Here is a 72,089-nt window from a genome sequence, read left to right on the forward strand (position 1 = left end):
ATTGCATTAAAAAAATGGTAGTGCTGCCCCAGGTCCTTTATGTCCTTCGCAACTCGCCTGTATGGATTGCAGATAAGTATTTTAGATTGATAGAGCGGATGCTCAATGACTTATTATGGGGGAGGAAGCGCGTGAGATTGAAGCTACTTTATTTCTCCATGCCCTACAATCGGGGAGGTCTTAACCTCCCCTATTTTAGGGGCTATTTCATGGCCTCCCAACTTTGCCTCTTTAATGACTGGGAAAATAGCCATTTCTGCAGTAAAGTGGTGAAAGATTCAGGCTTCTCGGACTTCTTTACTGTACTAGAGTCTGACTATCTATCAGACACACAGATTGGTTACACACCTTTCTGCAGAATGGATATAAAGACTTGGCTGGCTATAAAGAGTTGGTGTAGAGTTAAGGCATCACTTATCTGCACCCCATTGTGGCATAACTCAAAGCTTTTGAATTTAAACGATTTGAGTTGCCGCCAGTATTGGAAGACTAAAAATGTACAGTACCTACATCAAGTGGTCAGCGGCGGACAAATTTTGTCCCTCATGGAGCTAAGGCAAACGGCAAATTTAGGTGAAGTGGCTTGGTATGCATACTTTCAATTGAGGTCAGCACTTTCTAGCACTTCTAACAGTTACTTTTTGACCATAGATTTTCCTGAATTTCTACATGATCTAATTTCTAAGAAAGTTGTCACGAGGGTTAAAGTATCACATTGCTATAGACACTTAATGAAAAGTTTTTTCTCGGATGTTTTCTCTCCAGGACAGAGATCCTGGTCTCTCTTACTTTCAGAGGTGGGTCCCCCAGATTGGGATAATATAGGGGAAAGTTTAAAGTTTGTTTCACACAATTTTAATCACACTGTTGTACAATTTAATATTTTGCACAAAATATATGTGACACCTATATGGCTATGCAGGAGAGGAATTAGAGCCTCCTCTGCCTGCCCACGCTGTGGTGCTCCCGAGGCAGACCATTTACATCTGTTCTGGGACTGCCCAATGGTGGGCAGGTACTGGAGACTGATCCAAACTAATATGGCTCGTAAACTTAACATTGATGTTCCTCTGTCCCCCAGGATATGGATCCTGGGAGACTTATCGGAGGTTAATTACCAGCCTATAAAATGCCGACTGATGTTTTTAGCTAGGCTTCTCATCTCTAGATCATGGTTCTCCCCTTCCGCCCCAGATTGCAGTAACTGGTTGAGTTTGGTTGAGAAAGTGAAAAACTATGAGAGGATTTTGTACAAACAGAGAGGATCCTACTTGAAGTGGGCTAAACTGTGGAAGGATTGGGACATGGCTAATTAATCCGGATTCTTCTCTTTCGCTCCTTTTTTTTTCTTCTTTTTTTCCTGCAAGGTGGGGAGGGGGAGTTGGTGGGTTGGGTTGGGGAAGATCTTATTAGTCTGGTCTTTTCTATATGAATTGTAATTTTGAATTATGTGAAACCACATCTGAGCATTGGAGTATCTCTAGGAATGCTGGAGGATGGCAGGACCCACCGGTACTAAATAATGGTAAATTTTCTGATCTCTCCATAATATCGTGCGGCTTATGGGCGGGGGTCTGGGGCTTGGGACCTCGGGGGGGGGCTAGGCAGTGGGTGTGACCCGAGATGTTCTTCCTGTCAGACACGAGGTTGGACTACGGGCAGTGACATGACACATGTGTGGTATGGGTGTTATTATGTGCCTTCCTAATGGGACGAAGTCAGTTTCGGCTATGCCTTTGTCCACATTTTTTTTAATTGCCCGTGATTGCCGAGTGACACTCAATCCGAGTCCTCTGGCATATGAGACACTAACTTGAGTTCATGTGAGGCACGGCTATGCAGGGCATCAATATTTAATTTTCAACTATATGGGGATGAGGCAGTAAAATATGCGAGTGGTTTTTCCACCATTGTAATAGAAGACTGCTCTATGAAACTAGATCGTTGTAAGCCCGGTACGTATGACCTATGTGTGTATCAGGTGACTGGTCACATGATTGCTATTCCTGCCGACTGTGTTCACCCATGCTTGGAAGTGGGCGCACGTGGTGCGCGCCTGTTGCCTGGCGGCCATCTGGGTTGTGAGCCTCCGATCCCTGCCTCCTACAGATAATATTACGTCAAAGGGGAGGTTCGCGGATCCGCTTGATTAAGCTTCGAGTGCCGGGTGGATACTGCTTTTCCCCCAGTATGTGAGATCCCCATTTGATTCCTAATATTTATACAACTATGGACACCTATATGAAATTACTGTTAACCATGCTCACAAATCAGAATCGACGGACTTATGGATTTTATAATATCACAAATGTAACATTGACATGAATTTTTGTAATGTAATAAATAAAATATAAAAAAAAAAAAAAAAAAAAGGGGCCCGGCATGAATTGATTTCAGTATAGTAACGTGAACTTTCCATGTTTATATGAAATAAGTGAATAATGTAGCATTTAATTTGTATTAAGCAAACACTGTAATTTAAGACTTGAATTTTCTAATTTATCATTAGATTGGCACCGAATATATGAAAGGTTTAGAGAAAGAGAAAATGTACCTTGAGTCATTGGCAGTAGAGTCCCACATTCTCTCGTTCTAACTGTAACTTGATGTCACACCTACATGACACAAAGGCCCGATTCTATTCCCAAAGAAGTGCATTTCAATCCTTTATCTGAAAGTTTCTCTATAAAAGCGAGAAAATGTGAACCAATAAACCTCAGTCAATAGTGCCATCTTGATTACACTGGTTGGGAATCCCTTGTTCCGTTGTAAAAAAAAACAAAAAAAAAAAAAACACAGGCTTATATGTTAAGTCAACAGACAGGAATACGATTTTACGGTATGAAAGTAACCACCCTCGAAGCCTAGTCAAACATCTTCCGCATTCACAATTCCTACGCACAAAACGTATTGTATCGGACCAGACCGAGCTAGTGACCACATTAGAAACTATGGCAGGCAAATTTAGGGAACGGGGTTATCCCCGTAGATTGTTAGATGAACAAAAGAATAAAATCTTACATAGTAACACAGAAAAGACATTAACTACCTCTCAAAAGGTCCAGAGGATACCGTTCATGTCTACATACTCTGAATGTAGTATGGAGATAGGACGTATCCTTAAGGATAATTGGAGCATTCTAGGTAGGTCCATAAAAGATGTGCCAGAACTTAAATTTCCACCCCTTCTATCATATCGGAAAAATAAAAACATTAAAGACCATCTAGTTAGAGCGGATGTCGGCCCTAAGTAAATCAGTGTGCAGCGAACATTGACGCACTCGGGACTTGGTTGTTATCCATGTCTCAATTGCGTCAATTGCCGCTATATATGTAAATCCAGGTCTTTCATACATCCATCTACACATAAGGAATATCCTATTAAATTTCATCTGAATTGCTCATCATCATATGTAATTTATGTGTTGGCCTGCCCTTGTAACTTGATATACATTGGTGAAACGTCCACAGAATTGAAATTGAGATTGAATAACCATAGGAATTCAATAAGGAAAAAACGCATCGATTTACCGGTCTCCACATATTTTGGATCCTTTGGACACTCTGAGCGGGATCTAAGATGCTGGATTATAGATCAGGTTGCACTTCCCAGAAGAGGCGGTGATCGCCTAACAATTTTGAAGAAAAGAGAATTACGTTGGATATATGATTTGGATAGCTTGCACCCTAGAGGTCTGGATGTAGAGTTTAGGTAGGAGCATTTAGATCTGTCGCTCACTCTGGTTTTCTCTGCGAGTGTGTGATGCACCTTCCTCATACATGTAATAGTGCAGGAGAATTGTGAAAGAATAATGTGTAATTACAACTGTAACATAATATCAATTTGGAAACTAAAGTAAGCATTTCTTTTTGCCTTTTTAGAATTTTTAATCTTCACAACATTGGATGTGGATCCTTGAACTTTGACCTGTTGGAAGCGATGCAGCCCAGTACCGACCTCAGCGTCCTCTCTTTTATGCGCTATTCCAGATATGTAATAAGTTCTTAATGCGATGCGGTTTCTGTAATGGTGAGGGATAACCCCTCTATGACCGCGTCATTGCCAGTAAGTGGGTTATGGCTGACGGCGGGGTTCATGGAGATGTCCCCCTCCGACATGCATGGCCCCATGGTCTGGTATCCCTCCTGACAGGATGGGACCCCGGTCCTGTCACTGGTTTATGTAGGAGATCCCTACTGCGGTCCTCTATATATTCCGTTCTATATCTTGTTGAGCAAATATTTTATATAGTTAACATCTATGTGATGAGTGTGAACGGACGTATAGGGCATGTTTCCCATAAGTAAAATGGCGATTTCAGATTGGCCTTACAGAACGCATGCGCACGATCTTCATACTGTGATCCACACGATGACGCCATCCTGGTTATGCGCACTGAGGAGATAGAGACGCTCAAGGAACGTGACGGTATATGTGGGCCCCATGGCTTCCTAAGGTCTAACTTCTATGATCCCTATTCACTATATTGTCACTATCTTATGATTCAAATTGGAACAAAGTTTTGTACATGTTTTGTTCTGCATAATAGGGACTATATCCTGAAATTGTAGATCGTATGACACTGGTCACTTTATACACATGCACTTTATTTATTTGTATCAGATGTATGTAATTCAGGTTGATTGTAACCACACCTTGATGGGTGGGACACTTTCTGTAATGCTTTATATGTCTTCACTTTCACTATCTCTATGCTTGAAGAAGGCTCGTGTGAGCTGAAACGTCGCAAGATTTGCCACATTATGGCTGAATAAATTTTTTTTGCTTTCATCATTATTTGGAGTGCAGTCCTGCATTTTCTACGTATATATATTAATATATTCACAGAGGGTATAAGGCATAAATTTGATTTATAAAGGAGGAATACTAATAAGAATAGGATCTACCTATAATTGAAATACAACTGGAATATAAACAAATGCGGTAGCAATATACAGTAACTGCATCACATACTGTAATCTACAGTAGTGTATAAATATCCGCTAATAACACAGTAGTAACTGTGTACAGTACTTCCGCATCTTTGAATGTACATACAGAGACAATAAAGGTTCAGTTGAACCTATTGTATTTCACATGAATTTTATTCCAATTTTTACAGCATATGTTATGTATTTTGGCATTTTGACATTTATGTTTTTACAGTATTTAAGGAGTCTGCTTTTAAATACAGTACAAAGTCTTTTCAACCTAAGAACGTCATTTAGTAATGTCAGAAATTTTGTGTAATAAATACCTTAGTATTGTAACATATGTGAAGTAAAGGACCGGCACTCGCAGTAAGGTATGATCTTCAATCTTTCTTTATTTCGCCATGTAGAGGACTAGAAAAACAACGCGTTTCGACTCACATACTGAGTCTTTGTCAAGTACCTGGTACTTGAGAAAGACTCAGTATGTGAGTCGAAACGCTTTGTTTTTCTAGTCCTCTACATGGCGAAATAAAGAAAGATTGAAGATCATACCTTACTGCGAGTGCCGGTCCTTTACTTCACATTGATTTATGGGACACTGACCCTGGACGCAAGCACCGCGAGGATGATATATCAGAGTGCCAGCTGCATCTGTTTTCTATTAGTATTGTAACATAATCAGAAACATACAGTACTTGCTACTGTATATATTAAATACATTTACTCAAGTCCCTGGCTGGTTCTAAATATAGAGTGGCACTAGCAGCAAGAGTGTATTGGATAATGCAGAAGATACTGTACAGTAAACCGGACTTGTTCTGCAGGCACCCTGCACAGTAGTGTGTTATACAGTAGTGATAACTAATAGAAAGGGAGAAATTAGCAATGGATATATATATATATATATATATATATATATACACACACACACACACACACACACACAGTGGATATAAAAAGTCTACACACCCCTGTTAAAATGTCAGGTTTCTGTGATGTAAAAAAGGAGACAAAGATAAAAAAAATCAGAACTTTTTCCACCTTTAATGTGACCTATAAACTTTACAACTCAATTGAAAAACAAACTGAAATCTTTTGGGTAGAGGGAAGAAAAATATAAAAATAAAATAATATGGTTGCATAAGTGTGCACACCCTTAAACTAATACTTTGTTGAAGCACCTTTTGATTTTATTACAGCACTCAGTCTTTTTGGGTATGAGTCTATCAGCACGGCGCATTTTGACTTGGAAAGATTTGCCCACACTTCTTTGCAAAAACACTCCAAATCTGTCAGATTGCGAGGGCATCTCCTGTGCACAGCCCTCTTCAGATCACCCCACAGATTTTTAATCTGATTCAAGTCTGGACTCTGGCTGGGCCATTCTAAAACTGTTATCTTCTTCTGGTGAAGACATTCCTTTGTTGATTTGGATGTATGCTTTGGGTCGCTGTCATGCTGAAAGATGAAGTTCCTCTTCATGTTCAGCTTTCTAGCAGAAGCCTGAAGGTTCTGTGCCAATATTGACTGGTATTTGGAATTGTTCATAATTCCCTCTAGCTTAACTAAGGCCCCAGTTCCAGCTGAAGAAAAACAGCCCCAAAGCATGATGCTGCCACCACCATGCTTCACTGTGGGTATGGTGTTCTTTTGGTGATGTGCAGTGTTGTTTTTGCGCCAAACATATCTTTTGGAATTATGGCGAAAAAGTTCAACCTTGGTTTTATCAGACCATAACATCTTTTCCCACATGCTTTTCTGAAACGTCAGATGTGTTTTTGCAAAATGTAGCCTGGCTTGAATGTTTTTTATCTTAAGAAAGGGCTTTCATCTTGCCACTCTACTCCATAGTCCAGACATATAAAGAATATGGGAGATTGTTGTCACATGTACTACACAGCCACTACTTGTCAGATATTCCTGCAGCTCCTTTAATGTTGCTGTAGGCCTCTTGGTAGCCTCCCAGACCAGTTTTCTTCTCGTCTTTTCATCAATTTTGGAGGGACGTCCAGTTCTTGGAAATGTCACTGTTGTGCCATATTTTCTCCACTTGATGATGACTGTCTTCACTGTGTTCCATGGTATATCTAATGCCTTGGAAATTCTTTTGTACCCTTCTCCTGACTGATACCTTTTAACAATGAGATCCCTCTGATGCTTTGGAAGCTCTCGGTGGACCATGGCTTTTGCTGTGGGATGTGACTAAGAAAATTTCAGGAAAGACCAACAAGAGCAGCTGAACTTTATTTGGGCTTAATCAGAGGCACTTTAAATGATGGCAGGTGTCTGATGACTCCTATTAAACATGATTTTGAATGTGATTGCTTAATTCTGAACATAGCTACATCCCCAGTTATAAGAGGGTGTGCACACTTATGAAACCACATTATTTTAGTTTTTTTTGTTTTCTTCCCTCCACCTAATAGATTTCAGTTTGTTTTTCAATTGAGTTGTACAGTTTATAGGTCACATTAAAGGTGGAAAAAGTTCTGAAATGATTTATCTTTGTCCCGTTTTTTTACAGCACAGAAACCTGACATTTTAACAGGGGTGTGTAGACTTTTTATATCCACTGTATATATATATTTTTAAATATAAATTTTTATTTTTTTAGCATAAAATAGTTTATTGCTTTAAATAACTGAGAAAATTTTAAAGCAAATCCAGAAACTTAACTTCTGTTGTATCAGGAACCTGAAGGTACTGTACTTTACATAAAAAGGACACATACAGTATATAAATATAATACGTGTTAACGGTCGGCTCACAAGTAATCAATTAAATGCATTAATAACACTGAATTTACATATAAAATACACTCATTAAAGCATAACCATAAAAATAAGTCCAATAAATTACATTTAGTCACGGTCCCTCATATATTGTGAGTTGCGGAACTCACGCAACCTACTAACTTTAGTGACACAGTTAATACGCTGCGATATTCTCTGTAACAGAGCAAATTTTTAGTGTGCTCATAAAGGTTTCACACTGTTTCACTTATCAATATTAGATGTATTTGGTATAGGGTATAGTTCACATACAGCTATAAAGTCAAACTTCAACTGCAATGTTGCTCTTGTGACAAAGTTCAAGTAATTGTATTATACTTGTAATAAATGTTCTGTGCTGTATAGATTCTGTGCACTCTTTACCAAAGGTCCCACGATGCTAGGTAATACACTCAATTTTCAAAACCACAATGGTTTCTTCCTCAGTGGCAAAAGATATCTTTTGCTACTGAGGAAGAAACCATTGTGAATTTGAAACGCGTCTGGATTTCAACATTGTATCGGACACAAAAGTTGCATTCTCTTTTTAAGCAGAGAGCGAAAGAAAATAAATCAAAAACTCCAATTGGCGTGCAGGGAGTTGGACTGCGCAAGCGCCAAGTGCCGGCACGAACACAGAGTCCTCTTGGAAAACGGGCAGCGGACACACCGCATACAGCATAATCCAGAATTTACGTATATACTACTGCACTAACCGGTGACCGGTATAAAGCACAAATAGTGCATTACAGCACACACTACTACATCGACCGAAGACCGGTAAGAAGCGCAACAGAGCATCACAGTATTTATAAAAAGTGCTATAGAAAAAGCAAACAGTGTGCACTCAGGGCACACACGTGTGCCAACATATACAAACCAGTATGGAAGCTGTGTGAGAGAAGCACATAAGTGTGAGTGCTCCTAACATCTATCCCAGCTAAAATACACTGAATATAAAGCTAATAAAAATTGAGTGTACTACCTAGCATCGTGGGACCTTTGGTAAAGAGTGCACCGAGTCTATAGAGCACAGAACATCTTTTCAAGTATAATACAATTACTTGAACTTTATCACAAGAGCAACATTGCAGTTGAAGTTTGACTTTATAGCTGTATGTGAACTATACCCTATACCAAATACATCTAATATTTATACATGAAACAGTGTGAAACCTTTATGAGCACACAAAAAATGTGCTCTGTTACAGAGAATATCGCAGCGTATGAACTGTGTCACTAAAGTTAGTAGGTTGCATGAGTTCCGCTACCCCCACTATATGAGGGACCGTGACTGAATGTAATTTATTGGGAGTTATTTTTATGGTTATGTTTTAATGAATGTATTATATATATATATATATATATATATATATATAAAATCTGTGTTATTAATACATTTACTTGATTACTTGTGAGCCGACCATTAACAGGTATTGTACTAATTTTGACAGCTATTGGATGGTAGCGGGTCGAGCTCTATTCTGGTGAGCTCTCCATTTATTTTATATTTTTATTCCTAGTATATAAATATACACTGAACCTACTGTACAATGAAAAGTGCTTTTTGTAGGGTTTCTCATACTGTAGGAATCCTCTAACCTCTCATCTGTACAGTACTGTATGTGCATCATCTTTCTCTATCTCTTTATCCATCTACCTTTCTAGCCACAGTATCTATCACTGTACTGTATCTATTACGTGAACAGGTGCAAAAAGTGAAAGGCATGAAAAAAAAAGGTATTGTCTAGAAATAAGGTGTCTCTCCCGTATACTGTGAGTAAACAGGATGCGCTAATCCTTGTGACTCACCCTGTCACTGAAAGTAATTAATATAAAGATATTAATTTTTGATTGGCAAGCCACATCCAGAATCACAATGAGAGACAATTTATTTATGAGTCAGATCAATAACTGTACAAATTACATATGCAAATAAAGGATTAAAATAAATAAAATATGGAAAATATAGTGAATAAAGCAATATTAAAATAGAAAAAAAAAAATTGTTAAAAACAATTACGATATTTATATGTCCTATGTTGAGAATGCCAATACAGTATATACCACTCAAATCATATATGGCGCTTAAATAGAGTAACAATTCCTTCCATCAATATTATTGGAGTAAGTACAAAATACCTCCGCAATATCTATACTGTACATTTGTTGAACACACTGTCGCATCCAGCATCTATGCGCCTGCATGACCATGAAAATCGCTTGTTGTATTATGTGACTGCATGCCAATAGAAAACGCTTGTTGTATTTTGGTGGTGCCGAACTGTGGCGCTTATGCAATTCTCTTAGTGCAGTTGTTCCTTGTTATGTTACACTGATTCGTTACCACAAAGCGTGAGGATTCAGTGCAAATCTAATTTTTCCTGAAATTCTGATCGAATGCCACTTCGTCAACTTTGATTCGCTCATCTCTAATCATGATGTTTACTGCTGCCATTAACGCTCGCCTCAATAAAAAAAAAATGTAATACCCCAGAGTTGGGGGTATCATTATTTTGTACTTGTTTTCTGTATTTTCCATATTTTTTATGCAATGTTACTGTAATAACATGTTATGCACTTGGTTCACCAGCAGATGGAGTATGGTTGGAAATGTTCGGCAACAGGAATGGAACTTCCCATTATTTTTCTCCCTTCTTGGTAGGAGTGGGCTAACCCAACTTCCTGCCAAGGGTGGGGCTGAACTAGGCAGAGAAAAATAACTGAAATAAAGTGGCCTAAATGGGAGGAAATGCTCAAAAACCCCAAATACTGTGTCGTGTTTATAACCGGGGGAGCAATTCCTCCGCATGTGATCCGTTGCTAATGGAAATCCCCAGCAAAAATGCATACAATGTAGGATGTCGGCAGCGGACCATATGAACCACAAAGGCATCCTACACAGGATAGGATAATGTGTGGATGCAAATATAAAAATACATAAATCACTATGAAAGGTGCAGCATAATGATATGTTGTCAGTTGCCTATCATTGTGGTGCACCTTTCACAGTGCTTTATGAACTAGGAAAAGGCAGTCTAGCGGAGAGTGAAGCAGGGAGGGGATATGTGAGGACCCTCTCTTGACTGGTGGTGAGGAAGCAGCTCCTAGAGCACAAAATTCCCAGAATTGAAGAAGGATTCAAGTGGAGTCTTGGGATCAAAGGCAGCAGAGTGACTTCCTACATTCAGCTTCTGCTGACCCTGCTGCAAGGTGAGGGAACAATGGCCAAAGACACCCTTATCACCAAACCATCACTAGGCCAGTAACATCTAGGTCCAGAATAGCAGCCATACAGCATGCCAAAATACCTCCTCAGCCGCTGCCAGATGGGAATTGTTCTAAAACCTGCTGCTACTGTTTGTATTCTCAAGTTCTACATTGCACTTAGTAAAAGGACTTTGTTACCTTCAATTCTGGCCTCATTCTACATTGCTACAACTTTCACTGCAATGGACCACAGGGAGCAACGGCCTGAGGTAGGACATTGTGACATAACTATACTACATCATGGTCACTACCACTCCCATACCCTACACCGGCTCCCATGGGGGCTTGCTGTACATATACATGCGATTTTTATGTTTTAAAGGGTTTTTACGGGATTACTATAGTTTTTAACAAATTTTCCCTCTGTAGTTACTTACCCCATGTGCATATTCTCCTTGCTTTTTTTTCCTAGTTTGGACTATCCCAACCCATTTTCACCATGTAAACACGTCACTCTGGTTTCTTTACACCTTGTATGTATCACTTCCTGCCACTGTATCCAACCAAACCCATGATGCACTTCTCCTTTCGCTGCCACAGCTCTAGCACCGCCCCTAACAACACCCATCTAATTTATAGTCTCTCCCACCCAGCTAGTTACATAGATACTCCTCTATTACTGCCTTTAACAATGCCCAGCTAGCTTTTAGCTCCTCCCACCCAGCTAGTTACACAGACACTCCCCTATCAGTGCCCCGTCCATGGACATAACATCGCAAGAAATAAGAGCTGCATAGACACGGTCATGTGAACACAGCTCAGAACCGAATATTGAAGCAATAAAGGCAAAAGAAATACATTACAAAATTCATAAATGTTATTTTAAAGGATGTTAATGCAAATCGGAAAACATCTTTAAAGGTATTCTCCGCTTTTGCTATGTCGATGACCTATCCTCACGATAGGTCATCATTATCAGATTGGTGGGGGCCCAACTGCTGGCTCCCCCGTGTAATGGTGCAGAACCCCAAGCAACCAGACAGAGGTTAAACAATAGTGGATTTATTAAATAAACGGCAGTACAGTCCAAACCACTAAGCATATACAGGTAACCAACCTGAATAATAACCTGTGCAGGGAAACACCAAGAGGACAGCCAGTGACCAGGCCAAAGTTCTTATGTGCAGTATTAATCCGTGTAACGTGGTACCTAGGGATGAGACGTCAGGATTTCCGGGTTCCGATCCAAGGTCATATACGAGACAAACTGTTCAGCAAAGATGAGGTATCCAGAGGCAGTCTCTAAAGATAAATCAAGGAAGGCAGAGGTCATGCACAGGTAAGTCTGGGAGAAAATGAACCGCAACATACACCCTTGCTGTCAAAACAACAGTGGGCACTGACCAGCCAGGGACATCACCTTTTAAGTACCTGCTAGCCAATCACAAAGTGCCATGTGTCTATTCCTCATAAGTCATATAATGATCCTAATCCCTGACACTTGTGCAGCCTAGGCTGGTCCTTAGTCACTTAACCCATGCCTGCCGTCTAATCTACTAGAATTTACGTACAGGTATTTTCTCCATCAGCGGCGGGCGTAGTGAATAAGATGCGCTTGCGTTCGGCCACGTATCCTTTTGCGAACCTCCTCTTGATCGTGCACGCGGACGCTCGAGCGGCCCAGCGTGAATACACGGTTGCGTCGGCACAGACGCTGGAACGGAACCCGCAGGTGATACCGGAGACAGGACCGGCCGCTGCGTGCCGCCACCAGTCCAGTCAATCTGCCTCCGAGACCCCGGCGGTCTTCCCCTCCGGTGACCATACGTACGCACTACCGCGTCTGCCCACAAAGGAGTCGGAACCGAAGACTTCCCAGGCACATGCGTGACTTGTCCCGCTACTCCAACGGGGTCCCCCGCAGGCCGAGCCCCGCGAGGACCCCTGGGGGCCCAAGTGGATCGCGGAACAGGAGAGTATCTTGCACCCTGCCAATCAGCTGTATGAAGAGAAAGTAGAGCTCGCACGAGCATTGTGTTCTTTTCTCTGTTTACGTACCCTCTGTCGACATTGCAGTGATGAGCAGTGTATTTACAGCTCCTCCACCCCATTCCATTCAATGGAACAGCTCTGTCCACTGTCCACACTTGAATAGGAAGGAGATGTCTCATTAAATGGAATGGGACGGAGGAGCTGTAGTTACACCTGCTCGCCGCTGCAGTGTTGAGGGCGGCCAGTTAAATAGATCTGCATTCTCTTCAGTTGATTGGTGGGGGTGATATGACACTTGACCTGTATCTCAATCAAATGACATCACTTACGGGCTCAGTTATCACAGATTCTCATCACCTAACAAAGTGAACTGTCCTGGACCTAGTCACAAACAATCATTTAAATAGGGGTCTGGAGAGGACAGGACAGGAAGGCTCCACCTAAAAGAAGCTAAAAGAAGTAAACGAAGGCAAGTCTCAGACCTGTGACACAACAGGGAATAGGGCATGTGTTTCAACTAGAGGATAGAAAGCTGAAAAGAAAAAAAGTTTGTAATGTGTATAAGCAAGGGCTTAGGATGAGGTTAGATTGTTTTAGAGAACATTTTGTAGGAATTTCTTAGATACCTTTTGTTCTTATTGATTTATTTGTCGTTTGTTATTATTCTATCAGACTTGGCTCACATGCCCTTTTCTGTGATTTAATATAAATATTTGTATAGTGGTTGATTATACACATTTGCATACAGTCTTACACATTTGCATACTGTAGATGATCTGAAATTTGAATATTTCTTGTTTTTGGGAGTCATAGCATACTAGGATTGTCTATAGATTTCCTGGCGTACTGGGGCTTGTATTTTTATTTTTTTAACTTAAAGGGGTTGGCCACTTTCTGGTTTCTGTTGATCAATGTGTTTGTTAGATGATTATTTGGCACTTACTAATATAGACTTTGTTAAAATTCTTCACCATTTTCTATATTTTCTATGGTAGGCGCTCTAGTTTGCCAATTCTTTTGGTCTGTCCACACAGAGGTACTGTCCATAAAATGACCAATAATGGGCAAACAATGCAGACATATCACTTCCATGTGATGTCTGCTCCATTTGAATACAGTACATTGCTCCTGCCATCTGCACTTGCACTGCTGGTGGTTTAGTGCAGGTTCTGTGTGTTAGAAAGGGGGATGCTTAGTGATGTGTTTGGCCACATGAACCTTCATCTGCAGCCATTTTATGGACAGGACCTCTACGTGTACAGCACAGAAGACAATGGGCATGGTGTGGGCGTCGAAGGAGGTTTCTCACCAGGCCTGTCTCACTTATCATTACAACAGCCTAAAACAGGCATAGAAAATGTTGTAAATCTATGCCAGCAAGGAAGCTGGCGTAGATTTAGACCAGAGGTGGATTCGCCAAAGTTATGTAGAGGCCGGCGCCTCTACATAACTTCGGCCATCCACCGCCAGTGCAGGAGTCATTAAGACCGGCGTCTAAAACGCCAGGCTTAATAAATGTGCCCCTTTATGGTTAGAGGCCATGTCATCTCTCCTGACATATCGTGAATACTTCCATTTGCCACAAAATAACAATTCATTAGCATCTTTGCAACATCTTTTTTATTGCTCCTGTAAATGTAAGAACACATTGAAAGTTGCCATTCCCTTTGTAAAGATAGCGAGTTGACTTTGACACTGTCCCACCAGTGCTGGTAATGTCAGAGTGTTTAGATACGCTTCCAAACAACAGTGGGAATGGTAAAGCCTTGTTCTTTATTTATACATTTTCAGGAGGAATAAGAAAGCAATGGCACAATATAACGACTTCTAAGAAAAGATTTTTCTAAATAATTTTTGGCATGCTAGCATTAAATGGAATCTGTCACCAGCGACCTCCCTAACCAACTGTTTTCATGGACACATAGCTGTTTTTCATCTGGTTAACATACTGTTATGTTTGTTGATCTGAAGCTGTTTCTGAGTTATGATACTTTTTCTTACAATTCAAATTAGGCCTTTGGTGCAATGAGGTTGTCACCACTGTCACTGTAAGTTCTTCTCATTTCTGTGACCAGGAGTCTCCCATCCCCCATCCCACGCTGCTTTGATTGACAGGACCAGGCAGAGATTTTGGCGAAATGGATTCTTCTTCTGTTAGCAATAGAAGGCTGAAATCTGGAGAACAAAGGTCATGCGCAGGTTAGATTAAGTGTACGATAAGATTTTCGTTTTTAGCTGGATGTAATGTACAGTCAGGTCTATAAATATTGGGACATCAACACAATTGTAACATTTTTGGCTCTATACACCACCATCCAATGGATTTGAAATGAAACAAACAAGATGTGCTTTAACTGCTGACCGTGAGCTTTAATTTGAGGGTATTTACATCCAAATCAGGTGAATGGTGTAGGAATTACAACAGATTGCATATGTGCCTCCCACTTGTTAAGGCCAGGTGTGTGTTATTCCCTCATTATCCCAATTACAATGAGCAGATAAAAGGTCCAGAGTTCTTTTCAAGTGTGCTATTTTCATTTGGAATCTGTTGCTGTCAACTCTCAAGATGAGATCCAAAGAGCTGTCACTATCAGTGAAGCAAGCCATCATTAGGCTAAAAAAACAAACCAAACCCATCAGAGAGATAGCAAAAACATTAGGCGTGGCCAAAACTACTGTTTGGAACATTTTTAAAAAGAAGGAACGCACCGGTGAGCTCAGCAACACCAAAAGACCCAGAAGACCACGGAAAACAACTGTAGTGGATGACCGAAGAATTCTTTCCCTGGTGAAGAAAACACCCTTCACAACAGTTGGCCAGATCAAGAACACTCTCCAGGAGGTAGGTGTATGTGTCAAAGTCAACAATCAAGAGAAGACTTCACCAGAGTGAATACAGAGGGTCCACCACAACATGTAAACCATTGGTGAGCCTTAAAAACAGGAAGGCCAGATTAGAGTTTGCCAAACGACATCTAAAAAAGCCTTCACAGTTCTGGAACAACATCCTATGGACAAATGAAACCAAGAGCAACTTGTACCAGAATGATGAGAAGAGAAGAGTATGGAGAAGGAAAGGAACTGCTCATGATCCTAAGCATACCACCTCATCAGTGAAGCATGGTGGTGGTAGTGTCATGGCATGGGCATGTATAGCTACCAATGGAACTGGTTCTCTTGTATTTATTGATGATGTGACTACTGACAAAAGCAGCAGGATGAATTCTGAAGTGTTTCAGGCAATATTATCTGCTCATATTCAGCCAAATGCTTCAGAACTCATTGGACGGCGCTTCACAGTGCAGATGGACAATGACCCAAAGCATACTGCAAAAGCAACCAAAGAGTTTTTTAAGGGAAAGAAGTGGAATGTTATGCAATGGCCAAGTCAATCACCTGACCTGAATCCGATTGAGCATGCATTTCACTTGCTGAAGACAAAACTGAAGGGAAAATGCCCCAAGAACAATTTTAAAACCCACAGGGACTCTTCCTTGCCACAATAGTGATGGAAAAGTTGTTTCAAGGGGACTAACACCTGGACTGTGGCATGCTGGAGGGGATCCATGGCAAAACTCCCATGGAAAATTACGAAGTTGACACAGAGTCGGGTTTTAATCCATAAAGGGCATAAATCACCTAACATTCCTAAATTGTTTGGAATAACGTGCTTTAAAACATCAGGTATGATGTTGTATCGATCAGGTAGTGTAAGGGTTACGCCCCGCTTCACAGTGACAGAACAAACTCCCCGTTTAAAGCACCGCAAACAACCGCAAACAGTCCATTTGCCCAACCGCAAACTCCCCATTTGCACAAGGTTGGATACCAAGCTAGCCATGTCCCGTTCCTTGTCCTCACTGACGTCATTGAAGGTCTCTTCCTCCACCCAGCCACGTACAACACCAAGGGCCCCCAAAAGGTGACAACAAGCCCGCTGGGACGCCTGCTGTGGTTGGTCTTCCACCTCCTCAAAGCCACCTTCCTCCTCTGACTTCTCTTCTTCAGGCTCCTCTCTCTGCGTTGCCGCAGGTCCAGCAATCGACGACGACAAGTCTGCTTCTGGTAGTGATGATGACCACAACTCTTCCTCTTTATGCTCATCTACGGCCTGATCCAGCACTCTTCGCAGGGCACGATCCAGAAAAAACGCATATGGGATGAGGTCAATGATGTTGCCTTGGGTTTGACTGACCAGGTTTGTCACCTCCGCAAAAGGACGCATGAGCCTACAGCCATTGTGCATGAGCATTCAGTAATGCGGCCAAAAAATACCCAGGTCCGCAGAGGCTGTCCTCTTTTTTTTTATTAAAAAAAATCTGTTCTTAACAGTTTAATCTCTGTTTTGTCCCCTATCAGGGGCCGGTGTATGGAATAGATTTTAGGAATCGGGAGATGGAAAAAGATGCTTGGTCGGTCCTCTTACTTCCAATTTGGGGCACTGCGCGTGCGCCATGCAGTGTACTGTGCCACCAGATATGAGTGGTGTGTTAAGTAGTACTATTCCTATCAGTTTAATCCCTGTTACGTCCCCTATCAGGGGACATGTATGGAATAGATTTTAGTCAACCGCAAAGAGTTGTCAATAGTTGACACACTCATGACATAAATTTTATTCCTCTGTGCGTCAATCTTGGTGTAGTGATGACTGTGCTCGTGCGCACGTTTGGGAGATTGCAGGCGATGGGGGTTTTTCAAAGTCTATGGTCGTGCTGACTGAGGTAGTTCAGTGACAGTTAAGTGACCCAGAAAACGATGATTCTGCAGTGTGGGCCCATTGTTGGCCTAGTAGACTTTAATGATCACCTTAGATGATCACAAAGAAAATTAATGTTTTTTCTATGCAAAATTATCCAGCCGATCGCTTTTGGTCTTTTCACAATGAAGCAACGACCTTATCATCTGGGGTGTGCCAACATTGCCATTGCCAACACACTCATAGAGGTGATCGATTCATTGTGATACGCAAGCCCCTTCACCACAACAAGGTAACAATCACGAAGGGGAATTGACACATGTATGTGCCTTTTTTTTTGTTTTGTTTTTGCAGCCACAGTGAGCAACAGACGCCAGAAAAATTAGGCATGTACACATGCCTGAAAAATTAGGTAGCAGCGGCCAGAAAAATTGATGTTTTCCAGGCAGAAAGTGCACTAAAACATTGCGGCTTGAACCCTAGTTGGTGGCAGATAAGTCATGCAAGTCATCCGGCATGCAGAGATAAAATACAGCAGCGTGTGGACAATTTTTAGCCCAAGGCAGCTCATCTCATCACCAGGCCTTTATTAGTCAAATGTATCCCTTCGGGATCCATGCCTCATTCATCTTAATAAAGGTGAGGTAATCTAGACTTTTTTGACCTAGACGACTTCTCTTCTCAGTGACAATACCTCCTGCTGCACTGAAGGTCCTTTCTGACAGGACACTTGAAGCAGGGCAGGCCAGAAGTTCTATCGCAAATTGGGATAGCTCAGGCCACAGGTCAAGCCGGCACACCCAGTAGTCAAGGGGCTTATCGCTCCTCAGAGTGTCGATATCTGCAGTTAAGGCGAGGTAGTCTGCTACCTGTCGGTCTAGTCGTTCTCTGAGGGTGGACCCCGAAGGGCTGTGGCGATGCGTAGGACTTAGAAAGCTCCGCATGTCCTCCATCAACATCACGTTTGTAAAGCGTCCTGTCCTTGCCGGCGTGGTCGTGGTGGGAGGATTACTTTCACCTCTTCCCCTGTTAGATTCCTGTTGTGCTATGACATCACCCTTATACGCTGTGTAAAGCATACTTTTTAATTTATTTTGGAACTGCTGCATCCTTTCCGACTTGCGGTAATTCGGTAACATTTCAGGCACTTTCTGCTTATACCGGGGTTCTAGTAGCGTGGCCACCCAGTACAGGTCGTTCTCCTTCAGCCTTTTTATACGAGGGTCCCTCAACAGGCACGACAGCATGAAAGACCCCATTTGCACAAGGTTGGATGCCGAGCTACTCATGTCCCGTTCCTCGTCCTCAGTGATCTCACTGAAAGTCTGTTCTTCCCACAGCCACGTACAACACCACGTGTACCAGATAGGTGACAACAAGCACCCTGGGATGCCTGCTGTGGTTGGTCTCCTCCTCAAAGCCACATTCCTCCTCTGACTCCTCTTCCTCACACTCCTCTTCCAGCGTTGCCACAGGTCCAGCAAGCGATGCTGATAAGGTTGTTTCTGGTGGTGATGGTGACCACAACTCTTCCTCTTCCTTTACACGCTCATCTACGGCCTGATCCAGCACTCTTCGCAGGGCACGCTTCAGGAAGAAAACAAATGGGATGATGTCGCTGATGGTGCCTTCGGTGCGACTTACTAGGTTTGTCACCTCCTCAAAAGGACGCATGAGCCTACAGGCATTGCGCATGAGCGTCCAGTAACGTGGCAAAAAAATTCCCAGCTCCGCAGAGGCTGTCCTAGCACTCCGGTCATACAAATACTCGTTGACGGCTTTTTCTTGTTGGAGCAGGCGGTCAAACATTAGGAGTGTTTAATTCCAACACTTGCAAGAGTGAACCAAAATGCGTTTGGTCATATGAGAGACAGTACATGGATTTATAATATCCGAATAAGCTAAAGGACTCTTTTGCAAAGAAAATCGCCAGCTGATATTCATTGAGCAGGCTGAAACTCCCTGACGTAATCACTCAGCTGACCGCAGTAACAGAGTTACCCTTCCGGTCACATAGGACGTAATTTCCTGTATCACGTGGGACGCAGCAAGAACATCCAGGGATCCAGGACGCCGCAGCGGAGAGAGACGCCGAGGGAACACTGAACCACGTGCGCACCAACGCCATCCAGGACCGGATCATCGCCCATACACACCAGGGTATTGTGAACTCAGAAATCTTGTCACAGCCGCTCCCTGAGACCCAGAATCAATGGGGTAAGACTGTTCCATTATTCAGAATGACCATTTATCCAGGACATAAGTGGATCACATCAATGCTTATGCTATTATTAGTTTTATCCTTTTTTATGCAGTTTATCTTATTTTATGCAGTTTATTTTATCTTGGTTTTAATACCTTACACATTGTGCACAATCATATGTTCTAATAAGACCTCTATACAGACTGATCACCTGTATAAGCAGGCTATCCATAATTTAGAGGGGTGCATATATAGCCCACTCGACTACCCGCCTCTACAACCTGAGGCCAAGACATTACTGAATTGAAAGATTCAGTGGTGTATATTTTATATGTAACCAATAAATAACTGTTTATACACAACACTCGTATTCTGATTATCTATATACCCAGTCATCTGAGTGCCCTCCACCTTTTGAATTTTCCATAGTGTACCCAATACCTTGGCAATAGGTGCTGCCATTTGGAGATAGCACCAATCCGTGAATTGCTGACAGTTGAGCCTCTGTAATCCCCTATCTACTATTTATTTTGAATTCCAACGTGTCGGCCTGTCGCAAATCAAGCGCCTCACTGGCATGTTGTTTCGCCGCTGGATATCTGAAAAGTGCGCCATGGCCGTGTAGGAATGCCTGAAATGGCCACACACCTTCCTGGCCTGCTTGAGGATGTCCTGTAAGCCTGGGTACTTATGCACAAAGCGTTGCACAATCAGATTCAACACATGTGCCATGCACGGCACATGTGTCAACTTGCCCAAATTCAATGCCGCCAACAAATTGCTTCCGTTGTCACACACCACTTTGCCAATCTCCAGTTGGTGCGGGGTCAGCCACTGATCCACCTGTGCATTCAGGGCGGACAGGAGTGCTGGTCCGGTGTGACTCTCTGCTTTCAGGCAAGTCAACCCCAAGACGGTGTGATACTGTCGTATCTGGGATGTGAAATAGCCCCTGGGGAGATGGGGGGGGGGGTGCAGTTGATGTGGAGCAAGATGCAGCAGCAGAAGAGGACTCAGCCGAGGAGGTTATGGAATAGGATGGAGTAGAGGAGGTGGCAGCAGGCCTCTACAGAGCCACGCATTCCATGCTTGGCAGCCGTCAGCAGGATTACCCAATGCGCAGTGTAGGTGATATACCTGCCCTGACTGTGCTTTGCAGCCCAGGTATCAGTGGTCAGATGGACCCTTGCCCCAACACTGTGTGCCAGACATGCCATCACTTCCTTTTGCACAATCGAGTACAGGTTGGGGATTGCCTTTTGATCAAAGAAATTTCGGCTGGGTACCTTCCACTGCGGTGTCCCAATAGCTACAAATTTTTGGAAGGCCTCAGACTCCACCAGCTTGTATGGTAAAAGCTGGCGGGCTAAGAGTTCCGACAAGCCAGCTGTCAGACGCTGGGCAAGGGGGTGACTTTGTGACATTGGCTTCTTATGCCCAAACATGTCCTTGACAGACACCTGACTGTGGACAGATGAGCAGGAACTGCTCAAGGTGAGAGACGGAGTGGCGGATGGTTGAGAGGGGGCAAGGAGGACAGCAGTGGTTGACGTGGCTGAAGATGCTGGACCAGGAGGAGGATTGCGGCTTTGAGTTTTTGTGCTGCTTGTACTCATGTGTTGATCCCATAGGCGTTTGTGATTTGAGATCATGTGTCTTCGCAAAGCAGTTGTACCTAGGTGGGTGTTGGACTTCCCACGACTCAGTTTCTTTTGGCACAGGTTGCAAATGGCATCGCTGTTGTCAGAGGCAGACACCAAAAAAAAAAAAATACCACACTGATGATCTCTGCAATGACGGAATTCTGGTGGTGGCAACAGCATGCGTTGATTGGTGTGCTGTCTGGCTGACCCCGGGTGCCGATGCATGCTGTCTGACTGTGCCACTAGCTCCTTGCGACGACCTCCCCCTGCTTCCAACTCGTCTCCTCCTCCTCTCTGTCTCCCCATCTGAACTTTCGCCCTGTTCTTCTTCTCTTCGAGCGGGCACCAATATGACATCCACGGACACATCGTCATCATCAACCGCTTCACTTGTATCTGACAACTCAGCAAAGGAAGCAGCAGCGGGTACAACATCATGCTGCCTGACTAAGACATATCCCTGTTATCCACATCCTCTGGCAATAATGGTTGCGCATCACTCATTTCTTCCAACTGATGTGTAAATAACTCCTCTGACAGATCAAGTGAAGCAGCTGTGGTGCTAGTGTTGGTGGTGGTGGCAGGCGGGCGAGTGGTAACTTGAGAGGTGCCCGAAGCTGAGCTGGAGGAGGATGGTGCGTCAAGGTTCCGAGCGGAAGCTGTAGAAGATTAGGTGTCCTGTGTTAGCCAGTCAACTATGTCCTCAGAACTTTTCGAGTTCAGGGTACTTGGCCTCTGAACACTGGGCATTATTCTAGGGCCAAAGGGAATCACAGCACCACGACCACGACAGACCCTGCGGGGTGGCCTGCCTATGCCTGTCATTTTTTTTTTGATTTGTTTAGTTGTACTATGCATGCAAGCTACTGTGACACCAGATATGAGTGGCACTGTGCACTGGCAGAAGTTGGCAGAGTAGACGCTGTAGGCCTGACACACACGCTTGCAAAAAACTAACTGCTATTCAATCTATTACAGTCTAAATTTTATTTTATTTTTTTAAATGTATTCTACTGTGACACCAGATAGGAGTTGCGCTGGTGACACTATGCACTTGCAGGGCCTGAAACACACACACGCGTGCAGGCAACTGACTGCTATTATTTCACAGTCAAAATTGTTGTTTTTTTTAAATGTAATCTACTGTGACACCAGATATGAGTTGCGCTGGTGACACTATGCACTTGCAGGGCCTGAAACACACACACGCGTGCAGGCAACTGACTGCTATTTATTCACAGTCAAAATTTTTTTTTTTTTTTATGTAATCTACTGTAACACCAGATATGAGTTGCGCTGGTGACATTACATGACGCAGAACGTCCTGACATGTGCAATATCATTGATACCTCCTAGGGGTAAGTTCCAATGTAAGCGCAGGAATATCCATACTGGCCGAGCCTACCATCTGGCGCAAGCGCAGTGAGGTAATCTATCTGTTCCCCATCATCAAAGATGTGTATAAGGAGGAAAACGGAAGTACCTGGGCATGCGCAGTTAAGAAACATACAGACATAGATGATGAAGGTTCCGACATGCGCAGCGGAAAAAAACATACCTCCTAGAGAAGTTTTAACGCATGCGCAGAACAAGCTATAGACCAAGACTATTAGCCGGCTTGACAGGGATGCGGCATGACGTAGGTTAGCCGCGCTCCTCCTCCGGCTGCCGTCTCCGCTCTCGCTCACCTCTCTCCACCTCGCCTAGCTCTGCTCTGCTCTGCTCCCTGATGCGTATGGAACGCCGATGGAACGCCGCCCCCTGGCCAGGCCTGGCTAGTCGATTGCCGATGGAAGCCTGAGTTTCCTGCCTGCTGCCTGCTGGGATCCGCCGTGGCCTCCGGGCTGATTGTTCTTGGCCCGTCGTCCGAGTCCGCTTGCCTGCAGTTACCTGCAGCATGATGATCTGTTTCCTCTCCTGCGGAGGTGCCGAGTGCTGGCGTTTGATCTTCTGCTCCCGCTCCTGCTCCTGCTGAGGTGCCGTGTGCCGGCCGGCGGTGGTAAGCCTCTGACATGCTGGATTGGGCTCCTGTTATATCTTGCCCTTTGCTGCCTCTTCAGTTGTTTGCAGTGCCCAGCCTCCTACTGTACAGCGCCCCCCTTGCTATGTCATTGTGTGCCCGAAGACCGATGCCCGCTCCCAGCCGTGTCTTGTTGCGACCTGTTACATGTCGCCCTGCTGCCTGGGGGGTGTTAGGAGTTGGAGCTGGAAAAGTTAGGGGCTAAACCAGGTTGCTGCCCGCGTGGGAGAAGCAGGGGCTTGGTCTCAGGCACCTCGCTGGTTAATTGGTTGATGTGACCCCAATACGGAGTGCTGAGGAGTTTGCTGATCCCCGGTGCGGCCGGGCAACGGGGGTGGTGTGGAATTCTCAGCCTTCTGTGTCAGCGCTCCTGTCCCTGTTGGTGAGCCTGGCGGATTGCGGTGGCTGGTTGCGGGACCTGGGGCTGATCGCTAGGGTCTGGGGCTCCGATATTAGTGCAACTAATAAATGTAAAGGCCCATAAAGCCTGAGCGGAACAAGTGGAACTAACTAAGAGGAACAGTAAAGTCCCATAAAGCTCCTCTTTAACTTTCAGACTCCCGGACTTCAATCGTCGCTTTACTGGATGGATTGGCGTCCCCTGGTAAACCCAGTCGCTAAGGGCAATTTGATTCCGCAACGGTATATTTGAAAAGCCAAACTCTGTCCCTTCCATCTTAAACATAAGAAGGCTCCCCCCTACTGGGTACCCTCCTCCTGCACATTGTTTATGGGACATATTCCTTAAAACCGGCTATGATATTTCGCTTCGCTTTGATACTTTGCTGTACTCTGATTTATGTTAACTTGATAGTATTATGACCGTTATATAACTGCTGATCACCTCTTCTCAGCCGGCTAGTGGCTTATCTTGCTTAACCTCACTAGATAAAATTCAGGGCAACTTTATCAAGATGTTTAATTGGGGGTGGTAGCCAGTCAACTTGCACATACCTTGGGCTTGTGGCAACCACACCTAATTAGTGACTGCTTTATTCCCTGATATTATATGTGCATATTTGTCTGGTATTTGCCTCCTTTTTCTATATGCCAGCCTAACATAGATGGGTGCCCTGTACATATTTGTATATGAGATATAGTCGTCTGGGAACTGTGTTCATAGTCGCAATATATTGGACCTCATAAAAATGCCGCCAAAGTATCGTAAATCAGGTGGTCTATCCCCGCCAAAAAGTGGAACAGGGGGGAGCCCACAAGCTCGGTTAGATAAATTTCTGAAATCACCACCCCCCAAAACTAGAGGAGGGGTTCAGAGGTCTGCTCTTCAGGCTGAGATAGGACCTGACAATGCGGAGCGGTCAGAGCAGGGGCTATTAAAGACCAGCTCATCCCATAGTGAAGGTTTTGACAGTATTAACAAAAAATTGCAGGATATACTGGGAGTAGTAAACGCTACCAGTACTTCGGTTGCAGAGTTGGCCTCTTCCCTTGCAGTAGTACAGGGGGACGTCACTATAATAAGAGATGAAATGTCGAAGCTCAGATTAAAGGTGAAGGAATTGGAAACTACAGTTAATTGTGTCAGTGTAGAGAATGGTATATTAAAGATGGTTTAAAGAGGTATATTAAAGAGGTTTGGTGGAAGGTGAGAGGTTGATGGGTATTGTAAAACGCCTTGTCAACCACATAGGGGGGTTTTTGGGGGGGGGGGTTTAGGGAGGGATTGGCTGCCGTTCTCCGTCTCGTGGTTATGCGTGCCTCTCCGCTGAGATTGTAGATATTCTTACTCATACGCATGCCATGTAACATTTTATGTTGGAATGTGAGAGGGTTGGGAGACAGAGTGAAGAGGACGGTAGTATTTGACCTTGTGACCCGTCATTTGCCCGCGATTGTTGCATTATTAGAGACTCACGTAACAGAAGATAGGATTTACACACTGAAAAAGAAATGGGCCTCTCTGGAGTACCACGCTTGCTTTTCATCTTACTCAAGAGCTGTCAGTGTATACATACATAGAGGGACAGAGTTCCAACCGCTAGACAGTGCCATAGATAAAGAGGGACGATATGTATTCCTTCATGGGTTCTGGAAGGGGCAGGAGGTGATACTGGCTTTTATATATATCCCCCCTCCATATAAATCAAATGTTATGTCACACTTAGCTCAATATATTTCTACTAAAAATCAATGTGCCTTATTGGTGGCAGGCGAATTTAATGCGGTACCAGACCCTGAGCTGGATCGGTTCTCTTCACTCTCTGGGCGCGGTCGCAGCGGGTCCCCTTTGACTGCCGTGTGCCAGGAGCTGGCGCTGGTTGATATCTGGCGCCACCTCTATGGCAATAAAAAAAAATTCTCATGCTTTAGCCAGTCATACGGGTCTATGTCCCGTATTGATCTGGCATTTGCTTGTCAGGATCTGTGCGGACGTGTCCGGAGGATGAGGTACGAGCCTCATGGAATCTCGGATCACTCCCCCATGTTGATTGTGTTTGTGGAGGCTCCAACTTTAAGTAGAGCCTTTAAATTGAACTCACACTGGTTTGAGGTGATAGGGGAGCAGTCCGGTGTAGATCATGATATTCAGGAATTTTGGGGCTTCAACGTAGGCTCAACACACATCCATTATGTGTGCGACGCGCTGAAGGCACATATTAGGGGTCTGTACTTTAATAAAATTCATAGATTCAGAACGGAAATACGCCGTAGGGAAAAACAGTTGACAGACTCAATAAGGAGTTTGCGTGCCGCATTAATTAACTGCCATAAGGAGCAACTTGTTGCTCAATTAAAGGAGGCCAATTCTCAGCTTAAGACAATTTTATATAAAAAAGCACAACATAACCTCTTCTTTCAAGGTCAGAACCGATTTTGTGAGTCTGGTAAAACAGGTAGATTTTTGGCCCGTTTGGTGGCCAACCAGAGAGAGGTCACTACTATAAAAGAAATCAGGAACTCCCAAGGAATTGGGGTGAGATCCGTAGAGGAGATAAGAGAGGAATTCGTGAAATATTACTCTACCCTCTATAAATCTGACTCTATGTTTAGACGCACGGATATGGATCAATATCTCCAACAATTGGCGCTCCCCCAGCTATCTACCCAGGAGAGAGCGATGTTGGACTCCCCTATTCTTTTAGAGGAACTCCAAGCGACTCTTTCGGTATTAAAATATAGTTCTTCCCCCGGCCCAGATGGGCTACCGTTTGAAACTTATAGATACCATGCCAAATCTCTTTTGCCAATTTTACTTCAAGTCTTTAATGAATCCTGCGCATTTGGCTCTTTACCATCATCATTCGGAGAGGCAGTAATTATCTTGGTCCTGAAAAAGGACAAGGACCCCTGCGATGTGGGGTCATATAGACCCATATCGCTCCTAAATACGGACTATAAGATCTTTGCAAAAATTCTGGCTAATCGCTTGAAGAGGGTTATAGCGGTCTGGTCCACCCTGACCAGACGGGCTTTATCCCGGGTCGCCAAATTCAGACGAGCATATATAGGGTTTATCTGAATTTGTCTGTTGGGGGTGGTGTAGACCACTCCATCCTGTCATTAGACGCCGCAAAGGCGTTCGACAGGATGGAGTGGTCTTTTTTCTGGGCTACGATGTCCGATTTCGGCTTTGGAAATCCATTTTTGGAAATGACTCAGATGTTATATGCACAGCCAGTTGCACGTATTAGTGTTAATGGTATGAGCTCCTCTCCTGTGTCGATGTTGAGAGGGATGAGACAGGGTTGTCCCCTGTCTCCCCTTCTTTTCGCTCTCTTTATCGAACCATTGGCTTGTCGGATTCGCTTGGAGAATCGTATAGAAGGCTTCGGGGTGGCGGGAGTGAGCGATAAAATAAGTCTATATGCAGATGATGTGATTCTGTTCCTGGATCAGGGATGGAAAATCCTTCCTTATGTCATAGAGGTAATAGAATCTTACGGTAAATTATCAGGATATATGATCAACTGGACAAAGTCATCGCTCCTCCCGCTGAACCGGAAAGCTGTAGATGTGGGGAGCCGAGTCTGTATTTTGGCCCCTAATGATTCCTTGAACTATCTGGGGGTTAAGATCGGGGTTCCAATAAGTAGATTCTACGACTTGAATCTTGCCCCAGTTTTGAATAAAGTTAGAACTAAAGTTGGCGCTTGGCGGAAGCTAATATTGGCACAGACAGACCGAATAGCATTGATTAGGATGATTATTCTACCTATGGTCTTGTTCCCGATGTGTGCTTCCCCTATTTGGATTGACGACATCTTTTTTCATAGATTGGAGACTCTGATTAATGACCTAATCTGGGGTAGTAAGAGGGTTCGTATAAAGCAGAGATATCTATGGTTGTCGGAGGCAGATGGTGGGCTGTCACTACCTTTCTTTCAAGGGTATTATTTTTGTGCACAGATTCAGCGGTGTTGCCATTGGAAAGAGAGTTTATTATCACGATACTTGAATAAAGTTATTGACACACCAATAGAGAACATTTTTGTATGTTTGGAAACTGGTACTATGGGAATGAAGAGGTCCTTGCTGGTCCCTTACTCACTGCAGAGGGTGTGGAACAGGCTGAAGGAGATTCTTAAAGTCTCCGGTCCGCTTGGTTTCACTCCTCTGTGGGGGAACGGGGCGTTGGAGGAGTTCTTCAAAATTACAGATTTTGGTTATTGGACACTCAATGGCATCTACACGGTGTCTCACCTTTTTTACTTAGGTCGATTTAAATCACTTTCGGAATTTGGATTTAATTATTGTTCACCATTGGATGTATTTATGTATACACGTTTGAAACACTTATTTGAAGCCTCTAGGAATAGGGGTTGTATTTTCCCACGAGAGAATATATTTCTTGATTATTGTTATGCCCAGAAGGATGAGAAGGTGAAAATATCTAGATTATACTCTAAACTCCGAATGGCACTGGTGGCTGTAACACCTTTCAAAAGCCCAAGTAAATGGGAGCAAGAGTTGAATTGCCCCCCTTTACACTGGTCTACTATTTACAGGAACGTGAGAAGGGCGACAGTTTCCAGTGCACATAGACTAATACAATTCAAGATCCTCCAAAGGCTGTATTATACGCCCCAAATTCAAGGAAAATTTCCCCAAAATAGGGGCCGGGACTGTTGTTGTCCTAAATGTGGACATGTTAACGCAAACTTTGTCCATTTGCTCTGGAGTTGCAATAAAATTAGAAAATATTGGGATGAGGTTTTCTCTGCTCTACAAAAAGAATCCTCAATGAAATATAACCCGGGGATATTGACAGTGATCTTAGGAGATTATGGTTCTGAAACAGAAGTCCCCCCCCAGGTTAGACGGATTTGGATGAGGGGTTTGATGGTGGCGAAAGCTATATTGGTGAAGTACTGGGGCTCAGCCTCCCAGCCCTCATCAAGGGAGTGGGATCTATACCTTCAACAAATTAAAATTTATGAGGATATGGAAAGGAAGCGGAGAGTAGCACGCAGAACCACGTAGACATCTCTAAATGTATTTACTGTTTTTGTTGTATCTGAAGAATTGAGGGGAACGACAGCCAATGGGGGGGGGGGGGGGGATATAAGGATATGTATGTCTGTTTTATTATATATACTGATTTATCTTAAATTGGTTTATGTATTAACTTTATGTACTTTCAAAATAAAAATATAAAGAATTTAAAAAAAGAATGAAAAGTGTAGTATGCAAACAATGAATATGGCTAAAGCGTGTGAACGCATTAACGTGAAGGTTGAATAGAGCAATGGTGGCCATGTCATATTAATAAAAATGATCTACAATATTAAAAAAAAAAAAAAAAAAAAGACTATTAGCCGGCGCAAGCGCAGGTAAGAAATATGTATGCCCGATCTTACCCTTTGATGCGCAGGAGAGAGCGTGATGGAGACGCACCGGACCGGCTTATCTATAAGTCAATACTGTATAATTATGTCACGGAAAGCCGGCAATCCACAACAATAGATAGTTCGCATGCGCAGACAAATGAGGAAACAGGTCTTCAATACAAGTACCTGGGCATGCGCAACACAGGTCTGCAGACCGGAGGAGATACATAGTGACGCGCAACACAGGAAGTAAATACAGACCAATGAGAGGTCCCCTTAGAGAGCACCTTGTGAGGTAGCACATCGGGATTGGACGCACGTCTATAGATAGAACTAAAAGCAGGGCACATTGGACAGCGGAGACATGACGTACATAGGGAGGTTTTAAAAGCCAGGTTCTGCCCCCTCTCACAGTTCACTGCCCAAACCACTGAAGACGCCAAGTGTTTGGCGAAACATGTCGGGGGGCAGAGAGTGATACAAGCCAGCTGATGTTCCGCTAAGTAATAAGTCTAGTTAGGGATATACACAGAGTGAATGACTAACACTAGGAGTGCTGCAACCACCTGCCAGTAGTGCTCTGTGATATTAACAGTGCACACCTAAATAGAGTCTGTATGTCCAGCAGTCAGAGTGTGGATGCAGCTAAGCAGCCTTCAAACTAGGCTGGATCTCCAGTGAGTCCACGGATATAATCAGGACTATTACTAGTTATAGTGCAGACGTAGCTGATAATTTTAAAAGTATGTAGTTCGCATTGGTGTATTATTTTAAGGATAAAAAAGAAATGTTAAATTTTAGACACCTTCACAACACGTGTCAACCTAGAGACAATTAATGGTCCTAGTGACCAACTGTAAATATCATTGCGCTGGTGACATTATGCACTTGCAGGGCCTGAAACACACACACGCGTGCAGGCAACTGACTGCTATTTATTCACAGTCAAAATTGTTGTTTTTCTTTAAATGTAATCTTCTGTGACACCAGATATGAGTTGTCCTGGTGACACTATGCACTTGCAGGGCCTGAAACACACACACACGTGCAGGCAACTGACTGCTATTTATTCACAGTCAAAATAGTTTTTAGTTTTTTTTATGTAATCTACTGTAACACCAGATATGAGTTGCGCTGGTGACACTATGCACTTGCAGGTCCTGAAACACACACGCGCGTGCAGGCAACTGATCGCTATTATATTACAGTGAAAAAAGTTTTTTTTGTTTTTTTTTATGCAAGCTACTGTGACACCAGATATGAGTGGTGGCACTGGGCAAGTGGGCACAGTATACGCTGTGAGCCTGACACACACGCTGGCAGGCAACTGCAATTAGATTACACAGGGAAAAAAACAAAACAAAACAGACTGATGTTCTAGCCCTAAAAAGGGCTTTTTGGGGTGCTGTCCTTACAGAAGAGAACAGATGAGTCTTTCAGGACTGTAGTGGACACTGAATACACTAGCCTAGCTATCGATTTCCCTATTAAATCAGCAGCAGCTACACTGTCCCTCCTCTCACTAAGAATGCAGCTTCTGAATGAATCTAAAATGGATGCTGTCCAGGAGGTGGGAGGGTCTGGGAGGGAGGGTCTGCTGCTGATTGGCTGAAATGTGTCTGCTGACTGTGAGGTACAGGGTCAAAGTTTACTCAATGATGACGAATAGGGGGCGGACCGAACATCGCATATGTTCGCCCGCCGCGGCGAACGCGAACAAGCTATGTTCGCCGGCGAATTGTTCGGGACATCTCTAGTGATGTCTATGCGTTCCAGACTTCAGGCTGTAATTGACTGCAAAGGATTTGCAACCAAGTATTAAAAAGTGAGTTTGATTTATAATTATTATTCTGTCCCATTACTTTTGGTCCCTTAACAAGTGGGAGGCACATATGCAAACTGTTGTAATTCCTACATCGTTCACCTGATTTGGATGTAAATACCCTCAAATTAAAGCTGACAGTCTGCAGTTAAAGCACATCTTGTTCGTTTCATTTCAAATCCATTGTGGTGGTGTATAGAGCCTAAAATTTTAGAATTGTGTCGATGTCCCAATATTTATGGACCTGACTGTACATAACTCATATAACTGTGCAATATAAATATTTTCATTAATATCTATTCTCATTAACAATGTTGTCAGTCTATGCAATTTGCAATATTCCACAGTTCATGAAATTTGAATATAATCAAAGGTCTAAGAGGCTTTTGAGAAATACACTTATAGCTATGCGCTATGAGCCAGCTGCTACTGACAGTATCTCGTGCAGCAGCTGCTAGTATGGATGGCTTGTCTTGAAGAACTACTTTACTCTTGAAGTATGAAATATGATCGTTGGGTAAGATAGAGTCACTGTAGAGTGCTTGCATATTTTTAAGAGTTCTAAGGTTCTGGCCAAAAATAAATATTTTAAATGGCATCTGACCGCAGATTTGTACCTATGAAAGGCTGACCGGTTACATGTGTGCTTGGCAGCTGAAGACACCTGTGTTGGTTCCATGTTCATATGTGCCCGCATTGCTGAGAAAAAAATATATGCATTGCTCATAGAGGCTCATTTGCATATATTAAAACATAATTTTTCTCAGCAATGCGGGCACATATAAACATGAGACTGTTAAGATGTCCTTAATCAGGGCTGATCACATTTGCTCTACTCCAAATTAATAGTAACCCAAGGGTTTTACGTGCACGGAAGAAGATAACTGACACACACACTGGGGTCAAAGCAAATTCTTGTTTATTGTAGGAATTACAGCAGTTTATATAGACATCAGAGAGGCATTCCCCCTGAGGCTCGTGGCATTGTTACATTGGCTGAAATATGAAAATAAGAAAAGAGATAACACTTGGCATCTGCGCAGTGTGCATCGTTTTACTAACTCTGGCATGTGAACTATGTAAATATCTAACTATAGGCGCCATATTGTAATGGAGTCTTCACTAACAGCAGAATAGCATATATGACGTAGCAAGGAGGCACCTGAGGGGTTAATTGTGCGGATCACAGCCCCCTGTAAGAGATCAGGTGCTGCCAGGCAGCAGGGGGCCGTTATGTCCACAGTTCTTAGTATATTCTAACTTGAAGCGTCCCCATCACTATGGGAACGCCTCTGTGTTAGAATATACTGTCAGATCTGAGTTTTCACAATCTAACTCAAATCCGATGGTATATTCTAACATAGAGGCGTTCCCATGTTGATGGGATGCTTCAAGTTAAAATATACCATCGGATTGGAGAAAACTCCGATCCGATGGTATATTAATAGGGACTCCTGACTTTGCATTGAAAGTCAATGGGGGACGGATCCGTTTGCAATTGCACCATATAGTGTCAACGTCAAACGGATCCGTCCCCATTGACTTGCATTGTAAGTCAGGACGGATCCGTTTGGCTCTGCAGAGCGGAATGGAGGCGGAACGGAGCCAAACTGATGCATTCTGAACGGATCCTTATCCATTCAGAATGCATTGGGATGAACGGATCAGTTCGGGGCCGCTTGTGAGAGCCCTCAAACGGATCTTACAAGCGCAACCCCAAACGCAAGTGTGAAAGTAGCCTTAGCTGAATCAAAAAATGTAGTACACATCTCTATCAAGACCAATACAGATACATTTAGCTGCCAAGCGCACATGTAACAGGTCAGCCAGTTTCATAGGTACAAATCTGCTAATAGATGCCCATTAATCAAAATATGATTTATTCAGTAATCAATTTTGATCATTTTTCCTATGATGCACATATAAATATGTATGAATACATAAAAATATTCTTCTTTGGGGGGCAATACATTTGCAGACAATTTTATATACGAGAATCATTGTGCAGTTCAGGGATATTTCTTTCTTTATGAACATTACATTTTCCCACAAACAGGGGTTGTTTTCCCTTCTGCTGAATCAACACAACAGGATAATAGGTTTCATCTGGATGGACTTAAAGTAAATGTTTGTCTTGAATCATCATGTTGATGTCTAGATCCAGGTTAATTTTTTAAAGGGCATCTGACAGCAGTTTTGTCGATGTAGGGGCAGTTGACAGGGTCAAATATGTAACTCTGTCTCGGCTGTTAATCAATGATGTGCTGCAAAGCTGAACTTTGAATGCTATCTGCGTCAGTCCTGCAAGCGCATTGGGGGTTGGCTCAGAGGCTAGAGACAGTGCTTCAGACTCCCTTTGCTGTGAGTTTTGGCTGAGCAGAGGGCAGGGGCTGCGCCCCTACACCCCACAGAAGGAGATTTACTGTATGCAGGAGTCCCCTGTCCCAAGTAGTGTTGCCAACTGTAAAAATAGGTAATTTTTTTCAAGTATCCGTGAAAATAAATAAAATACTGTATATGTGTCTGTAATTTTTTGGAGGCTGGGGGTACTTGACTAGATTATTTTAGTGGTAATTATAATCATTTTACAGCTCTCAGTAAAGGCTGGTAATGAGTTCTCATCAGTATATTGAGCTATAGATGTGTAGCTCATTATCTTTATAATTCGTTATGGTTTTCCAATTTGTCTGTAAAATTTTTTAGCTGTCTGTGATTTTGTGATACATTGTCTAGAAAAAATAAAAATTCTGGTTGGCAACCCAGCTCTCAAGTGTCCTGTATACTGGGAGTAATTCTTAGTATCGGCTCTTATTCTGTATATATGGACACTGCACAGTACAACTTCTCCTGTCCTTTATACTGGGTGTAATTCTCAGTATCGGCTTTTATTCTGTATATATGGATACTGCACAGTACAACTGTCCTTTATACTGGGTGTAATTCTCAGTATCGGCTCTTATTATGTATAAATGGACACTGCACAGTACAACTTCTCTTATCTAGTATACTGGATGTAATTCTCAGTATCTGCTCTTATTCTGTATACAGTCAGGTCCATAAATATTGGGACATCAACACAATTCTAACATTTTTGGATCTATACACCACCACAATGGATTTGAAATGAAATGAACAAGATGTGCTTTAACTGCAGACTGTCAGCTTTAATTTGAGGGTATTTACATCCAAATCAGGTGAACGGTGTAGGAATTACAACAGTTTGCATATGTGCCTCCCACTTGTTACGGGGCCAAAAGTAATGGGACAGAATAATAATCATAAATCAAACTTTCACTTTTTAATACTTGGTTGCAAATCCTTTGCAGTCAATTACAGCCTGAAGTCAGGACCGCATAGACATCACCAGACGCTGGGTTTCATCCCTGGTGATAATCTGCCAGGCCTCTACTGCAACTGTCTTCAGTTCCTGCTTGTTCTTGGGGCATTTTCCCTTCAGTTTTGTCTTCAGCAAGTGAAATGCATGCTCAATCGGATTCAGGTCAGGTGATTGACTTGGCCATTGCACAACATTCCACTTATTTCCCTTAAAAAACTCTTTGGTTGCTTTTGCAGTATGCTTTGGGTTATTGTCCATCTGCACTGTGAAGCGCCGTCCAATGAGTTCTGAAGCATTTGGCTGAATATGAGCAGATAATATTGCCCGAAACACTTCAGAATTCATCCTGCTGCTTTTGTTAGCAGTCACATCATCAATAAATACAAGAGAACCAGTTCCATTGGCAGCCATACATGCCCACGCCATGACACTACCACCACCATGCTTCACTGATGAGGTGGTATGCTTAGGATCATGAGCAGTTCCTTTCCTTCTCCATACTCTTTTCTTCCCATCACTCTGTTACAAGTTGATCTTGGTCTCATCTGTCCATAGGATGTTGTTCCAGAACTGTGAAGGCTTTTTTAGATGTCGTTTGGCAAACTCTAATCTGGCCTTCCTGTTTTTGAGGCTCACCAATGGTTTACATCTTGTGGTTAACCCTCTGTATTCACACTGGTGAAGTCTTCTCTTGATTGTTGACTTTGACACACATACATCTACCTCATGGAGAGTGTTCTTGATTTGGCCAACTGTTGTGAAGGATGTTTTCTTCACCACGGAAAGAATTCTATGGTCATCCACTACAGTTGTTTTCCGTGGTCTTCGGGGTCTTTTGGTGTTGCTGAGCTCACCGGTGCGTTCCTTCTTTTTAAGAATGTTCCAAACAGTTGTTTTGGCCACGTCTAATGTTTTTGCTAGCTCTCTGATGTTTTTTTTGTTTTTTTTTGCCTAATGATGGCTTGCTTCACTGATAGTGACAGTTCTTTGGGTCTCCTCTTGAGAGTTGACAGCAACAGATCCCCAAATGCAAATAGAACACTTGAAATGAAATCTGGACCTTTTATCTGCTCATTGTAATAGGGATAATGAGGGAATAACACACACCTGGCCATTGAACAGCTGAGAAGCCAATAGTCCCATTACTTTTGGTCCCTTAACAAGTGGGAGGCACATATGCAAACTGTTGTAATTCCTACACCGTTCACCTGATTTGGATGTAAATAACGTCAAATTAAAGCTGACAGTCTGCAGTTAAAGCACTTCTTGTTTGTTTCATTTCAAATCCATTGTGGTGGTGTATAGAGCCAAAATTTTTAGAATTGTGTCAATGTCCCAATATTTATGGACCTGACTGTATATGGACACTGCACAGTAGAACTTCTCCTGTCCTTTATACTGGGTGTAATTCTCAGTATCTGCTCTTATTCTGTATATATGGATACTGCGTAGTACCACTTCTCTTGTCCAGTATACTGGATGTACTCTAATTCTTAGTACCTTCTCCTATTCTGTATATATATATATAGATACTTCACAGTACAACTTCTCCTGTCCTTTACGCTGGGTTCAGACCTGAGCGTACTCTGTTGCGCTCTGTATGCGCGATTTTATCAGGCGTTTACATACGCGGCTCCGGAAACAAGTAAACGCCCATTGTCGCGCGTTCCCGGAAGTCTATGTACGGGAACGCGCGACATTACGCCCCAAAGAAGCTCCGGTACTTCTTGGGGCGTAGGGCGTTTTACAGCGCATTCGTACGCGCTGTAAAACGCTCAGGTGAGAACCATGCCCATAGGGAATCATTGGTTCTTGCCTGTTGAGCGTTTTACAGCGCGTAGGAACGCGCTGTAAAACGCTCAGGTGTGAACCCAGCCTTATGCTGGGTGTAACACTGCACAGTACCACTTCTTTTGTCCTGTATACCAGGTGTAATTCTCAGTATCTGCTCTTATTATGTATATATAGATACTGCACAGTACAACTTCTCCTGTCCTTTATACTGGGTGTAATTCTCAGTCTCTGCTCTTATCTGTATATATAGACACTGCAAATGACCATTTCTCATGTTTTATATTTTAAGTGTAATTCTCAGTCTTTGCACTTATTATGTATATATGAAACTGAACAGTACTGCCTTTCCTGTCCTGTATCCTGGGTGTAATTTTCAGTATTTGCTCATATTCTGTATACTGTATATGGGCATGTGGTAATTTACTGGTAGCAAGTGTAATTGTACACTTTGCATATCACCCCACATTTTAGGTATATGCATTTAGCATTTTATTATAATATACTATAATATCATATAGTATGATATTACAGTGTGGGTATATTCATATATGACCCTTCACCATAGTAATGGGGATAGCTAGAGCCCTGTTAGCCTCAGCCACTCAGAGAGCCGTCCCTGTGACTCTTCACTGACTCCTGGTTCATTTTTAAACTATGTTTTCTCTGAAACGTTGCTGTATTATAGCAAAGAATAAAGCTGTTTGTAACCAGGGAGTTTGTTCCCTGTGGTTCAGGCAGCGTGAATCTATTTTCGCTTCGAGTGACTTTAAAGACATTAGTAACAAATGAACAGTGTTCAGGGTGGGGTTGTAGTGACCTCATGAAACCTTGACCTCCCAGTGCATTAGAATGGTACTATTTTGCACCAACACAACTGCGAACAGACTACCTTTAAAATATCTGTATAGGGATTAGGGCTGGAACTCAACTGCATAGGTTCGATATAATGGTACTTTCACACTAACGTTAAAGTTTTCTGGTATTGAGTTCCGTCATAGGAGCTCAATACCGAAAAAAAAAAAAAAAAAAGCATCAGTTTGTCCTAATACATTCTGAATGGAAAGCAATCCGTTCAGTATGCATCAGGATGTCTTCCATTCCGTCCCTTTATGGTATTTGGCCGGAGAAAATACTGCAGCATGCTGCGTTTTTTTCTCCGGCCCAAATTCCGGAACACTTGCCGGAATGCCGGATCTGGTATTATCTTCCATTGAAATGTATTAATGCTGGATCCAGTACCAAGTGTTCTGGAAATTGCCGCATTGATGTATCCGGTTTTCCGGTCTGTGCTTGCAGTGGGATATAGTAGGAGCTGTTTGCGCAGCTTCCCGCTTGTTTCTTTGCTCCAGCCTGCGAGGGAGTCGGCAGCACGCATTGAAGGTGAGTATAAAGTTTTTATTTTTGTTGTTGTGCAACGATAGAAAAATTAAATATAAGCAGCTCTTATGTACTTATACATAGGAGCTGTATGTTATAACTACATAGGTGATGCTAGGAGTAGTAGTACCTAGGACTACTACTCCTAGCATCCACTATGTACTTATACTACCTGCAGTGCCTATGTACTTTTGCATAGGGACTGCAGGTAGTATAAGTAAATAGTGGATGCTAGGAGTAGTAGTCCTAGGTACTACTACTCCTAGCATCACCTATGTACTTATACTACCTGCAGTCCCAATGTACTTTTGCATAGGGACTGCAGGTAGTATAAGTACATAGTAGATGCTAGGAGTAGTAGTCCTAGGTACTACTACTACTAGCATCCACTATTTACTTATACTACCTGCAGTCCCCATGAAAAAGTACATAGGGACTGCAGGTAGTATAAGTACATAGTGGATGCTAGGAGTAGTAATCATACATACCAGAATATGACTACCACTCCTTTTATTAATAAAAAAAAAAAAGCAGACAGCCTGGTAGACAGCACGCCCGCCCGCCTGACAGCCCACCTGACAGACAGCCCTCCAGCCTGGAAGACAGCCCGCTCATCTTAATTTCACTTTCAGAAATGGAAAGTAAGTAATATTTACGTTGGTCTGTTGTCTTGTGTAAAGTTCAAATATACATTTGTGCTCGGATCGGCTCATGCTGAGAGGGTACCCTACCTAAGCCTATACTCCACCCCCCCAACCTAGAAGCAGCAGAGTTATGCCGGAACTGCTTATCGAAGGGTAGCCTAAAGGGGGCTACCCCAATGATGAGACCTGAAAGAAGGGAGGGCTCCTGGGTGGGTTGAAATCGTTCGAACCGACAAGTGGGGGGAGGAGGGCCAGGTTTAAATAGTGAACGCCCCGCCTCCCCTCACACAAATGCGGCACTCTTAATTGCCTACCACTTGTGCTCGGATCGGCTCATGCTGAGAGGGTACCCTACCTAAGCCTATACTCCACCCCCCCAACCTAGAAGCAGCAGAGTTATGCCGGAACTGCTTATCGAAGGGTAGCCTAAAGGGGCCAAAAGAACCATGCATAGGAGTTAGAAAACTTGATAACAGAAACTACAGACCAAAACTCGAAAGCCAATGATATTTCGTATAAGGATCCGGGATATTACGCATGGAACACGCGGAACTGCGACGACCCAACCGTTTGATGACATGTACTGGCACCTAATGCATGGACGCCGCCGTTGCCGCGCCCATGCGGAAGGAATATCCTGTGATCCAGCGAGGACCGACCCCTGAACCTGTCAACTAACCTGAATGTACGTGAGAAAGGCCGCGGAGGTTAGCCGGGCATTGCCTAGTTCGAGTACGAGAGAACATGCCGCTTGGACTAAATACTACGCAGCCAAGCCTCCAAGGCCTGCACCGGACACCATCTGCTGTCCGTGGGAAAGTATCTGACCGCCACTGGTTGCCCCGGCCGTGACGTCTTGGACGAGGCCAAGGTGAGGACATAGATGGACCCGCGCCGGATGAGCTGACCTTTCCGCAGGCACCCAGCCAGCGTATTGGTGCCCATGAGCTCGCCTGACCTGAGGAATCCATGGAAGGCCAGGTACAAGGCTGTTTCTACCAGAGCGCTAACCTGTGGCCCGAACGGTTTGCCCCTGCAGTTTGCCTGTCAAGGCCTGAACAAGCTACCGGTAAATGGCTGACGCCCATGTCGTTTCACAACAGACATCTTCAACGCCGCTTTGATCGGGTGGGCGGAGAAGAGTGACGGTAGGTCCGGATGTAGGATGTACCAATGGTGCTGAATACCTGCCAGGTATAGTTAACAATGCTATAGGACAGGTTTAATTGAGAGTGGCAAAAACCCTGACAAAGCCCAATAGGTGAGTGATAGGCCCCCCTTTTTTTTTTTTTTCTTTTTTTTTTTTAATCTCCATGCGTGAGAGACTCTAATGGCGGAGTCCTGTGTGTAAACCTAAAGCGGAGAAGCCATGCGTGAGAGACTAATGGCGGAGCCATGCGTGAGAGACTAATGGCGGAGTCATATGTGTAAAACTAAAACGGAGAAGCTCTGCGTGAGGGACTCTAATGGCGGAGTCATATGTGTAACCTAAAACGGAGAAGCCATGCGTGAGAGATTCTAATGACGGAGTCATATGTGTAAAACTAAAACGGGGAAGCCATGCTTGAGACTCTAATGGCGGAGTCATATGTGTAACCTAAAACGGAGAAGCCATGCATGAGAGACTCTAATGGCGGAGTCATATGTGTAACCTAAAACGGGGAAGCCATGCGTGAGAGATTCTAATGACGGAGTCATATGTGTAAACCTAAAACGGAGAAGCCATGCGTGAGACTCAGATGGCGGAGTCATATGTGTAACCTAAAACGGGGAAGCCATGCTTGAGACTCTAATGGCGGAGTCATATGTGTAACCTAAAACGGAGAAGCCATGCATGAGAGATTCTAATGACGGAGTCATATGTGCCAACCTAAAACGGGGAAGCCATGCGTGAGAGACTCTAATGGCGGAGTCATATGTGTAACCTAAAACGGGGAAGCCATGCGTGAGAGACTCTAATGGCGGAGTCATATGTGTAAACCTAAAACGGAGAAGCCATGCGTGAGACTCAGATGGCGGAGTCATATGTGTAACCTAAAACGGGGAAGCCATGCGTGAGACTCTAATGGCGGAGACATATGTGTAAACCTAAAACGGAGCAGCCATGCGTGAGAGATTCTAATGGCGGAGTCATATGTGTAAACCTAAAACGGAGCAGCCATGCGTGAGAGATTCTAATGACGACGGAGTCACATGTGTAACCTAAAACGGAGAAGCCATGCGTGAGAGACTCTAATGGCGGAGTCATAAGTGTAAATCTAAAACGGAGAAGCCATGCGTGAGAGACTCTAATGGCGGAGTCATATGTGTAACCTAAAACGGAGAAGCCATGCGTGAGAGACTCTAATGGCGGAGTCATATGTGTAACCTAAAACGGGGAAGCCATGCGTGAGAGACTCTAATGGCGGAGTCATATGTGTAAACCTAAAACGGAGAAGCCATGCGTGAGACTCAGATGGCGGAGTCATATGTGTAACCTAAAACGGGGAAGCCATGCGTGAGACTCTAATGGCGGAGACATATGTGTAAACCTAAAACGGAGCAGCCATGCGTGAGAGATTCTAATGGCGGAGTCATATGTGTAAACCTAAAACGGAGCGGCCATGCGTGAGAGATTCTAATGACGGAGTCACATGTGTAACCTAAAACGGAGAAGCCATGCGTGAGAGACTCTAATGGCGGAGTCATAAGTGTAAACCTAAAACGGAGAAGCCATGCGTGAGAGACTCTAATGGCAGATCCGTATGTGTAAAACTAACACGGAGAAGCCATGCGTGAGAGACTCAGATGGCGGAGTCATATGTGTAAACCTAAAACGGAGAAGCTCTGCGTGAGAGACTCAAAAATGTATTTATTTATTTATTTATTTATTTTTCACTATCAACCACTTAAGCAGCTCCCGTATGGGCACAGCTCTGAGTACGAGCATGAAGAGCATGGTATAACGCAGATCACCTGCACGGACTAACTAACATCCTGTGCCTAAATAACCCCCTTGGAACCTAATGTACGGCCGGCAGCAGGAAGCCACCGCCTATGATCTGCTCCCTCTGACCGAGCCAAGTACTCCTTCCCCTGATCCCTGCCTACCTAACGGCACGGCGGCCCGTGCCAGACTTTATTGAAGATGAGGAGCCTTTACCCCCAGCCGCGTGGGGAGCTCACGCTGCTCCCTGGCAGAATGCACCAGTGCGGGGGAGCCCCCCTCCTCAGCTAGGGCCGACCCACCGCCGGCTGGACACTCGTACCGCGTGGGGAGCAGCGCCACTCCCTGGCAATGTGCACCGGATCAGAGGGAGCCCTTCCTTTACCGTGGGCCCCGGCCCCCGCTGGTTTGAACCGTGTGCCGCGTGAGGAGCCGCACAGCTCCCTGGCATTGTGCGCCGGTGCGGGAGTGCCCCCCCTCACCTAGGGGCTGGTTATTGTGACTGGAACCCGCTGGGAGACTGAAGCCTAACTGGACCTACCTGTGACCGTGAAGGCTGACCTCCCAGGCCGTGGCTGACCCACGTGCGTAGTCGTGACGCAACTACCCGTAGATGCCCACCCAGTGCCTGTAGTTAACGGGAGTGCGACCGAGTCTGTGGATGTGACCGACTAGCCCCTGTAGTCGTGAGGGGACCCTACATCGAGAGTAGCGGTAACGGACCATCGCCTGTAGACGTGGTAGTATTACCTCATGAGTCTGTTGACATGAGACTAATGCCTGCAGTCGTGGCCGGTCTTAATAATGAGTCTGTAGTCGTAACGGATTTGTGCCTGCAGTCGTGGCAGGGCTTTAGAGCGGGTCTGTAGTCGTGACAGACTGATGCCTGCAGTCGTGGCAGGACTTTATAACGAGTCTGTAGTCGTGACAGACTGATGCCTGCAGTCGTGGCAGGGCTTTATAACGGGTCTGTAGTCGTGACAGACTGATGCCTGCAGTCGTGGCAGGACTTTATAACGAGTCTGTAGTCGTGACAGACTGATGCCTGCAGTCGTGGCAGGGCTTTATAACGGGTCTGTAGTCGTGACAGACTGTTGCCTGCAGTCGTGGCAGGGCTTTAGAGCGGGTCTGTAGTCGTGACAGACTGATGCCTGCAGTCGTGGCAGGGCTTTATAAGGAGTCTGTAGTCGTGACAGACCTGGCAAAGCAACATTCCTATCTATACCATTATTATTATTATTTTTTTATTTTTTTATTTTCCCCCCCACCAAAGGCCACGACTGTAGGCGCCACCCTGTAAGAGATGCGCCAGAGGCCTGGACATAATAGTCCACCATCCCCCGTCCCCCAAGCCTATGCAGGAGAAAAGAGGGGGTTGGCCCCCGCATGCACCACCCCTGACTCACCTGGCGGCCATGACAGCCACGAACCCCACAGTATCGTAAGTTAGCCCACCACCTGTGGACCTGAACAACCAAGAACAGACGTGTGAGTGAGCGCACGCCAGCTGGGCGACACTTCACTCATGCCACCGCTCCCTAGCTAACCACCGGATTATTGTGACTGCGCCCGAACCAACCCCCTGACTGACCGTATGGGCTTACGGGCGGCCCGGCTGCGTGCGCAAAGTGACGTGGCCAGCCCCCCTCCTTGAAGCCCTCTTTATATTTGATCCTTGAACATATTCCAAATTTTATTTAAATATTTTTTTTTTTTTTTTTTTTTTTTTATACTCCTGCCTTAGTACCTAGCCACTGTGCCTGAGCAGAGGAGCCCTGCACCTGGACTGCAGTACCAGTATGGACCTGTAGGTGTCGACCATCCCCCGCCCTCTCTCAAGCCAGGACCTGCTGGAGCGCAGCAAGCCAGTGATTCCCTTCTAGGTTAGAATTAACCATTGAAATCCTAACTTGTTATACAGTGCACATGTCTGAGTATCTGCTTATCTTGTCTTGCCTGAGTTTGGCGCAGTAAAGAAGATGAGTTTATTCTGCAGCGGATTCCTAGACATGACTGAAAGTCACATAAGCATGTCCACCTTAACAGCCTCGCTAATTGTAATTACCAGGAGAACGTGCATCAGGATCGGCTGTGAGGGATTTGCGCTCCGCCATGTGGAACATTGCATCCCGTGCCCACCGCTATCGACTATTTGTACAGGGAAAGCCGCGGCGTATTAATCGCCTATAGGTTTCGGCTTCCGTCCCCTGATCCTGCAGCTGGACCTCCGCTTACTGATTGCAGCTAATGAATAGATCCCTGTGTGAGCGGACAGCGTTTTCCTCTACGGCGGAACGTTCTGATGCGGGAGTGAGTGATATATAACGCTGCGTCGTGGAGCCGACGGCCGGCGTGACCGATGCTCAGGGTATGCGAGCGGACGTCGTGACCCGTCGCTGCTGAGCCACAGGTGAGGGGTGCCTGCCTGGGGGACGCTGCATGTGGGAGCGGGGGTGCTTAGCGCAGGGCCTGGAGCGGATCGGGGTGCCTGTCTCGGGGTGCCGGAAGCGATCGGGAGTGCGGGCAGTCTCCAGCGCAGCTGGGGACCGGCGGCACGCTCGGCAGCCCCACATGTTATACATAGCGAGACGGGTGTGCAAGCCACCCTGCCTACCTAATCACCGTAGCGACGAGCTCGACGCAGCCGATCCCCCGATCCTCCAGTGACGCATGCCCTTCTCTGGCACCAACCCACAAGCCGATTCGAAATCGTTCGAACCGACAAGTGGGGGGAGGAGGGCCAGGTTTAAATAGTGAACGCCCCGCCTCCCCTCACACAAATGCGGCACTCTTAATTGCCTACCACTTATTTTTATTTTTTATAGCCATACCTTCTTCAAGTGAGGATGAACAAATGTAGATAGATCGGACGGCACTCACCCTGATGCGCTGATACAAACTTCTCTTTATTGGCAGTGGACAGCAGACAACATGTACAGCAGTGTAACCAGCTGAATGGGCGACGGCCGTTTCGCACCAAAGTGTTTCCTCTGGCCCGAAGATCTATCTACATTTGTTCATGTATCTCTGCTGATGTAACTTGCTTGTTACACGTGGGACAGAGCACCGCTGGCTAGCGCTTTGATCGTGCCGACTTTCCTGACTTACCCTCATTGACGTACCATCGCACACAAGAAACAGGGGTCTGTTTATTGAGCCGCAGTGCCACTCCATCTCTTTCTTCTCCTTCAGTTTATTACTTCTTCAAGCGAGGCCAGGAGCTCTCCTCCTCGACAATGTCGCTGACATGATACGGTATGTCAAGTTGGATAGCATTCCCAACTCTAATATTGTGTCATTATTCAAATTATTTATTTTATTTTTTCTCAGTCATCGTCTGTGGAGGAGATGCATCCCGGCCAAGAAAGGTCTACAGAGGAGGATATTGGGGGTGGAGGACAGCAAACGGTAGGTGTTTATTTATTTATCAAAAATACATGTTATTGTATGTTCTTAAATTATAATTTTTTTTTTGCATTTTACAGCCATCTCATCCTGTTGCCTCTCAGAGAGGTCGTCAAGCCTCTGCCAGAGGAAGTCGGGGAGCATGAAGCGGTTGGGGTCGTGTAAGTATTTTCAATCAAAGTCTTTGAAATGTAAAAAGTTTCAAACATTATGTTAATTTAGTTCATTTTCTTTAGGGTTCCTGAGTCTGCACCAGAATGGATGAGGAGGACGTTGGCAGTTTTTCTATCGACAATGAACTCCTCATCCAGATGGTGGAGGAGCGTCCACCGTTGTGGGACCAAACCGAACTCCTCCACGCAGACCAACTAGCAACCCGGCTCCTCTGACACGAAATATGTGAGGCAATTGTGCTTCAGGCCTCTTTCATACAGGCGTCGCGTGTGAGGGCCGGATAGGATGCAGGTGCGTCGCGGGAAAATGCGCGATTTTTCCGCGCGAGTGCAAAGTGTTTTAATGCGTTTTGCATGCACGTGAGAAAAATCTGCATGTTTGGTACCCAGACCCGAAACCGGACTTCTTCACATAAGTTCGGGTTTGGGTTTGGTGTTGTGTAGATTTTATTATTTTCCTTTATAACATGGTTATAAGGGAAAATAATAGCATTCTTAATACAGAATGCTTAGTAAAATAGGGATGGAGGGGTTAAAAAAAATAAAATAAAAATTAACTTACCTCATTCACTTGTTCGCGCAGCACGGCTCGTCGTCTTTCTTCTTCTTTGATGACCTGGGAGGAAAAGGACCTTTAGTGACGTCACTGCGCTCATCACATGGTCCGTCACATGGTCCATCACCATGGTGATGGTTATAAGGGACCTCAAGGCCGGCATATCGCTATAATGCCACCTTGGGGTTCCTACGAAGAACCCTAGAGATGCGAAGGTAAGATATTATGTTTATAGAGATTCTGAATTATGTTATCTAATCTATGTGTATGGCTCAGGCAGACTGTCATTTGTCTTGGACATAGTATTTTGTGGAGTAGAGATGAGCAAAGCGTGATTCAGATTATACATCTGAAGTTGCTTTCACAAAACAAATTCATACTGTACATAGAAACTTTTCTGTACACTAATAGAATGTATGGGCTCTATCTATGTACACAATTTGTATGACATTTTTTTGCAATACAACTTCGTATGTAGCATCAGAAGTCGCTTTGCTCACCTCTATCCAGAGCTTCTGCACTAAAATACAATTGCCAATTGTGTTTTTTTTTCTTTGCTTTACAGAACATCAAGCAGTTCTTAGGCGCCCGAAGTTCCCCAGGAGGGGGTCCCTGATGAGCCGGCCACCGCGGGTCCCTCTCGTCCAGCTCAAGCACCTGGTCAGGACTTCAATGTTCCCCTACCTGTGCCCTCTGGCGACGCAAACATGGCCCAATTAGCCCCACTATTTGAGGCCCTCATGCGTCGCCAGAAGACAGGTAGGAGCCGTCAGGCTGACTACGAGGATCTCACAAGGCTTGTTTGAGAGTCCTTGATGGGATTCACAAATAGAGTTGCCACTTTGGAGGATAATTTGCGGCGTATTCAGGAGGGGCCGGTGTTGACGTCGCAAATGAGTCTGGTGCATCACTATTTGATGTTGTTACTCCCCATGATGGAACAGTTCACGCCCGACCAATTATTTGAGGCCAGAAGACAAGTGGACTGCGTCTTGTGGCAAGTGCAACACTGCCCAACATCCCTTCCCCCCCACCAGCCCTATCTCCCGTCCCACACCTAACCCCCATCCCACACCTATCCCCCTTCCCAGCCTCCCCATCCCCCTTCCCAGCCTCCCCATCCCCCTTGCCAGCCTCCCCATCCCCCTTCCCAGCCTCCCCATCCCCCTTCCCAGCCGCCCTATCCCACTTCCCAGCCTCCCCATCCCACTTCCAATACCACATCCCATACCACATCCCAGTCCCAAACCCCCGAGCTATTTTCTCACTACTTTTCTCCCTCTCCTCCTCATTACTATCCTCCAACGTCTTTCACCACTCCCTCTACCCTAGCTCGGGAAACTCCATCGCCTGCCCAATCCTCAACTTTAAATATTCCCTCTGTTGCACTTCCCACAACACGCACTTATTTGTCCACAGTGGCAGAAGAACAAAAGGACAGAGGGGTCCCAAACCGTGCACTGCCCTCCACCCCCCACTCTTCTAGTTCCCCCAGGCCTTTTTATAGGCAACTTTAAATAAGTTTTAAAAACATTTTTTGTTTTTTTATATATTTATTTTATGAATTTTTTTTATTTATTGTTAATAAATTTTATTAGTTTTTGAAAATATATTTGTTTTTGTTTACAGGGTTTTTTAACACCTTTAAGCCCAGCAGCGTACATGTACGGCGCAACCGAACATGACTTAATGCCCAGCGTCGTTCATGTACGGCACGCTGATCGGACGGGTGCAAGAGCTGCGCCAGCCTGATCCTCTGAAGGGGTACGGCAGTCACTGATAGCCGGACCCCCACTGTATGCGCCGGCATTGGTGAAACCACTGCCGCGGTCAGCTCTTCACGTATGGACTTCAGACATGTGCCGGGTGTGCATCAGGTCCCCGCGCTGCTGAGACGGGGACCCGATAGCAGGGAAGGCAGCCCAATGCCTTCCTTAGGCATGGTGGCTGCCTTCCGGGAGTGCCTGTGAGATCCAGCCCCCTGGATCTCACAGGGAAGCAGCCTGTAAGTGTATTACAGTGTGTAATACACTTACAGCCAATGCACTACATAACAGAAGTATTGTAATGCATTGTAAAGGAGATCAGACCCCCAGAAGTTGTGGGGAAAAAAAGAAGTAAAAAAAAAAGTAAAAAAAAAAAAGTCTTACAAAAAAATGCAAGTTTAAAGTAAAAAAAAGTGTCCTTTTCCCAAAATAAAGTTAAAAAATATTGTAAAAAATAGGTAAAAAAGGAAAGTAGACATATTAGGTATCACCGCGTCCGTATCGATTGGCTCTATAAAAATATCACATTAACTAACCCCTCAGATGAACACCGTCAAAAAAATAAAATACTCGCCAGTGTGAAAGGGGCCTAACAGCCTGTCCCTGCTCCACAAAGCAACCTCTCTCTACACTGGCAAAACACAGAATGTAAAATGGCTGCCAGATAGGGTTCTGTAATAGGGTGGAAGTGTGTCCATCTTTTACCATGGTGATGGATCATGTGATGGACCATGTGATGACCGGAGTGACGTCACCACAGGTCCTGTTGCTGCCCACAGCAAAGAAAAAAGTCAGAAGAGATGCCGGCTTCGCGATCAAGTGGATAAAGGTGAGTTAAATTATTATTATTTTTTTTTAACCCCTCCAGTCCCAATTTTACTATGCATTCTGTATTCAGAATGCTATTATCTAGGGAAAATAATACAATCTACAGAACACCGATCCCAAGCCCAAACTTCTGTGAAGAAGTTCGGGTTTGGGTACCAAACATGCGTGATTTTTCTTACGCGAGTGCAAAACACATTACAATGTTTTGCACTTGCACAGAAAAATCGCGCATGTTCCCGCAACGCACCAACACCTTTTCCCACAACGCCCGTCTGAAAGAGGACTTAGGGACACAAAATGCTAGCTAATAGGGCCACAAAAGTCCTTTTAAGGACTGGTATATGTGTGCTATCGATAGGTGTGGTATACTGAGGGGTGTGATACTGTGATATACGGGGACTTATACTTTCTATGTTAGAAAGTAGGGTTGTCCCGATACCACTTTTTTAGGACCGAGTACAAGTACCGATACTTTTTTTCAAGTAGTCACCGATACCGAATACCGATACTTTTTTTAAATGTCATGTGACCGTTTTGGGGGATCTGTGGATGACCACTGTCATGTGGGGGATCTGTGGATGGCACTGTTATGGGGGACCTGTGGATGGCACTGTTATGGGGGACCTGTGGATGGCACTGTTATGGGGGATCTGTGGATGGCACTGTTATGGGGGATCTGTGGATGGCACTGTTATGGGGGATCTGTGGATGGCACTGTTATGGGGATCTGTGGATGGCACTGTTATGGGGATCTGTGGATGGCACTGTTATGGGGGATCTGTGGATGGCACTGTTATGGGGGATCTGTGGATGGCACTGTTATGGGGGATCTGTGGATGGCACTGTTATGGGGGATCTGTGGATGGCGCTGTTATGGGGATCTGTGGATGGTGCTGTTATGGGGGATCTGTGGATGGCACTGTTATGGGGATCTGTGGATGGCACTGTTATGGGGATCTGTGGATGGCACTGTTATGGGGGATCTGTGGATGGCACTGTTATGGGGATCTGTGGATGGCACTGTTATGGGGATCTGTGGATGGCACTGTTATGGGGATCTGTGGATGGCACTGTTATGGGGATCTGTGGATGGCACTGTTATGGGGATCTGTGGATGGCACTGTTATGGGGGATCTGTGGATGGCACTGTTATGGGGATCTGTGGATGGTACTGCTATGGGGTGGGATATCTGTGGATGGCATTGTTATGGGGTGGGGGGATCTGAGGATGGCATTGTTATTTGGTGGGGGATCTGTGGATGGTGCTGTTATAGGGGATCTGTGGATGGAACTGTTATGGGGAGGATCTGTGGATGACACTGCTATATGTCATCCACAGATCCCCCTCATAACAGTGTCCCCCAATACACCGGGCCCCGCCGCTCACCGAAGTATTTATAAACGTGAATCCTTATCCTGTTGTTATTAAGTTGAACTAACGCTGCCCTCTCCCATGTTCCCCTGTATCCCCCTGTATCCCCACAGCACTTACTTAAGCTTCCATAGCAGGCAGAGCGGACGGCACCAGTAACGTCACTCACTGACGTCGCGCGTCTGCTCCGCCTGCTTCACTCATAAAGTGGGCGGAGCAGGCGCTCTACGTCAGTGAGTGACGTTACTGCTGCCGTCTGCTCTGCCTGCTATGGAAGCTTAAGTAAGTGCTGTGGGGATACAGGGGGGACATGGGAACATGGGAGAGGGCAGCGTTAGTAAACAGGATAAGGATTCACGTTTATAAATACTTTGGTGAGCGGCGGGGCCCGGTGTAAGAGTACAGTGACTGCACCGGGCCCCGCCCATAGTTACGCCCATAGTATTCTATTTATGTATCGGGGCGGGGTATCGGCGGCTGAGTACCGCCGAGAAAACTCGGAATCGGTCCCGATACCGATACTAGTATCGGTATCGGGACAACCCTATTAGAAAGTATATTATAGTGCATTTGTATTGTCCAGCAGTTGTGCACGGTTCTGCTGTGATACTGCAGCTATATAGAGGGAAAAGCGCTATTTAAATAACTACAAACCGGATTCCAAAAAACTTGGGACACTATACAAATTGTGAATAAAAACTGAATGCAATGATGTGGAGGTGCCAACTTCTAATATTTTATTCAGAATAAAACATAAATCACGGAACAAAAGTTTAAACTGAGAAAATGTACCATTTTAAGGGAAAAATATGTTGAATCAGAATTTCATGGTGTCAACAAATCCCCAAAAAGTTGGGACAAGGCCATTTTCACCACTGTGTGGCATCTCCCCTTCTTCTTACAACACTCAACAGATGTCTGGGGACCGAGGAGACCAGTTTCTCAAGTTTAGAAATAGGAATGCTCTCCCATTCTTGTCTAATACAGGCCTCTAACTGTTCAATCGTCTTGGGCCTTCTTTGTTGCACCTTCCTCTTTATGATGCGCCAAATGTTCTCTATAGGTTAAAGATCTGGACTGCAGACTGGCCATTTCAGTACCCGGATCCTTCTCCTACGCAGCCATGATGTTGTGATTGATGCAGAATGTGGTCTGGCATTATCTTGTTGAAAAATGCAGGGTCTTCCCTGAAAGAGATGACGTCTGGATGGGAGCATATGTTGTTCTAGAACCCGAATATATTTTTCTGCATTGATGGTGCCTTTCCAGACATGCAAGCTGCCCATGCCACACGCACTCATGCAACCCCATACCATCAGAGATGCAGGCTTCTGAACTGAGCGTTGATAACAACTTGGGTTGTCCTTGTCCTTTGGTCCGGATGACATGGCGTCCCAGATTTCCAAAAAGAACTTCGAATCGTGACTCGTCTGACCACAGAACAGTCTTCTATTTTGCCACACTCCATTTTAAATGATCCCTGGCCCAGTGAAAACGCCTGAGCTTGTGGATCTTGCTTAGAAATGGCTTCTTCTTTGCACTGTAGAGTTTCAGCTGGCAACGGCGGATGGCACGGTGGATTGTGTTCACTGACAATGGTTTCTGGAAGTATTCCTGAGCCCATTCTGTGATTTCCTTTACAGTAGCATTCCTGTTTGTGGTGCAGTGTCGTTTAAGGGCCCGGAGATCACGGGCATCCAGTATGGTTTTACGGCCTTGACCCTTACGCACAGAGATTGTTCCAGATTCTCTGAATCTTCGGATGATGTTATGCACAGTTGATGATGATAGATGCAAAGTCTTTGCAATTTTTCGCTCGGTAACACCTTTCTGATATTGCTCCACTATCTTTCTGCGCAACATTGTGGGAATTGGTGATCCTCTACCCATCTTGGCTTCTGAGAGACACTGCCACTCTGAGAAGCTCTTTTTATACCCAATCATGTTGCCAATTGACCTAATTAGTGTTAATTGGTCTTCCAGCTCTTCGTTATGCTCAAATTTACTTTTTCCAGCCTCTTATTGCTACTTGTCCCAACTTTTTGGGGATTTGTTGACACCGTGAAAATTGGAATCAACGTATTTTTCCTTTAAAATGATACATTTACTCGGATTAAACGTTTGATCTGTCATCTACGTTCTATTACAAATAAAATATTGACATTTGCCATCTCCACATCATTGCATTCAGTTTTTATTCACAATTTGCTTAGTGTCCCAACTTTTTGGGAATCCGGTTTGTACTTTATTCCACATCTGCTCCACCTGATCAAATAATTCATTATCATTACTAGAATCTGATGTGAGGGAAATTGGATCTGTTATGAATTTGGACAGCTAATATTAAGTTAAAGGAGTTTTTCCAACATAAACATTTCTAAGTTATGAAAGAACCCTCACTAATTGGGAGAATAAGGAATTTCCCACTAAAGACTTTTGTGGTGAAACTAACCTCGCCACTAGGTTTTGGAGGGGCCTGGTTGCCAGCCTCTTGCCCCAGGATTATGGGCCCTCTCATCAGCCCATGCTAAACTAAAACCCCATGGCGATTTGACTGTGTTTGTGGCATCTGAGCGCTGTTTGGATATTTTGAGCGCTCAGATCCAAGCCATCAGGGGATATGTTAAATGTCTATGTATACTGTAATGGGTGGGACATTGTATATTTGATTAGTGATGTCTGTCCTATTGTCTCCATGTGTGTATTGGCGATTTCCCTTTGTCCTGAGAGATAATTGAATTACTCCTCGGTTGTCTCCAGGACAGAAGACAGTGTGTATTCTCCTGTGCCTGTGATAATTACATCAACCCATTATGTAAGTAATTGTATCACAGGCAGAGGGGAGGATTTTGTGTGGGAGTGTTTTACTGTATTGTATGTGTTTATTGGTTGTTTTTACAAAACCCTGTGGGTGGTACTGATGTGTACCAATGTTATATAAGATCAATAAACACACAGCTATGGCTGTTCACTGCTTGACCCTCAACACGGAGCCTCGTCTCGTTCTTGGGGGGATTCACTGTATGCTGTTAGAGACTGATTGCTAGGAGTGTAAGCCGCTTGGGTGCGTTTCCTATTCGTCTGCTAGCAGCTATTCGTGAGGTTCCGTTCGGGAGTTTGGAGAATTCCCTTGTATGCCGTTACAACTTTTATTCTCCTGGTAAGCGAGAGTCCCAAAGATGTGCCCCCACATATCAGACATTTATAAAATAAACTATGGATATTCCATAAATGTCCATTAAGAGAAAAAAATACTCCTTTTATTTTCCTATACTATTTTAAAGTGTTTTTGTCAGATGAGGATAAGTATGAAAATTGCATTTTCTTAACAATAAGTAATCTTCAATTGGTATTGGTTTTAGGAAATCAGTGCAGCATTACTGACAAGGAGGCAGCATTATTGTATTTCATTCCACATCTGCTCCACAAGATCAAATACTTCATTATCATTACTAAAATTTGATGTTAGGGAAATTGGATTTGTTAGAACACTGAATTTCCCAAGAAATTGTATTAAAAGCAAGAAAAAAAACATTCTCAATGTGATTATGTCTCTCTCTACATTTCTTCTGCTGAATTATAGTGAGTTAAGTTCTTTTTAACTAGGTTTATTACAATTGTAAACATCTTTTATAATGGCTTGTAAAAATATTTATTGCTTTAGAGACAGGTTTATAATCCTAAAGGATGCAAACACTTTTACAACCACTGCTTTTTTATTAATCCAAGTAAAGTGTATTATCATTATAAAAAAATATTGATTAAAGGGTTTCTGTCATCAGAAAAATCGTTATGTAGCTGGCTGACATTAGCGATGTGCTAATGTCAGCAGAACATAACTGTATGACTTATACCTCCCTGCCTGCCGCCATTCGCGCTAAATAATGACTTTTAAATTATGCAAATGAGCCTCCAGGTGCTAGTGGGGCGTTGCTGCAGCACTTAGAGGCTCCGTTCTCTCACCGTTTGACACGCCCTTGTGGGTGATTGACATCCTCGGTCTCCTCCGTGCCCCGCAAATCCCGCGCAGTCCATTTTAGTATTAGGCACAGGCGCAGTGAGTGAAGGACGGCAACAGGCGAGCGTCCTTCACTCACTGGGCCTGCGCCTAATACTAAAATGGATTTGCGGGGCACGGAGGAGACCGAGGATGTCAATCACCTTTACAAGGGCGTGCCAAACGGTGAGAGGACGTAGCCTCTAAGTGCTGCAGCAACGCCCCACTAGCACCTGGAGGCTCATTTGCATATTATAAAAGTCATTATTTAGCGCAAACGGCGACAGCCAGGGAGATATAATTCATACAGTTATGTTCTGCTGACATTAGCACATCGCTAATGTCAGCCAGCTACATAACGATTTTTCTGATGACAGAAACCCTTTAAAATTGTTGTACCACGTTTGCGTATACAGTTCCTGTGCCCACACCCTATGCCCTCCTGTTTGTGACATATGATGTACATATACATCACAGGTCAGAGACCGGAGGAACAGAAAACTGAGTAATAGCGAATGGGTAAGTATATTATAATATTTTTATTCTGTGTCATTAGTGCTTTTTCTAGTTCCAAAAGCACATGATATGATACTATTGCTCAAGTTTTGATCTAGGCAATTTTTTCATCCAGGGGCCTCCAGTATCCAACAGTACTAGTGATTTGCAATAAACATTGTAATGATATAGAATCAAAATATTCCATTCCATTTACTACCATAGTATAAATGCTAATGTTCTTCCAATTCATCATTTTGACTTTTGCTTTAAAGGGAACCTGTCATCAGCTTTATGCTGACCTCGATGAGGGCAGCATAAAATAGTGACAGAAATGCTGATGTCAGCGTTGTGTCACTCATGAGCTTAAGGTAAGTGGTTGCTGAGAACCAGCATGGAAAAGAGTCAAATCTACCTGAGAAGAGTCCTGGTTTTTCATGATCTCCTGCTCTCCCCGTCCATCTGCTGATGATTGGCAGGTCTCTCCTAGAGAGAAGGGGAGAAAACTAGGTATTAGACTGTCAGTCATCAGCAGGTGGCAGGAGCTCATGAATAACCAGGACTCTTCTCAGGTGGCCGGGACTCTTCTCCAGGCCCAGTCTGCAATGATTGTAATGTTGGTTCTCGGCAACCACTTACTTTTAACTTATAAATGACAGACCGCTGAAATCAACTCACCTGTCTCTACTTTATTCTGCCGCTAGTATGGGCAGCACAAAGTTGATGACAAGTTCCCTTTAATCACAAGATCTCCTATTAGACTACACAATACTTACAATATGTTTTATACATTTTAGCTCACTATACTTAATTTTCAGTAAATGTATTATGAAGTATTAATCCACTTTAAATAGTACACTACAAGCATTTCTTCCTGGAATGGCTATTTTCATAAATTCATGCAACCCACATAGTTACTCTCTGAATTGCCTACCATTTTGCTACTGCGAGGTCAACACTTCTTACTCTGTACTCAGAATCATTACCTCATAGTCAAAAAATAAAAAATCTGCCCACAATGAATAATTACATTGTATTCTTTTCAGCTGATTGATTGGATAGTAAAGTAATTTTCTAAGATTTCCTGAAATACAGTAATTAAAGGGTAATTGCATGAAAATAAAGAAATTCAATATAACTGAAGAATAGAATATTTCCTTCTTCTTGATATATTTATCCTTCTAAAGCTCTGCTTTTGCTAATTTTGTTTGCTTTGCAGGACAGGATGTGTATAGCCCCTTACATATTAGCCATTTTCACTCCAATGTCATCTGTGCTTGTTTTCAAATGATTAAATCAAAATCTGTAAAGAGGAGGTGAGCCCACTAAACAGAACTGAAGTTCAAGACTAGCCCTTCAACAACCATACATTAAGATATAAAGAGACAGAAAAAGAGCTATATCAAAATTAGTCACACATCCAAAAATATACAAGTTTAAAAATAAAAATCTATATATACTACAAAAACATTAAATTCACTGTATACAGATAAACCCATATGTGGAATGACCAATCAGTTTGCACATCAAGATACAAGTCCAGTCCTACAATAAGGAAATACTACGTCCCACACTGTCACAAATATACTGTATATCAAGAGTCACAAACTGCAAACTCATGAATAAATCCATACATAAAAATACATCAATGTGAAAACCAATCCACCAATGATCATTTCCACATGAGATTATAAGTAGGGGATACTGTTTTGTAGCAAGAAATCCCCAAGCGAATCATCATCTGACAGCCCCAGGAGTGTATGAAAAAGGTAGGAAGTAGTCCTGTTTAAATCAACATATACTTTAACCAATAATACGTGTATAGAAATAATGGCATATATTAGAGTCACCTGCAAAGATTCATTGGCGTCCTATGTTAATTCCCCAAATTGTGGTGGTGTCACGGCCTTTGGTGTGTGCTATGACACTTATGCCACGCTTGCTGTTGCCTGTGGCAACGTGTTGCTGTTTCAGCATGCGGGGGCAGTATCACGGCGCTTGTGGTGTGTGCCGTGACATGGTTGCCTTGCATGTTGTTGCCTGCGGCAATGTGTAGCTTTTTATGCTGGTGTGTGCACTTCCCCTGTCAGTTGTTTCCTCCTCTGTCTGGTGCTGGAGGGGTTAACCACCTTGTTGGGTGTGGTCACTAGGTGCTTCATCTTACCTGTGGCTAGAGGCCGGGAGTCAGTGGTACTCCAGCCATGGTGTGTGCTGGAGTTATGCTCCTGGTCTTCATATTTCATCTCACAGATTGAGGGCCTCCTAGTGGGACATCGATGTCTCCAGCGATGTCTTCCCATTCTATCCTCCATGTTCCCCTACCTTACCTGTGTGGATGTTTGGTGTGGGTTTATGTTCAGGGTTTGGTGTCTCGTCTTGTTGTTGTTACATGTCTGGTAGTTGGCGTTTTATGTCCAGCATGTATGCAAGTCGTACCCTGTTAGTTGTGTCTTCGGAAGAGGGCGCAGCATGTGTCGCCTGCCGTTTCCTGGCGCACATGCTTATCCTCTGGAGGGAGGGTGAAAGGGGAATCCTGTTAACAGTGCGGTTCTCTGTAACAGTGGTTGCAATTAGTGTGAATCGGCACTTGTGTTTGAGTCTCCCCTCGTCCACGTCTCAGTGGTTCTGTCGCTTGTGTCGTGATGGCTGGCTCCATTCATTGTTGAACTGGCTTTGGTGTATGCTGGTGGGGGATGCATGCTGGCAGCGACTTGGTGTGACCCGTGTCTGAGTGTGGACGCAGTGATCAGTGCGGTCTCTCCTGATTGTTTGGTGGCTGGCGCCCTGGTTCCTGTGTGTTTCTCCAGGGGCTGGCAGCAGTTCTGGGGAGACTCTCTTGCGCTGACACTGATTCTGCAACTTATTTTTTTTTCCCTTCCCCCATCCCTGTTTGTGGGTTCCTCACTAGTTTCCCCTTTTTCTGTTGGGGGGGCTTTGAGGGGTGGGAGTGTCACGGCCTTTGGTGTGCGCTGTGACACTTATGCCACGCTTGCTGTTGCCTGTGGCAACGTGTTGCTGTTTCAGCATGCGGGGGCAGTATCACGGCGCTTGTGGTGTGTGCCGTGACATGGTTGCCTTGCATGTTGTTGCCTGCGGCAATGTGTAGCTTTTTATGCTGGTGTGTGCACTTCCCCTGTCAGTTGTTTCCTCCTCTGTCTGGTGCTGGAGGGGTTAACCACCTTGTTGGGTGTGGTCACTAGGTGCTTCATCTTACCTGTGGCTAGAGGCCGGGAGTCAGTGGTACTCCAGCCATGGTGTGTGCTGGAGTTATGCTCCTGGTCTTCATATTTCATCTCACAGATTGAGGGCCTCCTAGTGGGACATCGATGTCTCCAGCGATGTCTTCCCATTCTATCCTCCATGTTCCCCTACCTTACCTGTGTGGATGTTTGGTGTGGGTTTATGTTCAGGGTTTGGTGTCTCGTCTTGTTGTTGTTACATGTCTGGTAGTTGGTGTTTTATGTCCAGCATGTATGCAAGTCGTACCCTGTTAGTTGTGTCTTCGGAAGGGGGTTTCATGGTTTCCCGGAGGGGTGAACCAGAAGCCAAGTCTGGGTACTGTTGCTGGAATTCTGGCTCCTGTGTGTCAGTACGTACTGCATCCGCTTGGTGTTTAGATGCAGTACGTTTGTATGGGTTCCAGTTTACCTTGGTGTGGTATTTATCTGTCATTCCACTTGGCTTTCTTTCCCTGCTGCTAGCCCATTTGAGACTCCTGTTCATCTGTGTCTGGGAAGAACAGGTCGTCTCTCCCCTGCTCCTATGTGAGGGATTATCAGGGCGACTCGGGGCCAAAGGTATCCTGGGTATGAGCCATCCTACAATCCAGGTCTGCTCATACGGTGAGGAGTTAGGGTGAGGATTAGGGACGCTGTAGGAGGTGACCTGCTCCCTGATCCTGGCATCCTGGTCTAGCTGCTTCCCTATTATACCTTACATTGTACAGTGGGGGGTTTCCCCCATTCCCCATCGTGACAGATGGCATCCCTAGTCTCAGTATCTGAAAATCCAGTGTGAATGAAGTGACGTAACCAGCGCATGCGTACTAGGCACCAAAGTGTATAAAGTTACCTCAAGCGCAAGCGCAAAACACACCCAAAGTGAAAGTGCCATCAGTACAAATATCAGGTGTAACACAAAGATAATCCACCCAACAAAGGTATGAAATTCAACTATGTCATACAGAAAATAGCGAACACATAAGATGATGGTAGATAGTTTGATGGTAAGCTGAGTAAGATGATGGTAGATGTATTTGTATACAGTCGTGGCCAAAAGTTTTGAGAATGACACAAATATTAGTTTTCACAAAGTTTGCTGCTAAACTGCTTTTAGATCTTTGTTTCAGTTGTTTCTGTGATGTAGTGAAATATAATTACACGCACTTCATACGTTTCAAAGGCTTTTATCGACAATTACATGACATTTATGCAAAGAGTCAGTATTTGCAGTGTTGGCCCTTCTTTTTCAGGACCTCTGCAATCCGACTGGGCATGCTCTCAATCAACTTCTGGGCCAATTCCTGACTGATAGCAACCCATTCTTTCATAATCACTTCTTGGAGTTTGTCAGAATTAGTGGGTTTTTGTTTGTCCACCCGCCTCTTGAGGATTGACCACAAGTTCTCAATGGGATTAAGATCTGGGGAGTTTCCAGGCCATGGACCCAAAATGTCAACGTTTTGGTCCCCGAGCCACTTAGTTATCACTTTTGCCTTCTGGCACGGTGCTCCATCGTGCTGGAAAATACATTGTTCTTCACCAAACTGTTGTTGGATTGTTGGAAGAAGTTGCTGTTGGAGGGTGTTTTGGTACCATTCTTTATTCATGGCTATGTTTTTGGGCAAAATTGTGAGTGAGCCCACTTCCTTGGATGAGAAGCAACCCCACACATGAATAGTCTCAGGATGCTTTACTGTTGGCATGACACAGGACTGATGGTAGCGCTCACCTTTTCTTCTCCGGACAAGCCTTTTTCCAGATGCCCCAAACAATAAGAAAGAGGCTTCATCGGAGAATATGACTTTGCCCCAGTCCTCAGCAGTCCATTCACCATACTTTCTGCAGAAGATCAATCTGTCCCTGATTTTTTTTTTGGAGAGAAGTGGCTTCTTTGCTGCCCTTTTTGACACCAGGCCATCTTCCAAAAGTCTTCTCCTCACTGTGCGTGCAGATGCGCTCACACCTGCCTGCTGCCATTCCTGAGCAAGCTCTGCACTGGTGACACACCGATCCCGCAGCTGAATCCTCTTTAGGAAACGATCCTGGCGCTTGCTGGACTTTCTTGGACGGCCCTGAAGCCTTCTTAACAAGAATTGAACCTCTTTCCTTGAAGTTCTTGATGATCCTATAAATTGTTGATTGAGGTGCAATCTTAGTAGCCACAATATCCTTGCCTGTGAAGCCATTTTTATGCAACGCAATGATGGCTGCACGCGTTTCTTTGCAGGTCACCATGGTTAACAATGGAAGAACAATGATTTCAAGCATCACCCTCCTTTTAACATGTCAAGTCTGCCATTTTAACCCAATCAGCCTGACATAATGATCTCCAGCCTTGTGCTCGTCAACATTCTCACTTGAGTTAACAAGACGATTACTGAAATGATCTCAGCAGGTCCTTTAATGACGGCAATGAAATGCAGTGGAAAGTTTTTTTGGGGATTAAGTAAATTTTCATGGCAAAGAAGGACTATGCAATTCATCTGATCACTCGTCATAACATTCTGGAGTATATGAAATTGCTATTATAAAAACTTAAGCAGCAACTTTTCCAATTTCCAATATTTATGTAATTCTCAAAACTTTTGGCCACGACTGTACATTAAAGATGAGCGAACCAGTTGAGATTCGTTTCGGGTCTGGTTCGCCGAATTTTTTAAATTTTCGGTTTGAACACAAATCAATTCAAACTGAACCAAAGTTGCTCCAATTGCCCTCAAAGTTGGTATATAACCACCTCTAGCCTCCTACGACTCCGAATTTTTAGGAAAATTGTTATCTCTTTTAGTTAATTTTTTTTCCTGACGCTGAAAACCCTCTCCAAGATGACACAGGGCAAGAACGAAGATAGACAGCATGCTGTGACAGTTCGGGTCTCTGCTACAGTCTGCCTGCCCAGAAATCCATGGGATCAGGGAACTGGGTATGCGACAAAGACTGGCCGTAGTTTAGGTAGACCTGAACCTGGGCACCATCGCTATGCTCGGCACATCGCGGTGTTCGGCCGAATATCACATGTGCTAATTTAGCCTCTATTTCTGAAAAGTTTCTGGTGGGATTTAAACTCACAACCTTCTACATTACAGCCAAGAATGTTAACCACTACTCTATAGAGCTGCATGGCCAGTTACTTAAAAAAAATATGAGAATTCTGCTGTATTGGAGCTGTATAGCTATATATGCAGTCAGAGCAGGGACTCCTAAGCTGAACTAGAGTCCCGACACCCTCCCCTCTTCAGAGCAGGGGGTGCCTGTTTTAATGCTCGGGTTCTCCCATTGACTTCCATTGTGCTCGGGTGCTCTGTAGAGCACCCTAGCATCGGGAAGTGTTCTACTCGAGCACCAGAGCACACCAGCACTTTGGTGCTCGACCAACACTAGTCTGGAGCTGTCAGCTTGCTGACTGGTCTCTGCCTGGCATGGCACATGGAAAAACTGCTCCATCATGTTGAGCAGACAAAAAAGGCTGCTGCTACTGCTCCTGTGGTGGCGGGAGGGGGTGACTCTGCAGGGGTCAGTGAGGAGCCTCCATCTCAAACACGATGGTGGCAGGCGTCTGCTCGCTGTAAGCTGCGTACACAGTGTCTCCTGGCAGTAATGTAATCTGTCCTCCCTTTCTGCCATTTTGATGTGGTAGAGAAGGTCTAAAAGCATGCCTATCCAGTAATCATCATACTACCTGATGTCAATGATATGACTGTCACTGCGTAAGCAAGTGAGTCTACAGGTCGCCATTCTACCCAGTGTGCCCCAGGATCCAGTTCTTTCCACCTCCGCAATTCCCCCCCTCACAAATGATTGGGTGTCTTGGCCGGTGTCATCATCGTCATCCTTGTGCTCCTCCAAATCCGACTCCTGTTCCTCCTCCTATAGTGGCAGCACTACCTCCTCCTCCCCCATGGGTGTTTCTCATTGTGGGTCCCCAAAAGCTACAGGGCCACCTTTTGCATGAGCATCAGCGTCTCTACAAAAATACATATGAGTGGGATAAGGGCAACTGCAGCATGAACAGCATTAGCTGCCACTGGCCAACCTGGATACAACACATACTCCCTGCTGAGGTGATCTGGTGCATGACCAAATTATTCACATCTTTCCGCTGCTCATACAGACGCTTACTCATGTTCAATTCTGAATTGGAACATCACAGATTAGCTGCATACCATTCTGACGCTGCAAGTCTAGGAGAGCGTTCCTCACCACGCGAGAGTGGCTGAAAAGAGGGACAGTTTCCTGTACATTGCCATGCAGAGAGCATGTGTTATTTTCCCAGGTTCAGGGAGTCCAGGATGTTGTACCCAGTGTCGCTAACCACCTTGAACAAATGCAGTCGGCAAGGTGACATCCAGCGGGATGTTTGCTGCTTGATATACATTAGCTGCAACTGCTCGCCACTGTGTGTCACGGCCATAGTCATGGTCGTGACTCCTGTCACCGCATGCAGTTGCCTGCGGTCTTGGTGTTGTTGTCAATCACAGGTGAGGGCTATAGTATGTTGCCTCACCTGTGGTTGCCGCTGGCAACATTGTGTATGTGGCAGCAGAGCAGCCTGAGTGGTGCTAGGCAGCTTGCTGCAGTAGTCAGGCGGTTGCACCTGGCAACCTCTCTTTATAGGTGTGCCTTTTATCGGTGTGCACGGGGTGTTATATGTGTTGTGTGCACTTCCCCTTTAAGTTGTTGTTTTCCCTTCCCTGGTGTTGGAAGGGTTAACTTCCTTCCTAGTGTGTGTGTGCACTGGGTGTGTCTGACTGTGGGTGTGGCTACTTGGCCCTATAAAGCCTCAGTGGAAGGCAGTAGTCAGAGAGGGTGCTTCAGCCATGCTTGCTGGAGACATCCTCCTGCTTATTTACCATCTGCCAGTGAGGGCCACCCTGGTTGTCATACTGTCACGGCTGAGGATGGGGAAAACCCTCAGCCGTGCGGTATCAGCAGATGGAGTCGCTGCAAGGCCAAGACAGAGAATTAGGGAGCTGGTCACCTCCTACACATCCCTAACTCTGACCCTGTCTCCTATCCGTATGAGCCAACCCTGAAGGTAGGAGGGCTCATACTCCGGAACCTGATATTCCTGCTCGCCCTCAGGGTGGCCCTGGACTAGGAGCAGGGTAAGACGACCCGTTCCTCCTAGACACGGAGAAACAGGAGTCTCACTGGCCAAGCTACATAGAAAGGGGGAACATAAACAGACATATGGCAATGACAGGTAAGTGAGACTAGTTCCACACTTACCTGCCACAGACACACAACCTGGAACCCACGTGCAAGTGCTGCTATCCACAACCAACATAAAGGACACAGCACACAGCACACAACAGACATCACACGGGAACCCGGTAAACCATATGCTGCAATAACAGATAAACCATAAACTAACACCAGACATAACGTTTATGACAACCAGGGTGGCCCTCACTGGCAGATGGTAAATAAGCAGGAGGATGTCTCCAGCAAGCATGGCTGAAGCACCCTCTCTGACTACTGCCTTCCACTGAGGCTTTATAGGGCCAAGTAGCCACACCCACAGTCAGACACACCCAGTGCACACACACACACTAGGAAGGAAGTTAACCCTTCCAACACCAGGGAAGGGAAAACAACAACTTAAAGGGGAAGTGCACACAACACATATAACACCCCGTGCACACCGATAAAAGGCACACCTATAAAGAGAGGTTGCCAGGTGCAACCACATGCCTACTGCAGCAAGCTGCCTAGCACCGCTCAGGCTGCTCTGCTGCCACATACACAATGTTGCCAGCGGCAACCACAGGTGAGGCAACATACTATAGCCCTCACCTGTGATTGACAACAACACCAAGACCGCAGGCAACTGCATGCGGTGACAGGAGTCATGACCATGACTATGGCCGTGACAGTGTGGCTTCTTTATCCCAAGCTGATCAGCTCCACCAGGGTGTGGCAATCCCTGACACATGTAATAGGAAGGATGGGTAGTGTGAGTGACGCTGTGCCCTGCTGCTGTTGGGCACAGGACTGTGTCCATGGAGGAGGCAGATAATTGCTTGCTGTGGGAGCCAACCAAATGATATGTTGGTCGGTGGTCAAAAGGACCTGGCCATGTTGCTGGGGTGCTGCCTCTCCTCTGCTGGAAAAAAAACATTGACCCAGTGGGCCGTGAAAGACATGTACTGTCCCTGCCCGTAACAGCTTCTCCAGGTGTCTACTGTGGAGTGCAGCTTGATGCACAGCGAGAATCGCAAGGCGTGGCCCACATTCTCTGCCACTACAATGGTACTACAGTGACTGCTCCACCAGCAATATGGCACCTATAATTATGTTTGAACAGTCATGGCTTATTTTAATCCTGCAGATCTGGGGTTTTGTGTGCTGCCTTGTGGAGGAAGTTGCTTGCACAGAGCTACAGGCAGTCAAGCTAGGCTTAGCACTGGCATGTTTTGGGCCTTACCCATCCACAGTGTCAGTGGCATCACCAGATCCTGAAGCAGACATGGCCCTGGCTGTTATTTGGGAGGTACATGGCCTCTGGTCTTTATTGCTGCCACGACCACCCTTCTCCACTGATGTTGCCTCCTCCTCAGCACCCCCATCCGGCTCTCAAGTCTTGTCCAGCACCCAATCGTCATCGGAGTCCTCACCCTCCCTGCCGCTTTTATCAGAATGTGAGATATCATGGTGGGCTCCCAGGCCCCTTCCCCTGCTCTGTGTTTTCCCCAACTGCCACTCTCGCCCAACTCTTGTTGCCCACACCACCAATGCCGTGGCTACAGGAGCCACTATTACCACCATCATCAACACAATTATGCATGGGGTCACCAACCTCTTCCCTAAACTCCTTCTCAGGGCAGCCCAAATGGTGAGGGCTCTCACACAAGTCATCAACAGGGAAACTCTCTTGATCTGTCGTAGTGAATGGTGGGGTTTCCTTGCCACTTCTGAGGAAAAAGGAAGGCACTCCTCTAGGCAGGGGCAGTGAAGACTGGGAGGACTCCACTGAAAGGCTTCTCTGGGGCTGCAGGGAGGAGGAACAGGAGTAATGCTGAGGTATGAGCCATCTGATCCACAATCATCTTCTTTCTCCTCAACTATAATGTTGCTCCTTTTCGAAGCCAGCAGGGACAACTGTGGCCTACTACTACTTCTGGCTGAATAGTTGGTGCTGCTACAACCCACATTCTGGCTCTGGGTCTTTTGTTTTTAACCATTCCGTAGCTCAGGCATTTTTTAGCCTCTCAGATAATTTTGCACACTACCCTGCGTATTGGTGTGGTAAACATGTACATATGCTACTAGTTTGAATATAATCAAGGATACCCCACCCAGCACCAAAAAGAAATAAAAATGATAAAAAAATTGTGTGAATATAGGGAAAGAGATTTAGGCCTAAAATCATTATCCCGCACAGATACTTTTGTGTGCTGACTTGTGTATCCGTGTTGATCACCTATATGCTGGTTTAATTAAATTGAATAAGTCCAAAAAAAATTAAATTCCAACTGTGTGGAAAAGTCTGCCGTCTGAAAAATAGCAAAGTTCGGACCGAACTCGGTTCCTTCCGAACTGGTTTGCTCATCCTTGGTATATATTCACTTATTATAATGTGCTAAAACTTGGTATATTTATTTTTTATTTTGATATATTGTTACACAAGTACTTGTGCATCTGTTGGATATATACAGTACCCTGGAGTAGGTTGTGTTTGCAAATAGTTTTGTTATGTAATGTGTACAGTCGTGGCCAAAAGTTTTGAGAATGACACAAATATTCGTTTTCACAAAGTTTGCTGCTAAACTGCTTTTAGATCTTTGTTTCAGTTGTTTCTGTGATGTAGTGAAATATAATTACACGCACTTCATACGTTTCTATGGCTTTTATCGACAATTACATGACATTTATGCAAAGAGTCAGAATTTGCAGTTTTGGCCCTTCTTTTTCAGGACCTCTGCAATTCGACTGGGCATGCTCTCAATCAACTTCTGGGCCAATTCCTGACTGATAGCAACCCATTCTTTCATAATAACTTCTTGGAGTTTGTCAAAATTAGTGTTTTTTTGTTTGTCCACCCGTCTCTTGAGGATTGACCACAAGTTCTCAATGGGATTAAGATCTGGGGAGTTTCCAGGCCATGGACCCAAAATGTCAACGTTTTGGTCCCCGAGCCACTTAGTTATCACTTTTGCCTTATGGCACGGTGCTCCATCGTGCTGGAAAATGCATTGTTCTTCACCAAACTGTTGTTGGATTGTTGGAAGAAGTTGCTGTTGGAGGGTGTTTTGGTACCATTCTTTATTTATGGCTGTGTTTTTGGGCAAAATTGTGAGTGAGCCCACTCCCTTGGATGAGAAGCAACCCCACACATGAATGGTCTCAGGATGCTTTACTGTTGGCATGACACAGGACTGATGGTAGCGCTCACCTTTTCTTCTCCTGACAAGCCTTTTTCCAGATGCCCCAAACAATCGGAAAGAGGCTTCATCGGAGAATATGACTTTGCCCCAGTCCTCAGCAGTCCATTCACCATACTTTCTGCAGAAGATCAATCTGTCCCTGATGGTTTTTTTGGAGAGAAGTGGCTTCTTTGCTGGCCTTCTTGACACCAGGCCATCTTCCAAAAGTCTTTGCCTCACTGTGCGTGCAGATGCGCTCATGCTGCCATTCCTGAGCAAGCTCTGCACTGGTGGCACTCCGATCCCGCAGCTGAATCCTCTTTAGGAGACGATCCTGGTGCTTGCTGGACTTTCTTGGACGCCCTCAAGCCTTCTTAACAAGAATTGAACCTCTTTCCTTGAAGTTCTTGATGATCCTATAAATTGTTGATTGAGGTGCAATCTTAGTAGCCACAATATCCTTGCCTGTGAAGCCATTTTTATGCAACGCAATGATGGCTGCACGCGTTTCTTTGCAGGTCACCATGGTTAACAATGGAAGAACAATGATTTCAAGCATCACCATCCTTTTAACATGTCAAGTCTGCCATTTTAACCCAATCAGCCTAACATAATGATCTCCAGCCTTGTGCTCATCAACATTCTCACCTGAGTTAACAAGACGATTACTGAAATGATCTCAGCAGGTCCTTTAATGACAGCAATGAAATGCAGTGGAAAGGTTTTTTTGGGATTAAGTAAATTTTCATGGCAAAGAAGGACTATGCAATTCATCTGATCACTCTTCATAACATTCTGGAGTATATGCAAATTGCTATTATAAAAACTTAAGCAGCAACCTTTCCAATTTCCAATATTTATCTAATTCTCAAAACTTTTGGCCACGACTGTAGAGTTGAGCGGACACCTGGATGTTCGAGTTCGACGGGTTCGGCCGAACTTCAGAAAAAAGTTCGAGTTCGGGACCCGAACTTCACCCGAACTTGACCCCGAACCCAAACCCCATTGAAGTCAATGGGGACCCGAACTTTTGAGCACTAAAATGGCTGTAAAAATGTCATGGAAAGGGTTAGAGGGCTGCAAATGGCATCAAAATGTGGTTAAGAGCATGGCAAGTGCTCTGCAAACATATGTGGATAGGGAAATGACTTTAAATAACATAAAATACGTAAAAATAATAATCTTGATCTAGAAGGACGAGGTCCATATGGAGTAGGAGGTTGAGATGGCGGTGGATGTGGCGGTGTAGGTGGAAGCGGAGGAGGAGGAGGTAGTCTACACTGCCTTTTGGTTTTAAATTTATATATATTTTTTTTAAATAGGGTACACCCCGAAACATTGGGAAATATAACCTGTGATAACCCCCTCCATTTGTGCTAAACACATGTTCAGACAATACACTGGCTGCAGGGCAGGCCAGCACCTCCAAGGCCTAAAGGGCAAGCTCAGGCCATGTGCCCAATTTGGAGAGCCAGAAGTTGCAGGGGCTGACCCCTGTCAGTCAGTTTGTGTAGGCGTGTGCACACTTACTGCCCCACCATGTCGCACATCCCCGTGATGTTCACGATCCAATTTGATATCTGCTCTATCAACTTTCGATGTTCTTTTATGCGCCTTCCATGGTTATCACGGGTGGTGGGGAATCAGGGTTCCAGGCCAGAGAGGGAGCGTGAGAAAGAGAGACCACATCCAAGGGAGGATTAATTTTTTCTAATTTTAAATTATAGAGCGGAATTATGGGACAAATTATTAAAGCGTAAAAGTGGGACATCTTTAAGAATTGAATGAAAGGATGTGGCGTGCATCAATCAATGAAGAATTTATAAAATTTTATTCCCTGTCAACTATGCAGAGCAGGGGTTTCTGTCCGGCAAAATTTGAAAAATGTCACCTGACAATGTTATTGACGATTTTTTTAAATTTATGTTTCTGTCACCTATGTAGAGGTGCCCCAGTGACATCCACCATCCATTTGGATATCTTCTCTATCAACTTTTGATGTTCTTTTCTGAGCCTACCATGTTGATCACGGTTATCGGCGAATCAGGGTTCCACGCCGGAGAGGGAGCGTGAGAAAAAGAGACCAAATTTAAGGGAGATAAATTTATAAAAAATGTTTGGGATCGAGCGGAAATGTGGGAAAAGCTGTTAAAGAGCAAATGTGGGACAAATTACAGAAGCCCAAATGTGTGCCAAAAGAGTAAATCGGAAATATGGGAAAAGTTATTGAGGCACAAATGTGGGACAAATTACAGACGCCCAAATGTGGGCCAAAATAGTAAAGCGGAAATATGGGAAAAGTTATTGAGGCACAAATGTGGGACAAATTACAGAAGCCCAAATGTGGGTCAAAAGAGTAAAGCGGAAATGTGAGACAAATTATTGAAGCGCAAATGTGGTACAACTTGTTAAAGTTTAAGTATTGAATGAAAGGAGGTGGCACGCATCAATTAAAGAAGAATTTCTGAAATGTTATTCCCTGTCACCTATGCAGAGCAGGGGTTTATTCACGTCTACAATTGTATAATGTCAACCCAAGAATGAAACAGAAAAATTACAGAAATTTATTAACCTGTCTACTTGGTAGAACAGGGGTCTATGACAGAAAAAATTGTTTATTGTCACCCAAAAATGTAAAAGAAAAATTATTGAAATTTATTAAGCTGTCAACTAGGTAGAAGAGGGGTATATTATACCCTAAAATTTGTGAATTTCACCCAAAAATGTAACAATTTTTTTTTACCTGTCTACTCGGTATAGCAGTGGTACATCACACCCAAAAATTGTTGAATTTCACCAGAAAATGTAACTGACAATTTTTTTTTAAACCTGTCTACTAGGTATAGCAGTGGTACTTCACACCCAAAAATTGTTGAATTTCAACTGAAAATGTAACAGACAAATTATATATTTTTTTTTTACCTGTCTACTTGGTATAGCAGTGGTACATCACACCCAAAAATTGGTGAATTTTACCAGAAAATTTAACTGCCAATTTTTTTTTCATATTTTTTTTTTTATAACAATGGTGGTCTAGCACTCAAAACATCATGGAGCTAACAATGTGGATAAGCTATCAATATTTAATGCTGCAACAATGGATAAAAATGATACAAACAATGAAATACAATGCAATACCAAAAATCACGATTAATATGGCACAATAACAATAAAATCGTACTAAAAATAATCGTTAAAAAATCGTAGGAATAATCGCATTGAGGTTTCGGAAGCAAGGAGATCGAAGTATTGTCCTTATTTGCGCATCTGATGATTCCACTAATTTCGTGACAATTCAGCAGGCTGAAAAGTTCAGCTTGCAGTTGTGGGAGGGGCAAAGGGGCTTCAAAAACGCTGCCTCTCCGTCGCCAGGGCGCGCGTTTCTTTTGATGCCAGCCGCTTCCGGTTCCGGGTCAGCGGCACTTCAGGTTTAGGGATTCGCAACAGCTTCCCCTCACCTTCCTCCTGCGCGCCTCTGGTAAGTACTCAAGCGACCGGGGTCCTGCTCTTGGCCACCCGTCTTCCGACAGCAGCAGTCAGCAACCTGGCGCTCGCGGTCCCGTCAGGGGGCGGGGCAGGCTCGCACGCATGCATGGGGGTAGGTTGGTTGGCTTCCGCTCACATCCAGGCCGTTTAGCGGGCGGCCCCTTCCCCCGTGCCAGCATCCGCCCCTACATTGTTTACTGGTTTTTGTACAATTAAGGAGCGTTTATAAAGTAAATTTTAAGCTTCAGGCGCCACTGATAAATGCCTAGCTTAATGGTCCTTTAAGGTGGTACTGAGTTGTGATGACATTTTAGGCTTGGTGTGGTCTTATGCAAGAGTTTAGAGGTTTAACGGCAGTAGTAGAATAACAAATCAGTTGGTACTAGGTGGACAGGGATAAGTAATGGAAATGTAAACAGTACACAAGCTAATGTCTGGCCCGGGGGCGGAATCCCGGTCTGCCCCGGGTCCGTAGGGCCCTCCGCGTGCTGCACCAGGTGCTAGACCGGTTCTCTGGTTCTGGGGCGGCCTTCCCAGCCCCACTGCTGTTGTTGGCCATGGCGCCCCCCACTGACGGCGCGCACCCTGTGCCTTCGCCAGCTGTTCATGGCGCACGGCTATCTGCCCGCAGCCATGGGGGGGGGCTGTCTGCCAAGACACAACCGCATGTTATAGGCCAGTTTTCCTCCAGGGACCCTCGTTGGGTCCCCTCCGGTCGGAGGTTGGCTCATGTTTACCCACACATTTGTTTCTCCCGGATCACGCAACCAGCATCTCTCTGCTCGGTACGCCCAAGCGCCATGTGGTCAACTTCTTTGTCCACGCCAGGTGCGCCCTGGCTTCGTGTCTCTCAGCCTTGGTTTTCTTAGTATTTTTTCCGGTATCCTATCAGCACATTTAAATGTCTCTCTCTTGTTTGTCTCCTTCTGGGTCACGCAATCCTTCTCTCCTTGCTTGGTATGCCCAGGCTCCAAGTTTCCAACCCCTTTTTGGTCTTCACCAGGTGCGCCCTGGTTTTGTCTGTCGTAAGTCTCTTGTCCTTCGTTTAAATTTAAAATAAAAAAAAATTAAAAAACATATGCATGTCTCTCCTAAGTTCGTCTCGTCCTGGGTCACGCAACCCATGTCTCCTTGCCTGGCACGCCCAGGCACCATGTTCCCACAATTCTTGTCTTCGCCAGGTGCGCCCTAGCTTCTTCTCTGTCATGAGTTTGGTTTTCTGGTATTTCTTTCGGTACGTTAGCCGCACGTTCCATGTGTCTTATTTGTTGTCTCCGTTTGGGTCAGGCAACCCGTCTCTCATTGCTTGGTATGCCCAGAAATCATCTTTTTTCCTCGATCTTGTCCTCACCAGGTGCACCCTGGTTTTTGGTGCTCATGGCTTCTTTCTGTCTCTTTTTCTGTTCTATCATGTTTGCTTGGGCTGGCTTGAAACTCATGTTCCAGCTTTTCCTTGTCATTTAGTTCCTCTGTCTTCATCTCTACGGTTCAATGTTCTCACGTGTGTCTCCTTCTGAGCTCACACAGCCCATGCCGCCTCATACGGTATACCCAGGCTGGGTTCTCCACGGCATTTTGCTCTTTACCAGGTATGCCCTGGTCCATGTCGGTTCGTCAGTTACTCGGTCGCTTCTTTCCTCTGTCAGTTTTAATCATTTTGTCTCGTCGTGTGTTCAGGACATTCCCCGCGGTACCTTTCTACCGTCTCATTTCCACGGTTCATCCTGCCATTTAGAATTTTGCTCCAAAACGTAGTCTTTTAACTTCCCGTGTTAGTTCTTTTCAGACACCAGGCATGATTCGGTCTCGATGTCACCCTTCCGTTGTTCGGGCAGTTAGAGTCTACGGTTTCATTCTATTAGGTACTAAGATACCCCGCGGGTACCCTTAAAGACTCAGTCACTGATATCCAGGTAAGTGAAAAAAGTGTGTTTTGGCTTTCGGGCCCCTCGCATAGCCAATCGCGGCAAATCTTTTATTCCTTTCAGGTGATACTCCATTAGGCTTGTCAAACATCTAAGACGCCTCTTGGTAGGTTTACCAATCTCACGCATCTTGTTAGAGGTCACCAAGCCCGGTCATTTGAGTCATGCTTCCACTTTCTGTCATCACCATCACCTCGGGTCGGTCAAGGGTACTCACTTTGCTACAATGTCATCACTAACCTATCCGCCTCCCCATCTCACGGCTGCTCTTCACATTCCGACAGTTCGCCCCTTGCATAGTTCCCACTTGTATTACTGGCAGGCTATACTATGTTCCCTTAGTTTTCAGCACATCATGTCTCACGGTTCTGATGTCGAGGATGCGCTGTCTACTGTAGAATCCGCGGTGTCCGAACAAGGCAGCCACTCATCCTACAGGAGATGGACGATTCCAAAACTGCATTCAGAGTTGAACCAAAGAAGATTTCAACCTTCTGCTTCTGCTCGCAAGGCCGAGTTATATCGCCTGTTGTTCCCCGAGTCTTCTAGTGCACCTGTAGAGCAGGTCTCAATGTCCACTATTCAGTTATCTCTGACTCAGCTGCATGCCACCATTAACAGCTTGTCCAGCTCCCTGTCCGACATCAGTGCCAGATTGCAGGCAGTTGAAAACAGGGGCGATGCGCCTTCTACACCCATTGCCTCCGGCCCAGGTCCTTCCACTTCTCGGCCTTTGTCCCCAGGTATGTTTTCTGGTGCTCCTGAGATCGCACCATCTTTTTTTGTCCCGGAGAACATACGCCGAGACATCCTGGCGGGCAAGGATGTCAATTTAGCAGCTATCCTGATCTCAACCCATGACTCCATCGAAAGTAGGACCATCGCTTGTGGCGACGTGTCAGTGGTCCTGAAATAGAAGGATGTGCGGCTCAACAAAAAACGTACTATTCCTGAATTTTTGTTGGCGTTTAGTTTTTATCGGGACATAGTCTGTTCTGCACAGCCTGCCAGGAGGGAGGATCTTAATGCTTATTTATATAGGGTCACGGAGTTGGGGTACAAGTACGGAGGATTTGCTTTCTATGATTATCATAGATCATTCTCTGCAAAGGCGGCGGCCGCACTCGCCCAGTTTCAGTACATCACAAACTGGGCTCCCCTAGATATGGAGCTCTTCTGCAGGCACTTTGCAGGATTCAAAGCCCCCACTTGCTCCAATTGCCAGTCGGTACTGCATGCTTCCGACTGGTGCCCCAGCTTAATTCTCACCTCCCAGGCAAGGCAACAGCCCAGCACATCAGGTCCCCAGAAGTCAGGTCCACTCCTGGACAAATTAGGCC

This window comes from Bufo bufo, chromosome 5, assembly GCF_905171765.1.
Source record: "Bufo bufo chromosome 5, aBufBuf1.1, whole genome shotgun sequence".
NCBI lineage: Eukaryota > Metazoa > Chordata > Amphibia > Anura > Bufonidae > Bufo > Bufo bufo.